Source organism: Equus quagga, chromosome 16, assembly GCF_021613505.1.
Source record: "Equus quagga isolate Etosha38 chromosome 16, UCLA_HA_Equagga_1.0, whole genome shotgun sequence".
NCBI classification, from domain to species: domain Eukaryota; kingdom Metazoa; phylum Chordata; class Mammalia; order Perissodactyla; family Equidae; genus Equus; species Equus quagga.
The window spans coordinates 46,767,546-46,827,670 of NC_060282.1; the positions used below are offsets into that span (position 1 = coordinate 46,767,546).

The 60,125-nt window shown below is 38.2% G+C and overlaps 1 protein-coding gene across 2 annotated transcripts; it reads right to left on the reverse strand.

The window, feature by feature from the left end:
* Positions 1-4,802: 4,802 nt before the first annotated feature.
* DECR1 (2,4-dienoyl-CoA reductase 1) lies at positions 4,803-49,536 on the reverse strand. 2 transcript variants are annotated; one of them, XM_046642237.1, is made up of 11 exons: positions 49,382-49,467; positions 41,657-41,726; positions 37,592-37,791; positions 36,085-36,142; positions 35,872-35,958; positions 34,509-34,656; positions 13,332-13,431; positions 9,003-9,075; positions 5,583-5,729; positions 5,074-5,136; positions 4,803-4,971 (listed from the first exon to the last, which is right to left on the reverse strand). In XM_046642237.1, the coding sequence occupies exons 3-11, from the start codon at positions 37,711-37,713 to the stop codon at positions 4,912-4,914; spliced, it is 858 nt and encodes a 285-aa protein (XP_046498193.1). In that variant the 5' UTR covers positions 37,714-37,791; positions 41,657-41,726; positions 49,382-49,467; the 3' UTR covers positions 4,803-4,911. The 2 variants fall into 2 exon arrangements, with proteins under 2 accessions (XP_046498193.1, XP_046498192.1); XM_046642236.1 differs by lacking the exon at positions 41,657-41,726 and having other exon boundaries at positions 49,382-49,536.
* Positions 49,537-60,125: the final 10,589 nt, after the last annotated feature.

A 60,125-nucleotide genomic window follows, 5' to 3' on the forward strand; every position in this document is an offset into this window, starting at 1 on the left:
CCAAAGACAGAGGCAGGCCACTCCAGAGTGGTAGGTGGCAGTTTTAATATGCAAGGGAACTTAACATACCTGGACTGTCTTGGGCGGCCACAAGATGAGATCTCTGGTTCTGTCTGCCAGAGTCTTAAAAGTTTAGATACAGGCCTTAACTGGGTTCAGCCACATATTTAGTCCAGATAGTCTCAATAGAACCTTACTCTCTCAAGGCTGTATCCTTGAAAGGGCTCTGGCTGTGGGAATGGCAGGCAGAACGTGCGTTCCAAGGACCAGGGATAGGGTGAGGCTGGGACCAGCTTGCAAGTCAACTGGCAGTCACAGCCTCTCAATGACTTCCTCCAACAATTTGTAACCCATATAACTGACAAAGGTACATAAGCAAAATATATAAACATTACTCCTAAAAATAAATTTAAAAACATATAACCCAATAGAAAATTGTGTAAGAAAGTTGAACCAGCATTTCACAAATAAAGGATATCTAAATATCCAAAAACAATAAAAGTAACCAACTTTATTAGAAATCAGGAGAAACTGGTACATAAAAAAAAAACTCCAGAAACACAAGAATACATATTGTGTGTTTCTACTCATATAAACTTCAAAAGCTTGCTTAGCTATGGTGTTAGAAGTCAAGATAGTTAGTTTTAGGGATAGAAAGGAAGTCATGATGGGGGACACAAGCAAAGCTGCTGGATTCCTGGTGATGTTTCTTATCTGGGTAGTAGTTACACAAATATATTCATTCTGTGATAATTCATGACTTGTGTACTTTTAGAGAAATCATATGTCAATTAAAAAGTTAAAAACAGGGGCCAGCCCAGTGGCGCAGCGGCTAAGTGCGCACGTTTCACTTCTCAGCAGCCCAGGGGTTGCCGGTTTGGATCCCAGGCGCAGACGTGGCACCGCTTGGCATACCATGCTGTGGTAGGCATCCCACACATAAAGCAGAGGAAGATGGGCATGGATATTAGCTCAGGGCCAGTATTCCTCAGCAAAACGAGGAGGACTGGCAGTAGTTAGCTCAGGGCTAATCTTCCTAAAAAAAAAGTTAAAAACATTAATTGTGCAGAAGCAGGGATTTGGGGAAGCCTCTTGGAAGAAGTCAGCTGTATAAAGATCAGGAAAAGTACGCTCCTAGGACAAAGCAGCAGCTAGTACAAAAGCTCTAGGTTGAATAATGCTAAGGAACAGAAAGAAAGCTGCTGTGGCAGAGCCTGGTATGGGACCAGGGAGTGTGTAGGAGGTAAAGCAGGCAAGATTTCCTCTGCCAGGGTATGTAGTTGAGATTTTATACAAAGCACCAAATATTCAGTCTCCAAACACAAGGATTACTTTACCTTGCAGTTGAGAAATGTAAGCTCTTTAAAGAAAATTAAGGTTAAAGGGATTAAGGTTAAAAATGAATTTAAGAAAGTCTAATAAATATCTTATGTTCAATGAACAACATAATAAAATTGATCAAGAACAACAACAAAAAATTAATGGGCATTTTGCCCTTGAAGGCTTTTGCAATCAAATTGTATCTCATAAACACCCTGTTATTGTCTCTTGATTTACATTATGATGCCAAGAAGCTGGTCCAGTTGGGTAGGAGACATGAGCTTGACTAATTGTGTGACCTTGGGCTTAAGTTCCCTCAATTATAAAATGAAGAGGTTGAGAAAGGTATCTTCTAAGACTTTTCCAGCTGTAAAATTCTATTATTCAAAGTCACTTAAATTCTTGCTGCTTTAGTTTTTCCTCAAGAACCATAAAGAAACAATAGCTGTTACTCCATACCTGAAACATTTCCTAGAGGTGTTTTCATCTATTAATTGCAAGATGAGTGATACTGTTACCAATAATCCTCACTTTGATTTAATATTAACACCTCCATTAGTGCATTAGAAGCAGGACTCTTAAAGAAGGTACCAAGTAGAGTGACAAAGTAATAATTCTTAAGGTGAAACATTGATATGGTTACAGCCCAAAGGTGGTATGTCATAAAATGTAGTGATTAGCCATCACCATTTGTTTCTCTTTCAGACTTCCTAAGAAATTTCTTTCTTAGGAAGAAACTTTAAAGATTTTATTTTTTTTCTTTTCCTCTCCCCAAAGCCCCCCAGTATATAGTTGTATATTCTTTGTTGTGGGTCCTTCTAGTTGTGGCATGTGGGACGCTACCTCAGCCTGGTTTGATGAGCTGGGCCATGTCCGCACCCAGGATTCGAACCAACGAAACACTGGGCCGCATGCAGGGGAGAGCGCAAACTTAACCACTCGGCCACAGGGCCAGCCCCAGGAAGAAACTTTAATTAATATTCCCATGATTTCTCTTTTCTGGTCCTCTCTGTCACGCTTGCGAGCTTTGCTTCCTCATTTATCATTTGTAACAACATATAATAATGAAGCAAACTCTAAGAGATGATTAATAGGAGAAAAATTTGTATACAAACTCAGACAAATCAAAATTTTTACAATACCCCATTAAGATATCAACAGGTAAAAAGACAAACAAGACATTCATAAGTGTAGAAAAGTACTCAATATCACTAATAATTAAATAAACATGTTTGAAGGAGCTATCATTTATTTACTTAATTGGTAGTTTGAAAGTGAGAATAACCCATATTTGTAGGTATTTGTTGAAAGTGGCACTATCATACACAGCTCAGGGGGTTTTAAACCCATACAAATCTTAAGAATAACATTTTGGAAACGTATATCAAGGGTCTTTAAAAGCTTTATAACCTTTGATTAATAATATTATTTCTAGGGATCCATCATGAGAAAAATTCCATATTCTGAAAATGTTTTATGCACAAAGATGTTGGTCACAGTTTTATATATAACACTGAAAAATAAAAATAACCTAATTCCAAGAACAAAGAATTAAAGTATGATACACATAAATAATGAAATACAAAAAATCATACTTATGAAAAAAACGAGATCTGATTTATAATACAGTCTCATCTGTTAAATAAAAGGAGGGAGGTTCCGAAAACATTGGGGAAAAAACAATATAAAGTTATAAAAAAGTAAACACTGAATATTAATTTAACTGAAAACTGGGATATGGTTGTATTGGTAGAATTAGTGGGGGAGAAGAGCGTATATTCCCAAAGAAAAAGAACAGTTAAAAGAGCTGAAGATGGCTACCATGAGGAGGGAGCTTTGGAGGGGGACTACAATTGTACTCTCTCCTATGTAAATTATATAAACAAATTCCTCTCATAAAAAACAAAAATTAAATTAAAAAGCAAAAAGCTGAAAATAAATATATCAAAACCCAAAATACTAACAGAAGTTTTCTTTAGGAAGTTAGTTTTTTATTTTTTCTATTCTTTTGTATTCTCACGTTTTCTATAACCATGTTTTAAAAATGAAAAGACAGGAAAGCCCCATCTTTCACTTGTATGTTTTACATTTTACATGAGATTTTTAATTCTTTCATCTCACTTAATCCTCATAACAACCCTGTGAAGCAGATACTATAATCCTGAATTTTATCATGAAGAAAATAAGAAGTGCTAAAACTTATACAAGGTCATTTATAACTACAGGCACTTTTTTTTTCTTATATCACAAGAGGTACTGATAATTTAAAAAAGAAGAAATATGCAGAGAGAGGAGAGGAAAACAAGGTTTAGCGTTAAAGGTAAAATGGAGACTGGGTAGCTGCACTGAGAGAGTGTAAAGAAAAAGTGTAATATCCTAAAATGCCCAGGGAAAGCCACTAGAATTAGCAGTGTCAAGGCCACTTATTCTAATCCTATAACATTACCCATTTATGTACACAATTTAAATGTAATTTATCTACACAATTAACTGCCAAAGTAATAAGGATTTTCATATGTGGCTTATAACACAAAAATTCAAATAGGAAAGTGGATTCCTTTGCAAATTTATTCAGAGGAAGTTAAGATGGAAGTTGGTCCCTTCTCTTGGTAATCTGAGCAATGAGGACAGTCAGTCTAGTGAGCATGTTATGAGTGTCTCCTATGAAAGCAAAAAAGAACATTTTTTAAAATATAAGCTCAAAATCATAATTAGTAGGCTTGAAACTGTAATTTTCTTATTATTTGCCTCTCAGGATGATAAATTAGTCAAATCAAATATGAAATAAAACAAAATTATACACAAAAATATTTTAGAAGCTTTGTTTATCTTCTCTACCCAGAGAAATCTGTTCTTCTTTTAGAGTTAAGATGGAATGCTATCTCCTAGGTGTCACTTTCTCTAAACTCTGGAGACAGAATGGATTACTTCTTCCTCTACAGTATAACACTGCTGGAATAATATTTATCACAATGTATCATAAATAACTATTTATAGGTCTGTCTACCCTGCTAGATAATGAGTTTCAAGAGGGCAAAGGCTGTAGATTATTGGTGTTTTATCCTCAATACCAAATAAAATGCTTGGCTACAAAGTAAGTCCTGGTAAAATTTGTTAGAATTTATATTGAGCTATCTAAAGAAGATAATTCACAAATAATGAAAAGGAAAAATACTAGGAAGGCAGAGTCTATTAAATGTACTGTAGATCCTTTACTTTCTTTTAGGCCCCATCACCATGGGCATCGTTTAATATGTAAGTCAAATGCTACTTCCACCATTAAGTTTCACCTGATTTTTCCAGGTTACAAATATCTGTTCCTTTCTCTGCACTTCCAAGCACTTTTTACCTCTATCAAAACCTTCACTCACTTCCCTCTTATTTTTTAAAATTTTTTGAAGGGACAATATCCCATCTTATTTATCCTTGAATATACAATGCCTACCCTCTACTGGTCTGGCACATAATACAAACCCAATGACTGTTGGTTAACAATTTATTAGACTTGAAAATACATGAAAGATTATAGACAGTTTGTATCATTTCTATTCCTTGACTTTTTCTGTAACCAAAACAAGGGCCAGAGTGGTCTTATGAGCCTTTTGTCTTCCTGATGAGTCCTTCGATTGTGTCCCACTGCTCCTTGGTGACCTGACACAAAAAGAAAAAGTCAATTTAATATGGTTCTTGTATATTTTTAAAGTTTAGTATCCCAGCTGCTCATATTATATTATATACATAAAATCGCGTTACCTTACTCAGACTGTTGAATTCTCCTGAAATAAGTACTTCCTCTCCACCATCAAATCTAATGACCTGAAAAAAAATATTAAAAACTCTGAAACTAACTCCTTTTAAAAACTTTCAGAACTATTAACCATTTTCCCATCCTAACTGGATGGAATACCTCCTTGGCACTTTCAATCAAAGCCCAAATTTTAAAGACAAAACTGATGATTAAACCTAAATTGATTCACCCTCTTCAGAATCCTCTTTCCATCATCTTCACAATTTCAAATTGTACCCAATCTTAAAGGTCATCTTAAAGGCATGTCTAAATAGAGTAATTTGCACTTAATAAAATTAATTTATCAATGAATACATTTAATAAGCTAAACAGTATATATTAATATTTTTATATTATTTACAGCTAAATAAATATTTTAAATCATACTTACATTCAATATTGTCAGGACTGGCTCCACAATATGCCTCCCCCCCAAATCCACCTCCCAAAAGTCAAGGGAAACAACAATGCTTACTGCTCCATTAATCCAAGAAGCATAATCACTACAAAGGAAAGCAGCAAGATTTGCAAGTTCTTCCACAGTTCCTAGCCGACCACAGGGAATTCTGTTGATCATGTCTTTCTCAAATGCTCCAGTTGGGTCAAGACGGCTAAAGGCACCCTTAGAAATTAAGAAAATAGTTAAGTTGCATTTTTTTTAATGCAACCTCTTTCCTATTTAAGAAACAAATTTGCATAAAATAGAATGTTACTATGGCAGCCTGTTCATACCTTAGACCTTGTAAGCAACAGAGAATTTTGCCAAATTCTTCCACATTCACTTTGGCTCAAAACAGGTCATTTTACCTAATACTGAGCTTTAAAAAAACACTAGAAAATGCAACTTTTTTATCTTAGTTCCTTCATTTGTAAAATGAGGATACTGTCTTGGCTACCTCACAAAATTGTTGGAATGTATGAGAAATCAGAAGATCTATAGTCACACACTGTACAATGACTTTTTGGTCAATGACAGACTGCATAGTCTACGGCTGTCCCACAAGATTAGTACTATATAGCCTAGGTGTCTAGTAGGCTATACCATCTAGGTTTGCGTAAGTACTGCAGAGGAAGAGGAAATTTTCCTCTAACCTTCTGGGTTCTTCTGGCTGGTCTAAGAATTAAATTGACATGAGATAGATTAACAGGAGAAAAACAAACAAAAGTTTAATAACATGTACACATGGGAGAAACCCAGGAAAACCAAGTTACTTGCCAAAATAGCTGAAGTCCTCACCTTAAAAACCATCTTCAGGACAGCCACATGCAAAAGATTGAAAATTGACCATTCTTTTTCACCACACACCAAAATAAACTCAAAATGGATCAAAGACCTAAAGATTAGGCCTGAGACAATAAGTCTTTTGGAAGAGAATATAGGCAGTACACTCTTTGACATCAGTTTCAAAAGAATCTTTTCAGACACTATAACTCCTTAGTTGAGGGAAACAATAGAAAGAATAAACAAATGGGACTTCATCAGACTAAAGAGCTTCTTCAAGGCAAGGGAAAACAGGATTGAAACAAAAAAACAGCTCACTAATTGGGAAAAAATATTTACAAGCCACTTATCCGACAAAGGGTTAATCTCCATAATATACAAAGAACTCACACTGCTTAACAACAAAAAAACAAACAACCCGATCAAAAAATGGGCAGAGGACATGAACAGACATTTCTCAAAAGAAGATATGAATATGGCCAATAGACACATGAAAAGATGTTCATCATCGCTAATCATCAGGGAAATGCAAATCAAAACTACACTAAGATATCACCTTACCCCCGTTAGATTGGCAAAAACATCCAAAACCAAGAACGACAAATGTTGGAGAGGTTGTGGAGAAAGAGGAACCCTCATACACTGTTGGTGGGAATGCAAACTGGTACAGCCACTATGGAAAACAGTATGGAGATTTCTCAAAAAGTTAAAAATAGAAATACCCTATGACCCAGCCATCCCATTACTGGGTATCTATCCTAAGAACCTGAAATCAGAAATCTCAAGAGTCCGTTGCACCCCTATGTTCATCGCAGCATTATTTACAATAGCCAAGACGTGGAACCAACCTACATGCCCAGAAACTGATGATTGGATAAAGAAGATGTGGTATATATACACAATGGAATACTACTCAGCCATAAAAAAAGACAAAATTGGCCCATTCACAACAACGTGGATGGACCTCGAGGGTATTATGTTAAGCGAAATAAGCCAGTCAGAGAAAGACGAACTCTATATGACTCCACTCAGAGGTGGAAATTAGTATATTGATAAGGAGATCTGATCGGTGGTTACCAGGGAAAAGGGGGGTTGGGGGAGGGCACAAAGGGGGAAGTGGTGTACCCACAACATGACTAACAAAAATGTACAACTGAAATCTCACAAGGTTGTAATCTATCATAACATTAATAAAAAAAAAAAAACAACCATCTTCAGCTGAAGACAAAAGATGTTGGGGGTCGGTAGAGTCAGAGACTTCAAAGGGAAGGAGGGCAATTCACAGGTAGGTGAAAAGGAGCAAACATTTGGAAAACAAGTGTTTGGCCACACAGAAACAGAAGAACACAGAGGGGAGCCCGACAAACAGGCTTCTCTAGATTCCTCCCTATCTACCACCTAATTCATGTTATGCTAAGGTGATAGCTCACTTCTTCAGACAGATATTTTTTATTTGAATTTTTTAGGCAGGTAAAGGGGAAGTAACAAGAAAAACTTTCTAAGTCTGTTTTTTCGTAAAAATAATCAGCCTAAGGGCTGGCCCAGTGGCATAGTGGTTGGGTTTGCGGGTTCTGCTTTATTAGCCCAGGGTTTTTGGGTTTGGATCCCAGGTGCGGACATACATACGGTTCATCCAGCCATGCTGTGGTAGTGTCCCACATACAAAATAGAGGAAGATTGGCACAGATATTAGCTCAGGGCCAATCTTCCTCACCCCCCCCCAAAAAAAAAATCAGCCTAAAATAATCCTCAGGTTAAAGAGAAACATTTTAGAGTGGCAAATTTTGTTCCCCTTCAGTACACTCTATGATGTTCGCAAAATACAACAATGAAATTGCCTAAGGACACATTTCTCAGAATGTATCCCCATCATTAAGTGACTCCTGACTAAATATTAAAGTAGTCTGAAATATGTACAAGCTTATTTGTGATGGAGGTGGAGGTGCTATTGTCATTTGATTTAGTAAACAAAGAAAAATGACTCAAGTAGGAAATATATAAGAGGAAATTCCTCTTCTCCTTTTTCCTCAAAATAATAGGAAAGGAAGAAAACAAGCATGTAGGAATATTAATTCAAGTAGATCCCAGAGAGAGAAAAAACATAACTAAATCTACCAAATAATTTCTGTCTTCTGTTAATGATGCGAAAGAGCAGACCAAGATAAAGTACGTACAAGCACTGATTAATAAAAACGATTGGATTTTTCTGTACTAGTGTCTGGAAGTCTAGGTGCCAGTTTTCTTCAATGACACATGTATGAGACAGAGCAAGCACTCACTCCGTGTGAGCCCTCCCTGGGCAGGGATAAAGTAGCAGAGACAAAGGGTAGCAACCGGTTCCGATTCTGGTTCCATCAGTGCTTGCTAGGGAGTTTCTGTACTTTGACTTTCTTTAGATCTCTTTAAAACTATATGCCTGTTATTTGTGTATAACTCATATACCTACTGCTAGACTATAAGCTCCTTGATGGCAAGCACTTTGTCACAAATGTTTTGTACCTTTCTCAGTATTTCTGCATACAGTAGGCACTCAGTAAATATAGGTTAAACAGATAAATAAAATGCTCCAAACTCAGGCATCCCTGGAAAGTCCTAAACAACAATCAGAATATATCTATCACTGTTTCATTCTTTAATCATTCACAATGTGATAATAAGCAAACTAAAACTTACTTTGGTTTTTATAGGACCCGGTTGAATCACATTGAATCGCATTCCATATTTACCCCATTCAGCTGCAAGAGATCTAAAAATTAAAATAAACATAGATGCTAAAATATTACACTATATGTTAAAAATAATAATAACCAAAAGTACCGGCATGCTTACTCCATGCCAGAGACTACAACCCCAACACGCAGGCAGTATTATTATTCCCCCATGTTACAGACAAGGAAACTGAGTCACAGAGAGGTTAAATTATTTGCTGTGGGTCATATGGCTAGTGAGTCAACCTTAAGTGGTCTACCTCCAGACTTTGTGCCCTTAATTACTCTGCTACACTATCCTCCATCTACATTTTAGGGTCCTTAATCACTATGCTATACTACCCACTATTCACATTTTAGAAGCAAGTCCAATATCAATACATATTTTCAGAGTAGGTTTCATTACTTAGCACAAAAAAGTGAGAGACTCATGCCCCTCCTCCACATTTTCTGGAGTTTGTGCATTTATGAAGCTCAATATAACTTTATTTACAGAGCACGTGATTACAATTTTGCAATATCACAAGTGGTCTAATTGAGTAAGAGATGATTACATAGAGAGTTCAAACATTAACCACATCCATGTTTAACTAGGTTTTAATAGAATTGTTGAACTGAGCTTGAGAGGAATAGGAACCTGACAAAATCTTACTAAATGCCCTGAAGGAAAATGTGACACTAAGGGCAGACATGGAAACTTGAAGCCTACTTGACAGATAGGTCTAACTTTTATTATCTAAACTTACTTTAAGAATTTATATTTGTATGTATACTTGTGTGTATATACCTAATCTAGTTTCAGAAAACAACTTATGGTAACTCAAAAGAATACATAAGATGCAAATAAAGAAGAGGGGGCAGAGGAAAGGGAGAGGGAAAGGGCCAGGAGGGAAACAGAAGGAGTAGAGAGAGAGAGATGGAGGGAAGGAGGGAAAGAGGAAGGAAGGAAGGAAAAGAAACAAGGATAAGGAAATATAAAGGAGCCAGGAATGAAGCCAATACCTAAATGTATTGTGACATTCCATATAATTGTAATAGACAGTTTACAAATTTGTATCTACTCTTTCCATGACACCATGCAAAAAAGGTAAGCCTAATCATTTACACAATTCGCAGCGCCCACAAGGAAAAAGCAAGCTAATTTCTCTGAAGAAGCACAATTGCTTCTGACAAAAAAAATTTTTTCCAAGACGACTTATAAAAGGAAAATTATCTAATATAATAATGTCCTTAAGATACTGTATCCTTTCAATAGATACAAAGGGATAAGTTTAATGTGATATCCATTAATTTGGCCTGACAGCATCAATTCAAAGGCCAATACAGTAAAACCAATTCTACAGGATAGGGGGCATGTGCTCTAAGCAGTCTGTTAATCTGACTTAATCCACAGGTGCATTTTAGAGAAATGGGTGGCCTACATCTCTTTCAGGCAAATCATACTAAAAATTGCTTCTCTATGTGATGCTTTTGGCAGAGTTCATGACAATACCTACCCTGGGCATGTACTTGTAGTGCACCTACTCCAAATTGCTAGGGAAGCAGTAACTTCATATCTTACAAGAATTACAAAGCTGAACAGAGTATATAGCATCCTCTGAAAAACCGAGCAATCTATTAAGGAAATCTACCTAGAGGAAAAGTCATCCCAACTCTGCTCAGAGGTGACCAGATAAATGTGTTCCAGTGCTAGCTCTCGTTAAACCAGCTTACATTCTGAAGAACTATTGCAACATGATAAGGAATCCACCTCACTGGCTTGCCCTGCATGTTAAGATGCTAAACACAATATACTAGATATATGTTAGCCATTATTGTTCTTCTACCAACAGATGTTTATTGTGTACTTCCTAGGCGCCAACACTCCATAAATGCAGTTTACCCTCAAATAAAAAAAGGTAGTCCCTGCTCTCAAGTGCAGTCCCTCTCTCTCAAGAGGTCAGTTTAGTTGTATAATGAACTAGCTACTATACTGGGAGTTACATAATGTGTGTCACAGCTGCTTAAAGGGAGAAGTACCTAAGTCTACTGAGAGTGAGAGGGAAGGCTTCCTTGAGCAGGTGATAGTTGAGTTGACATTTGAAGAAGGATTGGGGCTTTGTTATGGGAGGCAAGGGGAAAGAAAAGAGGACGGAAAATAATAGAAGGTAGGACAGAGAAAGAAGACAGCCCAGGCATATGGGCCAGTATGAGTAAAGGACACTGGCGCAAACAACATGCAGCATTTGGAGACCTACAAGGCCTCATCTGGTACAATGGTGTACTATAAAGTATGAGACAAGAGTCGATGGGGACTCAGGCTGGAGAGGAAGGTACACATTTATTGACCATCTACTATGTGCAATACACTACATAAGAATACAAAAAAAAATTAAAAAGCAGCACAAAACCACAGTCCTTAAAGGACATGAAATTGAAAGCTTTAACAAGATTCAAAGGTCCCAACAAAACAAATATTGATATTGGACAACTGGTGCCAAAACAGTCAAGTTCCAACCTCTTATTTCCAATACCATCTGACCTTCAAAAAGGTAACTATCTCTATTCAGACTAAGATTCAACTTCTGAGTAAAGTAACATGTCTTTTTATCTCAAACAAATGTGTATTACTGATTTAAATGTTAAAAAGTACTTTGAGACTACTGGAAAAAAAGAATAATTGTGCAGTTTAGAAAGCAGTGAGCACCAGCTATGGACCAGATGCTGCTAAGCAATGAATATAGAAAGATACATAAGCTTTGGTCCCTTTCCTCACAGAACTCACATTCTATGAGGAAGTCAGATAGCTTTAATGATATGTTAAAAAGCAGTCTATCATGCCCTTCTCTGTGCCCCTACTATATATTGGTACATGACCTTCATTTTAGACTACATAACACTGGATGGCATTTATTTATTAGTGTATTAGTCTTCTCACTAAACTGGAGTAAACAAAGTTTTAAGGGAACACAAAGTAGAGGATAATTAATTCTGTTCCAGACAAATGGGAGAAAATATCCCAGAGTAGGCGATATGATGAGAGCCTTGAAAGTAGGAAAATTATCACAGCAATTTCCAATAGGAGCATAATCCAGGCATAGAAATATGAAAATGCATGGTACCTTTAAGGAAATATGGACCAGTCTAGTGGAAATTAAAGCACAGGGGTAATGATATAAGAATACAAGCTCAGGTGAGGATGAGGACTCTCCTACTTCTACCACTATTCTATCCCTGATACCTAGCACAATAAAAGGCACACAATGAATATTTACCAAATAAATCAATGAATAAACAAAGGCCAGGGATAAGTCTATTTAGAATGTGATACTGAGTTTCAGTTTTTATTCCAAAGAGTTAACAAAAAAATGATCTAAGGTTTTTTATCTAGGGAGTATTATAAACAGATACATACTTTTAGAAAGATAACTCTGGTAGGAAAATTGATTAAAAAATAAAGAAGGAAGTAAGCCACGATGAGAACCTACATTACAACAAAGACAGTGGAAAAGGCCAATGGGGAACAGGTTAAAAAAAGCAATCATATGCTGCTGAGAAAAGGCCACAGGACCTGGCAAGTGGTCACTGGTCTATGTTAGTCCTATTAATCTTGCAGAGTAGGTACAATAAAAGGATGAAGGTGTGTTTAAGAGAGGTCGGGGGGGGGGGGTGGGGCTGGCCCCGTGGCCGAGTGGTTAAGTTCGCGCGCTCCGCTGCAGGCGGCCCAGTGTTTCGTTGGTTCGAATCCTGGGCGCGGACATGGCACTGCTCATCAAACCACGCTGAGGCAGCGTCCCACATACCACAACTAGAAGAACCCACAACGAAGAATATACAACTATGTATCGGGGGCTTTGGGGAGAAAAAGGAAAAAATAAAATCTTTAAAAAAAAAAAAAAAGAGAGGTCAGGGGTGGCACTAGTAGATACATGGGAGGGAAAAAAAAAGCTGTAGTCCTGTGCTATCTAATGTGGTAGCCACTAGCCATATGCAGGTACTTAATTTTAATTTTAAAATACTTAAAATTAAATAAAATTTAGTTTCTCATTCACAGTAGCCACAATTCAAGGGTTCATTGGCCACATGTGGCTATTGGATAACGCAGATTTATAGAACATTTCCACCATTGCAGAAAGTTCTATTGGACAGTGCTGCTATAGACTTATCCAGGAGATAGAATGTCTGTCTTCAGGTTAATCCAAATTAATCTGTTTTACTTTTCTCTGGATAGAGACCAGAATGCAGGAATTTAGTTCCATGAGTTACCAAAGTACATTATTTATCTTTAGCGACAAGATTAACATAGTATACTCACTTGTTCATAGCTTCCACTCCTGCTTTGGCAGAAGCACTTGGTACTACAAAACCTGACCCAGTCTCAGCATAAATGGTTGTAATAGCAAGAAATGCTGCTCCTAAAAATTTAAAGGATATAGTAATTAACAACACGGTTAAATCAATTCACATCAGGAAAACATGATTTACAAGAATGGAATCTGATTCAAGAGAGTTTAGCAAAACGTGAACATTTTTTAAAACTTCAGTAGCCCTAAATTAAACAGAGAGTAATCTAATAAAATTGCTACATCTTGCTAGTAATCTTACTGACATTTAGGATGGCCCAGCCTGTGCTTACTTGGGATTCTATACCAGGTGAGTCAACATCAAAGCCCAAATCTCAGAGGCATGGCCCTATAACACCCTGCATAATCAGCTGGACAGGCTCTCTAATAACTAAGTGCCCACTTAACTAAAAGTAAGTCAGAATCAAAACTAAATTAGCAGGGACTTCTGCTTCCAGCCATGATGGACATGCCATACTCCTGTAAACATCAAGAAAACAGTGTAAAATATATGATACAACTATTTTCAAATACTATACAATAGACAGGGAAGGACAATGATCCCTGAGAAAGAAAACAAATGAAATGAGCCCTAAGATTACCCTAGATTTTTGCCCAAAGGTACTATAGGTATACTATATACTGTACTATATACTATGTACTATATACATACACATACTACATACTGTAGTATACATTATATACTATACACATATACTATATAGACTGTGGCATAAGGAGGAGGAATACAAGCAAAATATGGCATTTTCACTGAGCTGAGTAGAAAGAGATCAGAGTTTGGGGAGGCTGAGGAATTTGTGAGGAAAGTTCTCCCAAGGAGGAAAGTATACAGAAATAGAGCTCCACAGACCTGCATAGTCTCTCCTTGAGTCTTTGCCCAAATATCTAGCTGTACCTGTTTAGGGTGGAATTCCATGAGGCCAGGCAAAGAACCACTGCCAGGGAGCTGTAGGCTGAACAATCCCCAGAGCTCACATAGGGCTGGGAGATAAGTGAACTTTAAGCAGCTTCGTTGAACATCCAGGGCTTTCAAGTGTAGAGTTCAGAAAGGCCATGCCTTAGTAGGAGGGTTAAATTAACCCCAAAGTAAAGGATAGACTCATCAGAATAAAGTTTAAAAATGAACATTGAAATGATTGAGTTGATCCACAAGTAACTTAACTGTTTGCCAAAACAAAACTCAACATAGTTCAAAGGAAAATTAAAATACACACAAGCCTGTGCACACACACACGCACACTCAACAACATGACATTCACAGCATGCAGTCAAAAATTACTACACATAAAAAGACACAGAAAGGGACCGGCTCGGTGGCCAAGTGGCTAAGTTCATGTGCTCCGCTGCAGTGGCCCAGGGTTTGGATCCTGGGCACGGACATGGCACTGCTCGTCAGGCCACGCTGAGGTGGTGTCCCACATCCCACAACTAGAAGGACCTGCAACTAAGATATACAACTATGTACCAGGGGGTTTGGGAAGTAAAGCAGGAAAAAAAAAAAAAAAGATTGGCAACAGTTGTTAGCTCAGGTGCCAATCCTTAAAAAAAAAAAAAAAACAAGGAAGATTGGCAACAGTTGTTAGCCTAGGTGCCAATCTTTAAAAAAAAAAAGACACAGAAAGATAACCAGGAGGAAGATCAGTTAATAGAAAGTCTCAGAAATGACAAAGAAGATAGAATTAGCAGATAAAGACCTTTAAAATGACAGCATAAATATGCCTAAAAATTTCAAGGAAAATGAGTATAATGAGAAAAATGAAAAACACAAAAGTAGAACCAAACAGAATTTCTAAAGCTAAAAAATACAATACCCAAAATGAAAAATTAAATGAATGGGATTAGTTGCCAAAGAAACGATGCATGCTCTTAAACACATAGCAGTATCAACCATTCAAAATGAAGGACAGAAGCAGAAGGAAGTTGAGAAAAAAAGAAAAAGAACAAAGCCTCAGTGAGCTGTGGAACAATATCTAGCATGCTAACATATGTATAATTGGTGTCCCAGAAGAAAGGGGTAGAAAAATTACTTGGAGAAATAAAGGCTGAAAATTTTCCACATTTGGCAAAAACTATAATCTATAGATCCAGGGAGCTAAACAAATCCCAAGCAGGATAAATACAAAGAAAACCATACCAAGACATATAATAATCAATCACTCAACACCAGTGATAAAGAGAAAATCTTAATAGTGACCAGAGGGAAAATAATATAAATAAGGGAACTAAGATAAAAATATTCATTGAGATCATCAGAAATAATGTTAGCTAGAGAATAATGGAATGGTATCTAAAGGTGCTGAAAGAAAAAAAATCTGTCAACCCTGAGTTCTGTACACAGTGGAAATATCCTTCAAAAATGGAGGTGGTATTTTCTGACAAACAAAAGCTGAAAGAATCCACTGCCAGCAGTCCTGCACTACAAGAAATACTGAAGAAAAGTTCTTCAGGCAAAATGAAAACGATACTAAATAGAAACTCAGATCTTAGATGGAATGATGGATGTCAAAATGGTAAGTGTGTCAATAAACATATAACATTTTTTCTTGTTTTCTTTAGAAAATAATTGACTATATAAACCTATCCAAAAAAGTGACACCAAATGTGTGTAATCAGCTGTAGTAGTTTCTCAATAAATTGAATGAATGAATGAAAGTTTAAAATAACAATTTTTAGCTCCTGAGAAATCAGTGATTTTTCTACTACTTATTTAGCCGTAACACTGAATAAGATAATACTGTAAATTTAATATTTGCGAAAGGATCAAAATACATATTTTATAAAATAGTACATACTTTAAGAAATTTAAAGGACTACAAGTTTGAAGGACTACAATGAAAATAGTCTGAAGAAGAGTCAGATAAACTTTTTTTCTCCTCACGTATTTAGTTTCTCTTTCCTTCTCCATTTTCCAGAGCAGAAACAAAACTCAGATGGACAAGGGGGTAGAAGAGAGGGCAGAAGTACCATTTTGAGGATACAAGAAATAAGACTGGTTATGTTACTCATTATGGTAACTCCTTTTATATATCAAACTCAGCCTTTCAGATCGCTGAAAATTATGTTGCTTCCAAAATCACTCTGCGAAAGAGGAGGGATGTAGAACATTAGTGTACCCCATTAAAGCACACTGTCAACAGATGCTAACTGCATCATTTCTAGAGCAAAATTATAAAAACAACTTTAAAAAGTGCCAATTACTAATACAAAGCAAAAGCTCCAGTAGAAAGTGCTCTATCTTCTGATTCAGATTTAACAGAAATGTTTATCGAGGGAGAGGAGTTAGGCCATTATTATATAATTCAGATACTGAAAATGAAAGATATTGTCTTCTCTGTCTCCCTTTAGGTTTTACTTCCTCAGCCTAGAAGATGTGGGTAGCCCACTGTTTAGAATGAGATATGCTGCTTTTAATTCTCCCCAGGTATAAAAAGGAGGTAAAAATTTGAAATTATACTGTTCCAATAGGGTGACTGCTGCATGGTGAAACAATACAGCTGGACTTCAAAAAACGAACAGTGGTGCTGAAAGTTCAAAGTAAAGAATTCTCAGATTCCCAGGGTTAGCCACAGACATATTTTTCTTTTTGTAGAAAGGCCAATTATTTAAATTAGAATAATTATTTAACCTATAGAAGAGGTTTGGAAACAGCAAATTTCTAACATCCCTGTGCAGACAACAGAAACGAATCTGTTACTTAGTAAGGTCAAGTAAAGGAGAAAGGCAGCAATGGATGAAATAAGTATTATGCTAGCTCAGGCTTCATTATTTCAAAATGGGAAAAAATAGTAACAAAGAAATACTAAAAATCACTCTATTACAAATGATAAAATATGTGTAAGAATATGTTCCAATTTCAAAAGGAGACTCAAAAGCTCTAAAACGTGGTTTCAACCCAAATTATGAAAATTAAAATAATAAACAATTTCAGCTTCAATGACCAACAAAGGTGGAATAGTGTAAAGACACCTGGGCTTAAATATTGATTCTACTATTTACGAGCTATGTAGCTGTGTGACCTTGACCACTTCCCTCCTCTAGCCCCCAGATTTACCATCTGCAAAACAGGAAAATAGGGAGTGTCCAGAAAATGTCATTAAAGTCTAGGATTACTTATTAATTAACTGTTGCTGTTGATTCCACCTACTACTCTTTTGCCCTCATACAAAAAGCCCCATTTTGAAACTGATAATATCCAGCTTTTTAACCACCATCTGTAACTTCAATTGATGTTATCTTTGGCTTCCCAGCTACTCTGCCACTTTCATTGAAATCTGATTCCTGGCCTTAAACGTACAAAAATATCTGTATACACATCTCAAACCCAACTTCTGCCATCATCCTGGTAGATTTCACCATCCAGGTAGACAAGATCATAAATCTTACAGCTGCATGATCTCATCTCCAATAGACTTCACTGCTCCCCAATTTAGCCACAACCTGAGCTTTGTCATTATTCCAAAACACTGAATACAGTGCCTCACTCTTGTTTCTGTCCTTCTAGTTCTCTCCCACGCTCATGCTGCATGTGCTCTTTGAGATCTCACTACAAAATTCTGAGTGCTTTACCTCCCATATTCTTTAGGATTATAATTTCCACCCCCCCCCCAGACTAACTTGTTTATTTACAGCCTAGACTACTACATGAATTAATCACTCAACTCCTAGCCACCACATTCTCTCAAGACGTCCACCCTGCAAACTCTCAATACAAAAATGGCTTTTTCACTCTTACACACAGGGAATTTTAATACTGTTACAAACTGTGGGTGAATGCCATTGGAAAGATGCACCTGTAATTTCACCAGGGCAAACGACAGCTCGATTGTGTGTTTAGGAGGTACAAGGAGTTCACTGTTGTCTTATGTGTAATGTAATGCCTGGAGCTATTATTTGCAGTTTTTTCTTTTTTTCTTTTTTTTGAGGACGATTAGCCCTGAGCTAACTGCTGCCAATCCTCCTTTTTTAGCTGAGGAAGACTGGCCCTGAGCTAACATTTGTGCCCATTTTCCTCTACTTTATATGTGGGATGCCTACCACAGCATGGCTTGACAAGGGGTGCCATGTCTGTACCTGGGATCCAAACTGGCAAACCCTGGGCCACCAAATCGGAATGTGCAAACTTAACTGCTGCGCCACCAGGGTGGCCCCCTATTTGCAGTTTTAAGTCTTCTACTATTACTGCCAGAAATTAATCTTACTGACAATCATAGAAAAAAACTGCACTTCTCTATCTTCTTGATGAGGGCACAGAGGACCCTGTCTCTCAGCCACTTTTTGATAACAGCCCAGATTAAATTTAAATCTAAAAATCATCAATGCTCTAACAAGTTAGTCAAAGGAGGATTATGTAACTTAAAAAAATAGAATAACTCTTCTTAAAAGAATATTATGGGGGCTGGCCCCGTGGCATAGTGGTTAAGTTTGGCATGTTCCATTTCAGCAGCCCAGGTTCAATTCCCGGGCACGGACTTATACCACTTGTCAGCAGCCATGCTGTGGTGGTGACCCACATATAAAATAGAGGAAGACTGGTACACGTGTTAGCTCAGGGCAAATCTTCCTCAGCAGGAAAAAAAAAAGAATATTATGGAGGAACCTAACATTTTCTTTAATAGCTAACACTTACTGAGCACTAGTCTGGGCCTGGCATTGTTCTTAACACTTTAAAGGCACTAGCTCATTTAATCATCACAGCAATCCTAGGAGGGAGATTCTATTACTATCCTCACTTTACAGAAGATGGCATTGTTCTTAACACTTTAAAGGCACTAGCTCATTTAATCATCACAGCAATCCTAGGAGGGAGATTCTATTACTATCCTCACTTTACAGAAGAGACTGAGGCACAGACAGGTAACTTACCCAAGTTCACATGACTATTGGCAGTATAACCAGGATTGGAACCAGGCAGGTTGGTTTTAGAGCCCACTCTTAACCAATTTCAGTCATGTAAAATTGCCTCTCCAAAAAATTTCCAACTATGTAATTTAAAAGAAAAAGAGATTCCTTTCCAAAATTTCCAAATCATGTTACCTTTACATTATCTTCACAAAACACCAAAGTAAGGTGCATGGTTGCTACAAGAAATTTTAACAAATGAAGTTGAAATGTTCCATTAAACTAGCAAGACAACTCTAGCAAGAATTGATTTTAAAAGGAAACCAATGCTGCCCTAATAAATTCCAACTGATGACTAGAAATGTGTTTTTAAACATTGTTCAAATGCACTCACTGTTCTAAGGAAGGACTGGACACAATACACAGAATCGTACCCATATGGTTCTTATATACTTTAAAATCTAGACAGCATATAACTTGTACTCACACTACTGACAAATAAGAAAGCCTCATTCTATTCCTGCTCTACCCTTCCTGAAACAAGGTACATTGTCTTCCATAACAACTGATTTTGTCAAAAGACTGATCGCCATCTTTTTCTCCCTAATAGTAAAGCTGACAGGCACAACTGAAGTGTTAAATTTGCCCTCAATTCACCTTGATTTTGTAGGTCTCAAAAACGTTTCATTTTATAAACAAAGTATCACTTTTGTGCTTAGTGAAAAGTTAGGAACTGGCGGGGAGAGGAGCAGAGAAAGGGTGGAAAGGGCTTGCAGGTGGGGCAGAAGTAATGCATCCTGATGGGTAAAAGCATTTCTGATCTTGATGGACGGGGGAAAAGGAGACTTACAAACACCGCACAATAACAAATAGCCTGTTTTTAAATGCTACCGTGTGCATGATAGCCTCTGAACAGGGCATCCTTCATTGAGGTGTGGAACTAAAGTTGGGCATGATGATTCTGTGTGGCTTAGGGAAAAATGACTCTAGTCAGAGTATATGTAAAAGAACAGTCAAAGAAGGGGTGGTTATGGAAAGAAAGTGAGATTGGACAGGCTGAGGACACTGGATGATGGAGGATGAAGGGAAAGTAACTCGCCAAGTACAATATGAAAGGATTAGAAATAAGAACGTTTTAAAATTTATTTTTGTGTTTGCAGTTCATACATTATGTAGTCTAGGACAGCAAGAGCATTAAAAACCTTGAGTTTTGGGATAATTTATTATAACAGCTGCATGAACAATATAAAGTATTTTACCAAAGCTTTCAAATGTTTTTCCTATCTGTTGACCAAAAGGATCTTGTCTTTTTTAAAATCTTTCTTTAGTTGGTAAACTATTTATATTAACTCTTTTCTTCCTCTAGCAAGGAGGCTCCTGGTAAGATTACTTTCGGCATACTTCCAATGACACCCATCTATCCACAATCCCCTCTACAGGCATTTCTTAATTATTTTCTTTTTTTCCTTCATTTTACATGATTAATCTGCCTAGACAGTGACCGTGAAATGGAGGACGAAGGAGTTAGTTTCCCTGGATTAGGATGAAACTGTGCCTGTACACACAAGGTTAATGTGGGAAACAAAGTAACCAAAGTTTCCCAGCTTGCCTTGCAGAACAGCAGGAGGACAGCTTCTAAGGCGGTAGCTTGCTGACAGCCTTCTGCCTAAACATCTCGCAGGAACATTGAGAAACTACAATGACCGACTATAAGCTTTACACATCACAGACTAAAGATCTACCGCACGCAACATATAGGAATCCCACCCCCGCAAATTTGCACATGCGGCCCATGAAGAAATATGAAACACAGTCAGCCCAGTGCAGAGGACTCTTAGAACTTCAGCCCCCAAGGCCACATGCTCCCCTCTCATTTTATTCTCACAGTGTGCTTTGGAAAAACCCTTAGAACTGCATGTAGGCAAGCTAATCTGTAACTGGTAGAAAGAATAACTTGTTAGAAGAAAATTTATGTCCTCTGCCCAAACTGTTCCTTCTGTCCCAGTTAAGGAAGTAACTGAGATTTTCTCTCAGATTCCTCAGGAATGTTGCATTCAGCAGATGTGCTATGGAGAAGCGCCAAATGTTCTGTGGTCATCCATCACCTGACACTCCTGAGCCCCCTCCTCACCCCTGTTTGCCTTATATAAGTCATTTCCAAATCAGTTCCCTTTAAGATGGGGTTTTTTTTTTTAGGACATTAGTCCACCATCTTCCAATTCACTAGCTTATTAAAGTTCTTTCTCTACCACCGCCAGCTTGGCCTTTTATCTCGTGGCGAACAGATGGAGCCCTGGCTCAGTATCAACCTTTCACTTTTTCCGTTTTTCCAACACAGGCCCCATATGGTTCAAACTTCCTTGGGCTGCTTCTGACTATCCCCTGCTCTTAGATTCCCTGAAGCACTGAAAATTATTTCCACCAAATTCTTTAAAGTATCCAGGGTATCATATGTTCATTCATATGCATTGGAACATGTACCTTTGTAAAGCAATTTATATTTTTCATGAAGCTTTTGTATCTAACACCTTGTTTTCTTACTAAATATTGGAGTAGTAATTAACTATCCAATCTGTTTTACAGCTGAGAAAGCTGAGTAGTGGTAAAAATACCATGACTCACCAATTACCCAAGTATCACACTAGGTGACCATGACTTAAACTAAACTATGGTTCCTTCTTTTTTCCCACTAGACCACTTAAAACGATGAAAAAAATTACGTAAAACATCAAGTTAAACAGTGATAGTTAACACTTATTAGGTATTTAATAAACTATAGTTTCTCATCTGTAAAAGTGAGAGTTAAAAACATCTACCCCATCTATTAAAAAAGACTAACTCCGTGCCTCAGTTTCCACCCACAACTATAAACGGGAATAAAATAGCACTTACCTTACAGAGTCATTGTAAGTTATTAAATGAGTTAATAAATTTTTAGCTCTTAGAACAAAACCTGATACAGAATAAGCACTCAACAAATGTTAGGTGTTAAAAAAAATGTGGAAAGGGGAGGGGATCCAAGATGGCGCCGTGAGTAGTCCTCTTTGTCTCTCCCCCTTCGAGTCTACAATTATTTGGAGACTTATCGCTTAACAAAGGATATCCAGACAGCATCTCAGGACGTCTGAGATACCCACGCGACTATACATCGGAAGGCGGATGGACTTTCCTCCCGGAGGATGTGGAAATAGGTGAAAACTCTCCGACCCCAACCGAACAGCCTAGTACCCACAAGTGGCTTTCTTCCAATGGACGCCCCCAGAAGATCAACACACATCTAGGGCAGGAGCGGGCACACAACAGAGGAGCGACGGTGGAAACAGGTGACCAGAACCCTACCTAAACCCCCCGCAATTACTCCTAAACGCAGAGGGAAACTTTGGAGTTGCACACCTGGGCCCGCGGGGAAAGTCTCTCCCCGCCATTGGCGGGGAGATCCTGCCTGGTGTTCACGGCTCCCGGAGGGTCCCAGAGAGAGTTGCTGAGGGTACGGAGGTCTCCCGGCTGCCACTGCCGGCACAGTGGGGCTAGGGATTGCCAGAGATCTCCGAGTGGACTGGGGCTGGGTGAAGCTCCAGAGGCCCGCTCTGCACCCCGGAGGGGAAGCTCCAGAGTTCTGCCCGGGCAGCAGACAGAACTCTCTGTCTGCCATTAGCGGAGGGGCCACGCCCAGCATCCACAATACCAGGAGGGTCCCGGAGAGGAGACTATTAGGCAGGGTAGCAGCTGACCAGCTACCACTGAAATCAGGATCTCCGGCTATCCCCCCAAGACAGGGCAAAGGGCTCCCTAAGTTCCTGGGGAACAGGACTGGGGCTGGGGGGAGTCCCAGCGACCCAGCTCCATAGCCTAGGGGGAAACCCTACAGGCTCACAGCAGCCTCAGGGAAAGCCTCTGCACAGCACCAGTAGAAAGCACCCAGCCGGCAGCCACAAGGCTGGAAGACCCCAGGACAAAAGCAGCATAGCTAGGTGAACTAACCACAGACTGTAGAAGATGCCAATAGCTCTCCTGCGACCCATAGTGGACAAGTGAGATTTTGTGGGTGCCAACAGCAACGGAGCGACAAATATAAGTGACCCCACCCCTGGCCGCTGGAAAAGCCCATAACACCGTTGCAGACCCCAAGGAGGGAGCACATCTAGGTGGGCTGCAACAGTAGACACCAGCAGCCTGAAGCCCCCCTGTGACGGCCCCCATGGCAGAGGAGGGAATCCAAAGGACCACTGTGACTACGAGGAGGGGCCCAGGCCCAGTTAGCAACTGCGGACAGGGTTCCTGGTTGGTGCAGTATAAACAGCTGCTCCCCCAGCGCAGCAGCTGAAACAAGTGAAAGGAGCAACTAAACTCTATCTCCATGCGGAGGCACAAATCAACAACATCAAGCAATATGAAAAAATACATTAAATCTCCAGAACAGAAAGAAAATAACAAAGACACAGAAAACAATCCCAAAGAAAATGAGATATATAACCTAAATGATGATGACTTCAAAACAGCCATCATTAAAATACTCAATGAGTTAAGAGACAATTCTGACTGACAACTCAAAGAGTTCAGGAGCTATGTCACAAAAGAGTTTGATACGATAAAGAAGAACCAAACAGAAATATTGGAAATGAAGAACACAATAGAGGAGATTAAGAAAAATCTAGATGCTCTGAACAGTAGGGCCGATAATATGGAGGAAAGAATTAGCAATTTGGAAGATGGCAATATAGAATTGCTGCAGGCAGAGGAGGAGAGAGAAGCAAGACTAAAAAGAAATGAAGAAACTCTCCGAGAATTATCAGACACAATTAGGAGATGCAACGTAAGGATTATAGGTATACCAGAGGGAGAAGAGAAGGAGAAAGGGGCAGAAAGCCTATTCAAAGAAATAATGGCTGAGAGCTTCCCAAATCTGGTGAGAGAGATGGATCTTCAGGTGACAGAAGCCAACAGATCTCCAAACTTTATCAATGCAAGAAGACCAACTCCACCGCATATAGTAGTGAAGCTAGCAAAAGTCAACGACAAGGAGAAAATACTAAGGACAGCCAGGCAAAAGAAACTAACCTACAAAGGAACCCCCATCAGGCTATCAGCAGATTTCTCAGCAGAAACTTTATAGGCTAGAAGAGAGTGGAATGATATATTAAAAAATCTGAAGGACAAAAATCTACAGCCGAGAATTCTCTACCCAGCGAAAATATCCTTCAAATACGATGGCAAAATAAAAACTTTCCCAGATAAACAATAATTAAGGGAGCTCATTGCCACAAAACCTCCTCTTCAGGAAATCCTCAGGAAAACCCTCATTCCTGAAAAATCCAAAAAAGGAAAGGGGCTACAAAACCAAGAGCAGAGGAGATAAGTAGAAGGACAACAACAGAGAGTAGCAGCTCTTCATCAGAACAGATTAAACCACGGGATGAGAAACAAAGGAAATTGAAGAAAACCGGAAAACAAGACACAAAATGGTAGTGGTAGGCCCCCACATCTCAATAATCACTCTAAATGTAAATGGATTGAACTCCCCAATCAAAAGACACAGAGTGGCAGGGTGGATCAAAGAACAAGATCCAACAATATGCTGCCTCCAGGAAACACACCTCAGCCCCAAAGACAAACACAGACTCAGAGTGAAGGGATGGAGAACAATACTCCAAGCTAATAATGAACAAAAGAAAGCAGGTGTCGCTATACTAATATCAGACAAGGTAGATTTCAAGGCAAAACAGATAAAGAAAGACAAAGAGGGACAGTATATAATGATAAAAGGGACTCTCCACCAAGAAGACATAACACTTATAAATATATACGCACCCAACACAGGAGCACCAAAATTTGTAAAGCAACTCTTAATAGAACTAAAAGAAGACATCAACAACAATACAATAATAGTAGGGGACCTCAACACACCATTAACACCAATGGACAGAACATCCAGACAGAAAATCAACAAGGAAATAATAGAATTAAATGAAAAATTAGACCAGATGGACTTAATAGATATATATAGAACACTTCATCCAAAAACAGCAGGTTACACATTCTTCTCAAGTGCACATGGAACATTCTCAAGGATTGACCATATTTTGGGAACCAAAGCAAACATCAATAAATACAAGAGAGCTGAAATAATATCAAGCATCTTTTCTGATCATAATGCTATTAAACTAGAAATCAACTACAATAAAAAAGCAGAGAAAGGTGCAAAAATGTGGAGACTAAACAACACGCTTCTCAACAAACAATGGATCATTGAAGAAATCAAATTTTATCTGGAGACAAATGAAAACAAGAACACGACATACCAAATCATTTGGGATGCAGCAAAAGCAGTCCTAAGAGGGAAATTCATCGCAATACAGGCTCACCTCACTAAACAAGAAAAAGCTCACATAAGCAACCTCAAACGACACCTAACAGAACTAGAAAAAGAAGAACAAACAAAGCCCAGAGTCAGTAGAAGGAGGGAAATAATAAAAATAAGAGCAGAAATAAACGATATTGAAACAAAAAAGACAATAGAAAGGATCAATGAAACAAAGAGTTGGTTCTTAGAAAGAATTAACAAAATTGACAAACCCCTAGCCAGACTCACCAAGAAAAGAAGAGAGAAATCGCAAATTAATAAAATTAGGAATGAGAGAGGAGAAATCACAACAGATACCAATGAAATACAAGAGATCATAAGAGAATACTATGAAAAACTATATGCCAACAAATTGAACAACCTGGAAGAAATGGACAAATTCCTAGACTCCTACAATCTCCCCAAACTGAATCAGGAAGAAATGGAGAATCTGAATAGGCCAATCACAAGTAAGGAAATAGAAACGGTAATCAAAAACCTCCCCAAAAATAAGAGTCCAGGACCAGACGGCTTCTCTGGAGAATTCTACCAAACATTCAAAGAAGACTTAATACCTATTCTCCTCAAACTGTTCCAGAAAATTGAGAAAGATGGAGTACTCCCTAACACATTCTATGAAGCAAACATCACTCTGATCCCCAAACCTGACAAGGACAACACAAAGAAGGAGAACTACAGGCCGATATCACTGATGAACATAGATGCAAAAATCCTCAACAAAATTTTGGCAAACCGAATACAGCAATACATCAAAAAGATTATACACCATGATCAAGTGGGATTTATACCAGGGACACAGGGATGGTTCAACATCCGCAAGTCAATCAACATGATACACTACATCAACAAAATGAAAAACAAAAACCACATGATCATCTCAATAGATGCAGAGAAAGCATTCAACAAGATCCAACACCCATTTATGATAAAAACCCTCAATAAAATGGGTATAGAAGGAAAGTACCTCAACATAATAAAGGCCACATATGACAGACCCACAGCCAACATCATACTCAATGGACAAAAACTGAAAGCCATCCCTCTGAGGACAGGAACAAGACAAGGGTGCCCACTTTCACCACTCCTATTCAACATAGTACTGGAGGTGCTGGCCAGAGCAATTTGGCAGGAAAAAGAAATAAAAGGAATCCAAATAGGTAACGAAGAAGTAAAACTCTCGCTGTTTGCAGATGACATGATCTTATATATAGAAAACCCCAAAGAATCCATAGAAAAACTATTAGAAATAATCAACAACTACAGCAAAGTAGCAGGGTATAAAATTAACGTGCATAAATCAGTAGCATTTCTATACACTAACAATGAACTAACAGAAAAAGAACTCAAGAACTCAATCCCATTCTCAATCGCAACGAAAAGAATAAAATACCTTGGGATAAACTTAACCAAGGAAGTGAAGGATCTATACAATGAAAACTACAAGACTTTCTTGAAAGAAATTGATGACGACATAAAGAGATGGAAAGACATTCCATGCACATGGATTGGAAGAATAAACATAGTTAAAATGTCCATACTACCTAAAGCAATATACAGATTCAATGCTATCCCAACCAGAATCCCAAGAACATTCTTCACAGAAATTGAACAAACAATCCTAAAATTCATATGGGGCAACAAAAGACCGCGAATTGCTAAAGCAATCCTGAGCAAGAAAAACAAAGCCGGCGGAATCACAATCCCCGATCTCAAAACATACTACAAAGCTACAGTGATCAAAACAGCATGGTACTGGTACAAAAACAGGTCCACAGATCAATGGAACAGAATTGAAAGTCCAGAGATAAAACCACACATCTATGGACAGCTAATCTTCGACAAAGGAGCAGAGGGTCTACAATGGAGAAAAGAAAGTCTCTTCAACAAATGGTGCTGGGAAAACTGGACAGCCACATGCAAAAGATTGAAAATTGACCATTCTTTTTCACCACACACCAAAATAAACTCAAAATGGATCAAAGACCTAAAGATTAGGCCTGAGACAATAAGTCTTTTGGAAGAGAATATAGGCAGTACACTCTTTGACATCAGTTTCAAAAGAATCTTTTCGGATGCTGTAACTCCTCAGTTGAGGGAAACAATAGAAAGAATAAACAAATGGGACTTCATCAGACTAAAGAGCTTCTTCAAGGCAAGGGAAAACAGGATTGAAACAAAAAAACAGCTCACTAATTGGGAAAAAATATTTACAAGCCACTTATCCGACAAAGGGTTAATCTCCATAATATACAAAGAACTCACACTGCTTAACAAGAAAAAAACAAACAACCCGATCAAAAAATGGGCAGAGGACATGAACAGACGTTTCTCAAAAGAAGATATGAATATGGCCAATAGACACATGAAAAGATGTTCATCATCGCTAATCATCAGGGAAATGCAAATCAAAACTACACTAAGATATCACCTTACACCCGTTAGATTGGCAAAAACATCCAAAACCAAGAGCGACAAATGTTGGAGAGGTTGTGGAGAAAAAGGAACCCTCATACACTGTTGGTGGGAATGCAAACTGGTACAGCCACTATGGAAAACAGTATGGAGATTTCTCAAAAAGTTAAAAATAGAAATACCCTATGACCCAGCCATCCCATTACTGGGTATCTATCCTAAGAACCTGAAATCAGAAATCTCAAGAGTCCGTTGCACCCCTATGTTCATCGCAGCATTATTTACAATAGCCAAGACGTGGAACCAACCTACATGCCCAGAAACTGATGATTGGATAAAGAAGATGTGGTATATATACACAATGGAATACTACTCAGCCATATAAAAAGACAAAATTGGCCCATTCACAACAACGTAGATGGACCTCGAGGGTATTATGTTAAGCGAAATAAGCCAGTCAGAGAAAGACGAACTCTATATGACTCCACTCAGAGGTGGAAATTAGTATATTGATAAGGAGATCTGATCGGTGGTTACCAGGGAAAAGGGGGGGTGGGGGGAGGGCACAAAGGGGGAAGTGGTGTACCCACAACATGACTAACAAAAATGTACAACTGAAATCTCACAAGGTTGTAATCTATCATAACATTAATAAAAAAAAAAAGAGAGAGAGAAAAAAAACACTAAAAAAAAAAATGTGGAAAGAAAGGAAGGAGGGGAAAAGAGTGAGGGAGTGTGGGAGAGAGAAAGGAAGAAAACTTGGTTAAAATTAGGGCATTTCCTATAAATAATGTTTCACTTTTTGCTTGCTCAGTATTCTAGCACCTTTTGGGTCATATCTTTATTTAATAATTAAAGAACTTATTAGCAAAGCTAGTCCAAAATCAAGTATAATATCTGGATAGGCTGTTGAATATTTTGTTAATTGATACATGTAAAAGAAAGAAAATAAGACTTAAGAAAAATCATTTTCTTCAGATGGAATCCAAACAAATATATTTTTAAAAGATAATAATGGATATGTGAGCAATATTTTTACTTAAATGTTAAGCAATGTAAGATTTGAAAAACAGGCAACTATGAAATGTATCATAATGTATGGAACACTTCTCTAATGTATCTCTGCCAGCATCACAAGAGGTATTTTTTTGGATTTAGGTTAAACCTAATATCAATTTCTAAAGGCAGGACTGTAGCCAACCCATCACCTATTGGCAAAGAACAGAGCTGAGGACTGCCACAGCAGTTGGAAAGGAGGAAGTAATACTGGCATATAAATTTCCCTCAAGTATTTGGCTGATCACTGGACTAAGCGAGCATTGGAATGGTCTAAGAAACTCAATGTAAAGTAACAGCTGGAAGCTGAAAAAGTGAATCTTAAAAAAACTTTAGCAAAACAAATCCATCAATATACAAATAGGATAATATATGATATCCAAGCAGAGTTTAACCCAGGAATGCAATGTTGGCTTAAAAATTTAAAAATTAATCAATGGAATTCACCATATTAACAGGCTAAACAAAAAAAAAAATGGCCATCTCAATAAATATAGGAAGACTTGACTTGACAAATTTAACACCTATTTATGATTTTTAAAAAAGAAAAAAACGGCCAGGAAACTAGATCTAGAAGTGAACTTCCTCAACTGATAAAGGGCATTTATGAAAACCTCCAAGTAACCTCATAACTAATGGTGACTCAGTGCTTTCCTGCTGATATCAGAAGGAAATGTATTTGATTTGTGTCCTGGTATCAGGAACAAACAGTGCTTTCACCCCGGCTATTCAATGCTGTATTGTACAGTTAAATAAGGCAAGAAAAGGAAATAAAGAGTGTAAAGGAAGATATAAAAATTGTCTTTTTTTCACAAATATTATCAACAATATAGAAAATCTTAAGGAATCTACCAAAAAAGCTGTAAGAACTAATAAGTGAGTTTAGCAAGATTGCAGAAAAAAGGTCAATATACAAAACTGAATCCATTCTATGTCTAAATAACAGAATCATACAATTAGAAAATAAAATTTAGGAAAAATAGCACCAAAAATATAAAATGCTTTGGCAGAAATTTAACAAAATTTGTATAAGACCTACACTGAAAACAGCAAAACATTCCTGACAGAAATTAAAGAAGATTTAAACAAATGGAAAGATGCACCAGGCTGATGGATTGAAAGACTTGATATTGTCAAAATGTCAACTCTCCCCAAAATAATCTATAAATTTAACACAATCCTGGTCAAAATTCCAGTAGACTTTTTTGTAAAAATTGTTGAATTAATTTTAAAATTTATATGAAAATGCTAAAGACATAGAATAGTAAAAGCAATTTTGAAAAAGAAGAATAAAGTTGGAGGACTCACACTATCTGATGTCAAGTTAATGTAAGCTAAAGTAATTAATATATATAACATATATAACATGTGTATATATTATAAACCCAGGTAATCAAAATAATGACAGACATATAAATCAAATGAACAGAATAGAGAGCTCAGAAATTGACTCACATATATATCATCAATTGATTTTCGACAAAAGTACCAAAGTACTTCAATGAGGAAAGAATGGATAGATGTATGCAAAAACTTAACCTCAAATGTTATCTCATACCATGTGTAAATATTAACTCAAAATGGATCATGGGCCTAAATGTAAGGGTGAAAACTATAAAAATTCCAGAAGAAAACAATGGAGAAATTACTTGTGACCTGGGGTTAGACAACAATCTCTTAGATAGGACTCAAAAAGCAAGAGTGATAGAATAAAAATTTCATAAGTTGAACAACATCAAAGTTAAAAATCTTTCCTCTTAGAAAGACATTGTTAAGAACATGAAAAGACAAGTTATAGACTGGGAAAAAATATTTGCAAAACATGTATCTAATAAAGGATTTGTATCCAGAATATATAACAATAACTTGTTCAATTCAATACCAAGAAGACAAACAACCTAATAAAAAATGGACAAAAGATGAGAACAGGCACTTTATCAAAGAAAATATACAAATGATGAATACACACATGAAAAGATGCTCAACTTCATTAGTCATTAGGGAAATGTAAGTTAACACTACAAATGAGGAACCACTACACAACCCTAGACGGCTAAAATGAAATATAACCAAGCCAGTGTTGGCAAGAATGTAGCTCAACTGCAACTTATAAATTACTTTTGGGAACACAACATAGTAGAGCCAATTTGGAAAAGAGATTCATCAAAGTTTAGTTTCTTATGCTCATCAAAAGACACTGTTAAGGAAATGAAAAGATAAGCCGTAGACTAGGAGCACATATTCCAAATACATACTAATATCTGATAAGGTACTCAGTCCAGATTACACAAATCAATAATAAAAAGATAAGCAAGCCAATAAAAATGTGTTAAAAACTTAGATAAGTGAGGACTAAGTGAAAGATGACATGAGGGAACTTTTAGGGGGTGGTGGAAACGTTCTATGTCTTGGCTGGGGTAATGGTTACCTAAGTGTTTAAGTTCGTCAAAACATCAATTTGTTCACATAAAATCCATGGATTTCACTGTATGTAAATCTTACCTCAATTTTAGGAAACTCAAATTAATACATTAGAGTTATATTATGCATTGATTTACTCTTTTCTTTAATTGACCTGCATTTCAGCTTATAATAATCTTGATTTCATTCTGTTTCCATAACTAGTATATGAAAGAACTTTGTAAATTATAAAGTACTATAGTGGTATAAAGTAGTATTAATGCTACTTCAATAATACTTCTTATGTGTCCTAAAATCACCTCATGTGAGTTTCAAGAGCTATCTCTTGTTTCTAGTGATCTAATGTTTAATGGAAAAATTCAATATTTATCCTATCCATGTCCTTTGTGACTATACTGCTAAAGAGAAAAACAAATCCCTATTAGTCTCTGTTTCAGTCTTTCTTCATTGCAAGTTCTTTCAGTTCTTTAATAAAATTAGGTATCCTTTTCCACACTATTTACTAATTTTTACATTTATACATGACATCCTAGTAATGAATGGATCTCAGCATGATATTTTCAATATCCTTCCAATAAGTATCAACCATGTATTTACTGACCTTTATGGCTATAAGAGCACATTGTGCTAATGTCTTTAGGAGTTTCCTAAATCTTTTCTTTGTTCATAATTGTTAATTTTGCATCAATGCTGGTTAGGAACATACTTTAATAATGTCCCTCTAATTCTAGCTTCTCTGCCCCTGTTGAGGCCACAGTTCTCTTGTTCCTCAGTCATCTACTAGCCCCTCTCTGAATGTACATCATCACCAATTCCTGCCATCAGCAAGCCAGCAGCTGTCTTCCAGTTGCTGGTGCCCTTATTTCTCTAGTCTGACTTCCCATATATCTTACCTTGACTGACTTCCTAGATGCCAGACCACCTAACATACTTCTGATCACAGATTACCACAGACTGCCTGCCCTCTGAACCTATTTACCCACTCTGACACACTTCGGAGATCATTCGCACCTGGGTTCCTTAACTGTCACTGTCACTCCAATACCAGAATAAACCCTGTGCACTGTACTCTCCACAGCTCAGTGGTACAAGTCCTTAAAACTCTGTCAAGTCACAGCATCAGTAACTGACATGAATCTTGGAAGAATAAAAACTGGCTTCCATCTTTTAAAAAGTCTTAGCTAATACATTTTTAATGAAGCTGAGAGAATTTTAATCCAATGGGATGAATAAAAATAGATCAAAGTCTACGTTAAAATGAAAGACTATAATGAGAAAAGAAGGGAGAGTCAGAAATCAAGAGTAACAGAGATGGGCAAGGGAAGAATTACAAGAGACAAGGAGGCAGAGAAACACATAGTGATGAGAGAGACCAAGATGATGAGAGAAACAGAGAAACAAAAGTGAAGAGTTGACAGAGAGGGAAAGAAATAGAGAAATGAGAAGGAGATGTGAAGAGAGAAAATCAGATGGAGACAGAGGGAGGGAGAAGAGACAGAGGTGAAGGATCCTTGGACAGGGAAGGGAAGAAAGAGGAGCCAGTCCACTCTTCTCTGTCTTCCTTCCCAATCATCCATCCCTTCTGAAAAAAGACAAAATCAAAACCAAAAAAATTACACAAGTTCCAAACCTAACTCATATCTACTCTGCTGTATTGGGAACTGTGACCTGGGTTTCAATTTCAATGAGTACGTAGAGAAAGGATGGAAGTTAGTAGCACTCACACACACAAAAAGGGCTAGTACCTTTCTACCATCCTTCTGTCTGTTCCTAACTTATTCCTCAAACTGGTTTGAAAATTATCCATGCTGCACAGAAGAAACTGAATCTAATGAGGCAAAGTCTTCTGAACCAGAATAAGGAAGCTGGCCAGCCCTGTGCCTTCTTTCTTCCTCTCAAGCCCCAAAGAACATCCTTCAAAGACCACAAGGACTCTTCCTTCTTGTCCTTGCTCAGCATACTCTCCACACTCTCTGAGAAAAGATGCCATCCTTCAGGTCTCAACCCCAACTTTTTCAGGGACAGAGTCTTGTCCACCTCTGTCATTTGGACATGCAGCATAGGGCCTGCTACACAAAAGTCATCAGTAAGTGTTAAATGAACAAATGTGTGCTAGTTCTACACACATATATATACACACACACATATACAGTAGACATATATTTACTATTCACATCTCATGAACTTTTATAAAGAAGTTTGTTCATAGAACTGTACTAAACAAAAATATTCTCCTAGTAACTTCCCTCTAAATCTATTTTTCCTCCAAGATTTTCAACCTCATTGATGTCATCATCACCTAAACAATTCACCCCAGCTACAAACTCTCATCTAATCAGTAAATCCTGTTGATCTTATCTTCTAAACATCTCCCAGTTTATCCCCCATGTCATCCATCCACATGCCAAAAGAAAAATCAAACCCTCCTGAATGGTCTCCCTAAGCTTTTCCATCCCCTACATTTTTGCCAGTAACCTTTCCAATCAAGTCACATTTTTCACAAGACACCTTCAAGAGAAATCCATAAGGAAATAACTTTCCAATACTGAGGGATTAAAACCAAATTTCCTATCATGGTACTGGGAACTTTCCCAGTTACACCCAACCCACCTCCTCATAATCATTTCCTACCACTTTCTCTCCTATCTCTAACCGCATCAAATTTCTCATCAGTCCTTAAACCCTTCTGCTTTTCCCCTCCACCAGGCCTCTTCCTATGGATATTCACATTTACTTTCCCTCTCCCTTGTCCAGATGTAGATCTTTGATAATTCAGCTCAAACTGCAACTTGTTCCTCAACCTGATAATCATCCCTAGGGAGAGTTAGTCATTCCAGTCTCTGGATTTCCAATGCACATGAAATATATATGCATTATAGCTCACATCATAGCGTATGGCAGTTATTTAAGCATCTTTCTTCTCCATTAGTTATGAGTTGTACAAGTGCAGATATATTAACTTTTGTAAGTATCCCATGGCTTAACACAGAGCCTGTGCACAGCAGAGACTCAATAAATATGTGAAGAAAAGTAAACATACCTTTCTGTGCTTTAATTAGTTGTTTTCCAATTTCCAGTGTCACAAAGGCTGTACCATTTAGAACTATGTCAGTTATGGTCTTCCAAGCATTAGGAGAGAGTCTTTCGGTGGGAGAAATAAAATTCCCTGCTGCATTGTTTATCACAATCTAATAAATGAATATGATAAGTTATAAAAATTTTTAGATGAGGAAGAACATTTTCCCTCAATGGCTTTTATTTCTGAAACTTATGAATCCAAATAATACAATAAAGCTAAAGTTCACAATTTGCTATGAAACAATACCATGAAAGTTTGTTTCGTTTTACTTTTTTTGAGCCTGTGAAAATCTCCTATGCTATTTACCAAATTTCAGAATCCTAATCCCTGTCTCAAAATTAGGGTAAAGTCTATTATTAAGACTAAATATGGGCTGGTCCCATAGCCTATTGGTTAAGTTCAGCACATTCTGCTTCAGTGGCCCAGGTTCAGTTCCTGGGCGCGGACCTACAACACTCATTGGCGGCCATGCTGTGGCAGCGACCCACACACAAAATAGAGGAAGACTGGCACAGGCGTTAGCTCAACAACAATCTTCCTTAGGCAAAAAGAGGAAGATTGGCAACAGACATTAGTTCAAGACAATTCTTCCTCAGCAAAGAAAAAAAAAAGAATATAAACACAAATTAAGCTTATCTACCAAGTGACTACACTTTATTTCAAGGAATCTCAATTAAAATGCCTTTAATTTCTGGTGTCATTTTGGCTTAACTTACCCAGTGAAACTCTTGGTTGAAGACCTGTTTCATCACTATCAATAAAGATTCCATTTAGTTAGCAGATTCAATATTATTGGTCTGTTTGAAAATATCTTTAACATAACAAATATTCTCTTTGAGACTACTGGAGGAAATGGCTTCTTTCCAATATGTGAGCCAAACAACAGCAAAATACCTATGTATATCTCAAGTCTTAAAAGGAGAAATCTGGAGTTTCTTGTAGGTTTCCTTGTTTGTATTAGTCTCCTCTACTGATAGAGATAATCAAAAATTATTAGGAAAAGCAAAGAATATGAATCATTTAAACTAGATATTGTGCTCTTGGATAAATGCTCTTCTTATTTCATAATCTTATTAAATAAAGTGAAATCAAATTTGTTCAAAAGACTGTAAATGGCTTTGTAAGTATTCCTGAAAGGAAATGGTATAGCAGTCTGTTCTAATCTGTTCCCTGCTTTAAGCCGAGCTAGCTTTTAGCTAGGGATAGAAAATAGGTGCATCTCAACACACTTGCTCACATCAATATTTTATTTCCTTAGTGCATCTTGCTGGGTGTTATCAATGTCAAATGCCTCTTACTTTGGCCTCATCACCATTACACTTACATCAGGATGTCCCGCGATTTTGATCAGTTCCGACACAGTGTTTTGCACCATCTCAGGATCCCTCACATCACACTGAATTGCATGAACCTACAAAATAACAGAGAGAAAAAAGAATCCTACATTTTTTCAGACTCCCTAAGCCAAAAACAGGAGTAAATTATTTATGCACATTATAATTCCTAAATCTGATTTAAATAACCGTTTTTCATGTACCTTATTTCCAGTTTGAGAAGAAATTTGATCTGCAGTAACTTTCAAAACATCCATCTTTCTAGAAATAAATACATGATACTTTGCATGAGTTCTGAAATAACTTCATATTATACTTTTTCTTTTTAATTCCATAAATTAAAAAACAGAGAATCTATAGCTTAAAGAGATGTATTTTTTTTTTTTTTAAAGATTTTTATTTTTTTTTTTCCTTTTTCTCCCCAAAGCCCCCCGGTACATAGTTGTGTATTCTTCGTTGTGGGTTCCTCCAGTTGTGGCATGTGGGACGCTGCCTCAGCGTGGTCTGATGAGCAGTGCCATGTCCGCGCCCAGGATTCGAACTAACGAAACACTGGGCCGCCTGCTGCGGAGTGCGCGAACTTAACCACTCGGCCACGGGGCCAGCCCCTAAAGAGATGTATTTTTGAGAAAATAAGAAAGCTATACCTACAAATAAGTCAGTTTGAATGAATTCATTTTCTACAAGTTAAATTCAATCAATTTTTATATAGCATCTAATTTATTGAATTATTTACTTTTAAACCAATTACTTTATATCTACTCACAGATTTAACATTACTTGCTTAATTACAATGATTTCTGTTTCCTTGCCCAAGCCTGATTTAGAAAGAAAAAACATTCAGGGTATAATGTAAGCTTATGTTATACATAAAATCTATGTTATATATAAAATCTATTTTAGTAGACTTTAGACCAAATTGATGGGTTTAGACAACTTATATGCATTCAGAATCTTATACTCTTAAAAGAAACACAAAAAATAAACCATGTAAATTATGTAGTGTTACAAAGAAAATAATATGTTATCACTCAAAAACATTACAACATAAAAACAAAAATGTTCTGGCCAATTTGCATTGAAGGAAACATCGAAAGAAATTCCTTTGGCCCTCTGTAAATTACACAGTAACTTGTCATTCAGATTACTACTTGGCCTATCTAAAAATTTTACACTATTCAAAACTGGAGGAAGAGGTAGATTTTTTGACGAGTCTCTAAAACTCTAGACTTGCATAGTTATAGAGCACCAGAATGTACCTAAATAAAAAGAAATTTCTTCCACATGGTCTTACTCTTCCTACATTCATCACAATAGATATTTTGAAATATCTCCCCATCTTATAGAAAATGGAAGGATTATATCCATTATCCTGGTGCAAGGTTATCTATTGAAGAAGTAATTATAATCACTACCACTGAACACAAAGCAGCCTCAATGTAGCTTCATGTTCATATACAGAAAAAAATTCTATTACTGAATTTGAAAAATGTATAAAAAATGTATAAATCATCAGTTCCATAATCAATCATTTCTATCATCACAAACTGTAACTGACTTCCAAGGAGATTTATTTAAATATTCTAAAGGATATTCATAGGAGATTAAGATGCAAATCAAACAACTCTGGCAAACACTGTTTCCAATATGGCAGCACAGAATTGTTTCATGCATGGAATCTCACCAAGCAACTTGCTGAGACTGACTTACCGGCTGGCTATCACACATCGAGCCCCAAGGCTGGACAGAAGAGTTGTCATTCCTTTACCAAGGCCAGTACCTCCCCCAGTAATGAATGCCACTTTTCCTTGAAAGCTATTTGGTGGTAGCATTGCTTTTTGAAGAGGCGGAAAGAATTTGGACTGAAAAGCTTCAATGTTTTGATATATTTTTGTTCCATAACTGAAAAACTAAAAGAAAAAAATGCATTGAAACCTGTATACATGTTTTCCCACAGAAGAGATGAAGTTTTAAAAACTTCAATGTTAATCAAATTCTTGGATTAATACAAATTTGCATAAACATATTGGTATTGTATTTAATCAATTATTATTCTTTTTCTATTGGAACGTTAAATAACATAGTGGAATGGTTAAAAGGATGGGCTTTGGAGCTACACTACATGGACAGAATTTTCTCCCTAATTGCATAACTCTCAGTGAGTTATTTAACCTCTTTTTTGCCTCAGTTTCTTCTATAATTGGAGATAATAATAGAACCTTCCTCATAGGATGTTATATTATATTAACATTCGTTAATATAAGTAAAATACCCAGAAAATTGTGTAGCACATAGTAAGCACTCTATAAAAACTAGCATCATTATGTGCAGCTGTTTTGCTTAGATTTAACTTTTTAAAAAGTTACATAAAGTATTTTTGTTTTTTAACAAGAATTTGGATAAAAATAACATTCCATCTTTGAATCACTGAAGAAAATTATAAAATGTTCTTTACAGGGTTTATTAAATCAAATGCCTCTTTCCCATGTTGTCTTGTGGATAATAAATTTAGAAGAGAAAAAATATTTCTGTTATATGTAAAATGGGGGCAAAACAAAACATTTTGAACTAAAAAATATTTGTATTGTCCTATCTTATACTTTACAACTTATACTCTCACACTACTTGTGAAAATCACTACCATTCTCTCACATTTAATTATGAAAACAAACCTTTAAGTGTTGAACATAATAACAAATAAAGAGCTAATGTTCATTAAGTGCTTACCATGTGTCAGGATTAGACATCAAACTAACTAGTCTTCACTACCCCATGAAATAGGTATTACTTTTACCCCAGCGTACAGGAGGGGCCCAGAGAAGTTAAATAGACATATGCCCAAGTGGCAGAACCAAGATTATTAACCACCTTGTATATTGCCTCTCTCCACTCACTGAGCTCCTAATGAGCTTAATGATCACACCAGTGAGGTATCTGATATTCCCCATCAGGTCATGGTTACAAGATTAAAACTCCAGAATCTATCATTTCCTGCTGGAGTATTCCTGTAAGCTAAACGGGTCACCATCAGTTGATGTGGGATATCTAGAAATTTATCCTAAGAAAATAATTAAAAATGTGGTCAATGACTTAGAATAAGGATGTTCATCAAGTGGAAATTGCACAAGAAAGTGCTTATGATATGATAGTAAGTGAAAAAAGAAATATACAGTATGTTCTTAAGTATAAATAAAAATATTGCTTAGAAAAAAGACTAGAAGGAAATAACAACAGTAAGTAGTGGATTCAGTATTTACCATGTGCCAAGGTCTACTAAAGACTTTTAACGCATTATCTCACAAGAATCTTGTAAGGTAAACTCTATTAATAGTTACTCCCATTTTATAGATGAGGGAACTGAAGCACAGAAAGGTCAAGTAACTAACTTTTAAAGGCAAATAACAATAAGTAGTAAAGACAACGAAAATCCAAGATGCGTGACTTCAAAGTCCATCCATTACCAAGTTGATTCCAACTCCTAGCAACCCTGTGTACAGTAGAACAGAACCTTGCCCAGTCTTTTTGCACCATTCTCTCACCTTCTGGTGCCCTATGAGATAATGCTCCCCTACTATTCATAGGGTTTTCATGGCCAATTGTTCATAAATGCGTGGCCAGGTCCTTCTTCCTAGTCTGTCTAGTCTGGAAGCTCGGCTAAAACCTGTCCACCATAGGTGACCCAGTTAGTATTTGAAATACCAGTGGCATAGCTGTCAGCATCATGCAGCCACCACACTATGATAACTGACAGATGAGTGGTTTGGTTCCCTGAACCAAGAAACAAACCCAGGCCATGGGAGTGAGAGCACTGAATCTTAACCACTAGACCACCAGGGCTGGCTATCCATTACCTTCACAGTTAATTACTTCTAGGTGATGGGATTATGTTTGATTATTTATTCTTTTTGTTTATTTGATGGTTTTTTAGTATTCTTCTACTCAGTAAGTATAATTTGATTTTATAATCAGGAAAAGTTATTGCAAGACAAAATTTGAAAACATGTATAAAATAAATGGTGAAGATAAATTTGCAAATCTAGTTATGTTCTGTGCCAGTTGTTATATTTCCTTTTAGCTTTGTATCCTTTTGCCAAGGCTTGATAATCCAAGCAACCTACAATAATCTTTCTCTACATAAATGGCAGTTCTACTTAAAGCTGCCACTGCCTCCAGAACTATTATATTAAGATGATGAATTAGGAAATTTGCACAAGTAGCCTGGTGAGTTTGTCACTACTCAGTAATAATGAAAAAATGTGTTCTAATTTTTGAAAGGCTCTATGATGAATTTTTACTTACTGTTGATTTGTATAGGGAATTTGATGTAGTGCTTTATGAAAGATAAATGAAGCAAGATATTTGCATAAAAACTTTATCTTAAAATATTTTCTCAACTAACTGGTGGAGGGAAGATTACAAAGGTAGAACTAATCATATTTGGTAATGATTCCTAATATGTCTATAACGTATCAGGTATCTACATAGCACAGGCTCACCTGTTGTATCTTATTTGATCTGATCAATACTGATCTTATGACCCCCCAAACCAAAAGTGAAGAAATTGATGTGCTATTTCAATTCATATTACCTGATAATTCACAGCATATATGCTCTTGAATATTAAATTCAAACCATCTGTTTGCCTAAAAGCAAGTTGTTCATTTCAACATTAAGATCTATAGAGAAAAACAGACCTCACAGGATCATACTGTATTCAGACTCCTATTTCTACAAAGAAGGATCCTGAATAACCTGAAATAGCATTTTGGCTGTTTCTTTGTGAGTCATAAAAAATAGATACAAAATAGGTTTTTAAAGATTTTCAAATCCTGCTCTGCGGTTTTTCTAGAAATATGTTGGGTTTTTTGAAAATGGAAATAACATCTTTCATATCAAGATTGATTTTTCCAGAAATCTTTAAAGTTTCCAAAATTTTTAAAACTCTCTAAAGTCCTATAATTTTGGAAATACAGATTTAATTTTTAGCATTAGAAGTTCTGAAATCTCCCAGAAAAAAAGATCACCTATCACCTGCCTCCCCTTCCATACTCATCACTCTCTCACATCAATAAACAATATCTTCCTCCTTCATGTATTCCTAAATTTTGGCATCTAAACTAATGTAAAATGTTTGTACTTCTAATCCTCAAAATGGCAATTCTGACTGTCTCTTCCCTACAGGAGGAGGACTGTATATCAATGAGATTTACAACTAAATTACTTAAGTGTTTCAGCTAGTCTAAAATGTCTAGAATAAACATCTAAGATAGAAGCACATTGGTGATCTTAGGCCAAATATGTTTTGTTAGCCTTGCCCAGTGTTTTAAAAATTTTGACCCAATATTTAGACAAAAATCAGGAGCTCTACTCACACTTAGGTCCACCTTCCTGCAAGGCTCAGCTCATGCCCAATTGAGAAGGACTGAGCTCGCCCAGCCCCCACTTACAGAGGCAAAGTGAGCCCTGTTCACTGGGTGGCCTCTTACATTTACACAGGCTTCAGGGACCTGAGGCATTTGAGTGTGTAACTCCTAGTTTAAATAAAATCCAAGAAATCAATACAAAAAAGAGGGAAAAAAATGGTGTTTTTTTAATACCATGGAGAATTTTCTGAAGTTTCCTGTAAAACAAATTTCTATAAAAATAATTGCTTAGTATACTAGGGACATTATTAAGAAAATCCAGTTTCAAATCTGCAGAAGTCATATACTAACATACCCTCACACAGAAGTTGTGGAACCAAACAAGTTAATGTGTACATAACTTTTAGCTTACCTATTTCACCATCATTGTCATCATTACTATTGATTTGGCCTCCATATTAAAATCCCATTCCTGAAAAACACTGATGTCCTCCAGAGTGAAAAACACAAAAATTAAACGCTAGCATGGCATTCAAGCTGTTGGACAATATGGCCTCAACCTCCCTTCCCAGCCCCACCTCCTAACTGTTCTACCATGTAGGTATACGCTCTGCGCTCACCAACCCCACGGCACTCTTGAAACTTGCCAAGCACTTTCACCTTCCAGCCTTTGCTCCTGCTTTCTCTTCAGCCTGAATTACTCACTTTCTCAACCTAGCAGAGTAAGCTTCAAAACCAAGTAAAAGTGTCAAAATCTTTTGACAATTTTTAACAGGTGCCTCTGTCAAAAGAAATGGGCCAAATGAATCCCTCCCTCCATTAGGATGCAGTCTTCCACACCAGACTGTGAGCATCCAGGAAGGCAGAATAGTCCCTGTTCATCACTGTAGTAAGGTTTCTCGTACTAATTAGGCATTCAGTAAATACTTGTTGTATTGGATGTAACACTGATTGGCCAGGTTTCAATGCCATTCAAAAGTGCATGGGTGCAGACATGTAGTTTTATGCAGATACATGATACAAATCCAGCTCTTTGCCAATTGTTTTAACAAGTTAAAATAGTCATTTCCAATGACTAACTTATGGCATCTTAAAAATCAGTTTACACTCAAGAAAATCCAAATCTATTGATATATGAGTAATAACAAGTCATTTGCAAATAGAAAAACTAGACGAAGGGTTTAAAGAGGTAGTCCACATAAAGAAAATACATCCAACCACATTGATTATTACTTAGTAAGCATATAAACAAAGGGAGATACCATTTTTCTCTCACTAGATTGGGAAAGTTCAAAATTTTATAATACGTAATACGAGAAATGGCTTATTAAAGTCACTCACAATCTGATGACATGAATTGGGGCAACATCTTTGGAGGCCAATTTGGCAACATTTATCAAAATGATAACTATGAACATCCTGTGACCCAGCAACTCCACATTTAGGAATTTATCCAATAGATATACTCACTCATTTGAGGGGTGAGGAGAAGCTATATTTGAAGATATGTATTAAGATGAAAAGGAATTTATGAAAATTCTATATACAATCACATGAAAAATAAAATACTAATAAATTTAATAAAAGAGGGCAAGACTTGTAAACTGAAAACTACAAAACATCATTAAGAAATTAAAGAAGACCTAAATAAATGGAAAGACATCCTGTGTTCATGGATTGGAAAACTTAATTTTGTTAAGATGTCAATATTCTCCAAATTGATCTACAGATTTGATGCAATACTGATCAAAATTCTAACTGGCTTTTCGCACAACTTATGACAAGCTTATCATAAAATTCATTCTTAGGGACTCAGAAATGCAATGGACTTAGAATATGCAAACATATTTACTAAAGCAATGTTTGTGATAGAAAAGACTAGAACACAAACTATCTGCATTGCCATAGGTAACATACCCAAATGATGATATCATCATACATATGGTGATACATGCACAAAAATTGTTGGAAGGATCCACAAGAAATGATTCATAACAGTAACCTCTTGGGAGAGGGAATTATTGAATTGCTACTGCATACACTTTTGTACTGATGAATATTCGACATGTTCATAAGTTAATTTTTCATTAAAAAGTTAAGAAAATCAAATCAGACATGTGAGCATACAATATACAAAGGGTATAAAGTTACAGAAAGAAGAAAAGTAGCACAGAATCAGTGTCATAAGGATGTATGCCTTATTTGAAGTGTAAGTTTTCTATATTCCACACTTAAGTGTGAGCTCTATTTACAAAGACAATGAAATATTACCATATCTATTTTTTTGGAGTTTTAAGTATCTGTTGATTTAAGTCAGAATGAATATTTTTTTAGATCAAATTTATCCCGAATCCAATTCACATGATAAGTGCTTTGCAAACTGGGCCTTAACTGTCATCTAAAAATCTCAGCTTGGTAAAGATCAGACAATCTTATTTTTCAAAGGATGACAGTGATAGCTAGACGGACATGGTACTTGATGCTGCAGTGCAGAAAAGGACAGCCCTGCAGAATGAAGAACTGTCCCATCCACTAATGCCAATAGCGACCCTATAAACTTTAAAAGAACTGAGTGCCCAAACTCTACCCACTCCCACGGCTTGCCGCAGGCCGTGTTAAGCTCATTCTCTGTGCCTGTGTGGATTGCTCGAGCACCTCCACCTGCTCCTTCGCTTAAATAGGGTACGGCAGAGAGGCCACTGATATTCTAAGTTCCTGCAGAACACAGATCTTGTTGCCACAGCAACTTGAAGGTAAGGCTGAGCAAATATAAAAGAAAGTTAGCTGGACTCCAAGCTCCAGTGGCTAGGTTGAATTATGCAATTGCTGCATAGACAAGAAATTACACTTTTGTAATTTAAAATTGTAATAAAAAAAGATATTACAAGCAAGACAGAAATTACACTTTTGAGTAATGATACATCTTATAGCAATGAACATCAGTCCTTGAAAAAGTAGTTGTTCTGTGCTATAGGGTGTACTTCTCATTTTTATTAAGTTCTGATTTGCAATTAGATGTGGACCAAACAGATGCTTCCCCATTACTACACAATAAAAGGACATGAAATCAAAAAGATAAATTAGCAGACAATCTGAAATTTTCTGAGATTTTCACTCCTGCTTGCCTCTCATTCAAGTCATCTCTTATTGATCCCTATCATGTTAGACAAAACTAACAGTATTTTTAAACCAAGAAATAGAACCTCTGCTCTTGAAAAGGGTTTGTTTTGATTTGGGAATTTGCTTATATGAAAAAGTATTAGAGGTAAACTAGGGATTAGGATTAGGATAGAGTTAACTCAATTATTTTTAGCAAGTTTTTCCTGAGCATCTACTATGTCTCGGCCACTGTTCCAAGCAATGGCAATATAGCAGCCAGCAAAACAGATACAATATTCTACCCTAAGAGAGATTCTCTTTTGGGGGGAGGGAGATAACTAAACTAAGTGAAATATATAGTATATTAAAAGCTAATATGTCCTGTGGGGAAAAATAAGGCCTAGGACAATGAGGTGACATTTCAGCCAAGTCCTAAAGGAGGTGAGGGAATGAGTCACATACTTCTCTCAGGCAGAAAGAAGAGCGAGAGCAAAGGCCCTGAGAAGGAAGTGTGCCTAGCACAATGAGGAAGAGTCAAAAGGCCAGTGCTTTGCTGGAGAGGGAGAAGGGAGGGAAAGAGGGGCAGCAGGTGAGGTCAATGAGGTTAAGGGGCCTGGATCATGCAGGCTGAGTCCACCACTATGTGGGCTTAGGCTTTTACTCTGAGTCCAGTGGGAAACATCTCCAAAGTTTTGAGCAGAAGATTAACATGATCTGCCTTAAGTTTTTAGAGGATCATTCTGGCTGCTATGGAATGTAGGAGGCAAGGGTGGAAGCAGGGAGACTAGGTATGACGCTTTTGTAGCAAGCCAGGCAGGAGAAGATGATGTCATAGACAGGGATACCAGTATTAGACGTGGCAGGAAGTTAGCAAATAAGATTATCTGCAGGTGGGAAGGTCCCAGAAAATGGACCTAAAATTGCCTGGTCCAGTGATTTCTTCTTGCCTCAAAGCCCAACCTCAGCACACCTTAACCTATTTCACTAAAAGCTGAAAAAAGTCTTTCACTTTACTGAAAAGATCAAGGCCATCTGGCTGAGAGAGCCTTTTCCACCTCTCCTACCTTCACCTCAGTATCTGTTACTTTTTGCATTGCTTTTGTGTTTTAGAAGGAGTAAGATTTAACTGTGAACTAGAAGAAGGAAATGGACAGCAGTCAGACAGAAGGCATTAGCCTAGGTGAGAAATAATGAGGACAACAGAAATCAAGATAAGACAACATTTTCCACATGCATTTAACATGTAGGTTGGCCTGAATTCAGAAGCCAACCCACTGGAAGAGGTGAGAAGAGGAAAGCTGAAGATAACTGAGTTTTCTAGTTTAAATAGCTGTGTGTGGAGTGATGCTGTAACTGAAATGACTGGGTTGACATGAAAAGATCCACGTTGGAAAAATGAAGATAAGGAGTGCTGTATTAAAAATGCCATACCTGGATTATCCATGGAATATTCAGGTGGGGATATCTAAACTGCAGTTGGAAATATGATTTTGAAGCAGAGAGAAGAAACTGGGGCTAAAGGCAAATGGCAACATCTTTTCAAGGACTGTGAGAGCCTACAGTTCTATCACTGCTTTTGTGATTGAATGCGGTGGGGGTAGTTTCCCCAGACTGGAAGGGATCAAAGAACAGTTGTCTCTTTACCCTTAACTTACTTATATTTACCCAGCCATCTCTGATCTCAAAGTGAGTAATCACCTTAAAGAGAGAAAAACATAGGACAGCTGAGATTGCTGATCATTTTCTACCTGGGATTTTCTTTAAAAACTAAGGGTTGCCTGGGGGCCAGCTCCATGGCATAGTGGTCAAGTTTGGCATGCTCCACGTCGGTGGTCCAGGTTCGCTGTTTTAGATCCTGGACACAGACCTACATCACTCGTCAGCCATGCTGTGGTGACAACCCACATATTAAAAAAAAGTGGAGGAAGATTGGCATAGATGTTAGCTCAGAGCTAATCTTCCTCAGTAAATAAATAAATAAATATAAACTAAGGGTTGCCAAACATCAATGGAATGTCTTCTAACACCAGCTGTATGAAACCCTTGGCTAACTTTAGAATTCCCCTCCTCTTTTGATGTGTTTTATAATGACCTGTGTGGAATAATCTGAGATCTAGATTTTTTTAATATTGCAAAGTTAGCTTTACAGTTTTGGGAGGGAGTTTATTTTGAAATTCTTCATATGCCTATCTGAGCTCTGAGGCCACCATTCATCCATGTGATTCCTTCTAGTGACTCACATCCTCTTTCTCTTCACCTAATATATCCCCTCTATCCCCAAGCCCCATGCATTTTACCTACCTGGTATCGTTCCCCTCTATCCACTGCCTGACTTCAAAGGCCCATATCTCCTGTCATTCACAAATACTGAGGGCCTATGTTATGTCGTCTCTTATCCGGTCTCCAGCCTCCAGTCTCTCCTCACCCAAACCCATCCGTGATGCTGCCCCCCAGAGTACTGCAAACCTGCTCATAGTACTTCTCTCCTTAAGATCCTTCAATGGCTCCTGACAGCTGTATAAAGTCCAGATTCCTTTGCTTCACATAGCACACCAAATCCTCATGACCTGGCTCCTGTCCATCTCTCCAGCCTCACCTTCCTCTGCTTTCTCTTCTTGAAATTTACACTCAGGAAAACAAAATACTCAGAGTTCCCCAAACACAAACTGTCTCCTACCTTTCTATCTTTACACAAATTGATCCCCCCCATCATCCAACATTCATCATTCAAAGCCAGCTCTGAGAGTTCTATGCCTTCCCTAACACTCCCATACAGAACTCACAGTCTCACCTCCATCTCTGTAACTTAATTAAATTATCTATTTACCAGTTTAGAAATTCCAGGTGCCATTTAACATGCTCAACACACATCACTTGAGTCCTCTTCCCCCTGCCCCCCTCATAAATGCCCTCTCTCAGAGAGTGGCATTTCCCTTAGCTCAGAGGCCAAAGATAGAAACTTGGGCTTCATCTCATACCACAAATCCAAACTACTAAGTTCGGTGGATTGTAGTCCTAAACAGCTCCAACACCGCCCTTAGTTCAGATGCTCAGCACTTTTGTTTGGACTTCTGGTCTCTCCATCTTGTCTCATCTGATGATAACACTATCCTGTTCACAATTTGATGGTGCCATATCACCTTCTCAGCATGAACCAATCTTCAATGGGCCCCCCACCACCAACCAATCACCAAGGCCTCTCAATTTACCTCCTAAATACCACTTGACTTCCCTCTGCGTACACACCATTCCCTAGTTGAAGCTGCCATGGCCTATCATTTGGAGAGAGGATTACTGGGGTTTGACCACTTGCCTCCACTCTCGCCCCTACTCCCATGGGGTCAGGACAAAGCTCTCATTCCCAGAAGAAATGAGAGAACTTGAGAGCAGTGTTCATATTTTTTAAAATTTGCATCCCCAGGGCCAGGCACACAACAACGCACAGAACCAGTTCTGAATAAACGTTTGTTGTGTTGAACTAAGGTCTACTGGCTAACAGTAGTGCAGTGTAATACAGCACCTCATAAATAGGAATTATGACAAATGAAACATTTCCCTTGGTTCTTGGTAACAAGAATATTCAAATTAGGGGTTTTAATTGTAACAACTTGTATTTACCCACAAAAACATGATGTTCCCTGGAACAACCTCCCACTTCACAGATGTGAAGACTTTTCTACTCCAAGGAATTCAAACCCAAGCCTGCATATGCCAGGAAGGCAACAAAGCATACTAACTGGGGCATCTCTTGCCTCCAAACTCCAATCCTCAAAACTGCCATTTTTCTTAAGCAGAGGAATTTCAAAATTGTCAGATTACAATTAATTTTTAAATGAGTTCATTTTCTCCCTCTCAAACTGTATTGTCTAATGGTGTCAGAAGCGCTGGGATACAATCTGTGTGACCTTATTACTACAATCGTAATGATTTGTGTTAAAAAAGAAAATTTCTGAAGACTTTCTACCTCACAGAGCTGTTGTAGGATTCAAATGAGAAAGTTCTTGAGAAGGGATCAGAAAACATAGGCTTCTTTTACAGTGACCTGTAACCTAAATCCTTACAGGAAAAGAAAGTAGTATCAACAAAACACTAGCCTTGAACAAACCTCACTTTCTAAAACCAAGTTCTCTTACTTGGCTCACCATGCCCTTTCCTTCTGTTCACATTGGGACTTTGTCCGTATTTTTCAAAAAAGAATACCATGGCTGCCCATTCTTATCAAACTGAAAAAAGTTTTTTCACAGTTGGCAGATTGATTTTTCCACCTGGCTAAGGAAATTGTGTTTTTTGGTTTAGTTCAATTTATTAAGACTTTTTAATTTATTTGGAGGAAGGGGCTGTCTTGGATATCATTGCTTCTTTTTACTTTTCTTTTCTTTCTTCCCCTCTCCAGTTGTCTTCACTTGCATACTTTATTTCCATTATGGGTCCAGTGAAGAGATGTTGACAGAACAAAACAACAGTATGGGGGGAGACAGAAGAGGATCAGCCTGAGATTGATCTCTACTGGCATTACTTCTAGGAAGGGGAGTTTAAACAGCTGGGTTTTCTTTCTTTCTTTTATGTGAATATGTTCGTGTTAATATTTGAATTTTCATTAATAAAAGGACTGCAGATAAGGCCAATGCTCCCTTAGGCCCCACTCTCACCCACTCCTCAAAGGGCAGTATTCTCTTTTTCTACCTATTTACACACAACTTTGAAACTTCCAGGAATGTAAAACTTTACACACACGCACACACACACACTATTCCCCTTCTTAAACCCAGTGCCCAGGCTCCTGCTTCCTCCGCGTGGCCCTGCGCTCCGGTACCCGGCTCCTCTCTCCTTGCAGCCAGGGTCTCTCTGTCCTTTCTCCTTGCGCCCCAGTACCCCCTGTCCTCTCTCCTATCTCCACGGGATCCCTGTCCTCCCTCCCCGAGCCCCGGGAACCCTGGTCTTTGCTCTGCGCGCCCCCCGCCACCGCCCCAAAGGCGGGCACGGGCAGAGCGTTCGCGGTGGGCAAGCCAGGCCCTCGGCCGCTCCAGCGCCGCCTTACCCGCCGAGGATCGAAGACGCGAGTAAAGAACACCCGGCCTGGCAGCGCCATGTCTGGCATCCCGAACTTGGCCCGGAAACACGCAGAGCGCAGGGGGCGGGCCAGAAGTCACAAAGCTCCCGGGGCTGGGCGGAAACATCGCACGCCTTGTGACCCCAGGTCTGAGCCCAAGGGCGCTGCCGGGCTCTGCCTCTCCGACGCTTTTTCTGGCTCTCTTTGCCTTTGTCGTCCGGCAGTGTTTTGTAGAGCGGAGAAAGGCGGTTTCGACGTCCTTATGTGGGTGAACGAACCCCTGCGCCAGAAAATCGTTTGCAGATTGCAGAAACACGCGACATATACACACTGCCCACGGAGTGCTAATGCCTTTTACAGTAATTTGTGTCTTTTCCTTAAGTGCACGTTTAAGTTCGTGTTTGGTGTGGCGGTGAATCACACATCATCAGAATAATAATATCTTGGATTGAAAACAAAGCCTCACTTTTCCTAATGCAAAGCGGCGGAAATCTAACAAAAGCCGCACCTTTGGGAGGGCTTTGACTTTTTGCAGAACACACCGCCCCGTGTTGTCGAGAAAAGCGTCCTGCTTTTGCTTTTTCTCTCTTAAGGGGTTAATAATACATAAACTAAAAGCAAATGCTGACCTTTAGTTTATCACTCTCCATCTTAGTTTAATGTACCTGTTGACCCGCTGCATAAGCTCAGATCACATTTCTTTCTTCACTTCTAAAATGCGAATATTCATACCTAATCCAGGATTATTGTGAAGATTAAAAGAGGATGTGTGTGAAACCCCAAACTCAGGCTGACAGTGAGTGACAGAGTTTACTAAGCGCCTGCCATTTTTTAAGTGCTGAGAGAAAGAAAAAAGCAGCCCCTGACATTCAGAACATTGCCTGGCAGTCACAGGTGTAGGGGAGGAAGACATTTCCTCTACCAGCTCTGGGTTCTTCTGGCCAGAGAACGAATTAAATTCACATGAGACAGAATAACAGGAGAAAATTAAACAAAGCTTTATAACATGTACACACAGGAGAGGCTCAGGCAAACTGAGCAACTCACCAAAATGGCTGAAGCCACCACCTTAAATATCATCTTCAGCTAAAGACAAAGGAGGATGTTGGGGGAGGTTACCAGACAAGTACAGTAAACAGGAGTAAGATTATTATGCAGACTTAAGTCCTTGCCTTCCTCATTGATTAAGAGTTTCCAGACATAAGGTCATGCCCCCTTCTTCCTGGTGCAGAGAGGCAGACACCTTTACAAATGGAGATTTCCTTTACAATTGTAAATGTCTGTTAACAAAGGGTAAGTAAATTCTACTTTTCAGAGTTTCTTTCCTGTCTGCAGTTTTTTAAAAGTAACCAGCACAAAATATTCCTCATGCCAAAGAGACATATCTTGGTGTGGCCAATTGCAGTCCCCCACAGGGACAGGACCCATGGGCAGTAAGAGCTGCAGCATGGGGACAGGACCCACGGGCAGTAAAAGCTGCAATGTGTTGAGGGTTAGAGCTAAATTTATAAGGCATGGGTACGTGACTTATTTTTATTAGACAAAGGAAAGATGATGTAAAAAGTCATTGAACGGTATCAGTGCAGGAGGGGTCTGGTTATTGTGTGGTTGTATAACTTCAGATATGTATTGGGTCATATAGATCAGCATATAGGCCAGGACACCTTGGGCTTCTCTACCTGGGGCAGCCTTGATCCACATCACTATAGACTGAATATTTATGTTCCCCCCAGATTCACATGTTGAAATCCTGACCCCTAAGGTGATGGTATTAGGAGGTAGGGCCTTGGGAGGTCATTAGGTCATGAGAGTAGAGCCCTTATGATGGAGATTAGAGCCCTTGTGGAAAAGACCCCAGAGAGCTAGCTCATCCCTTTGACTACGTCAGCAGTCTGCAACCCAGAGGACAGCTCTCACCAGAACTCAATCATGCTGACACCCTGATCTCGGACTTCCAGCTTCCACAAGTATGAGCAATAATTCTAACATACTGGGGTTAGGACTTCAACAAATGAATTTGGAGGGGGCACAATTAAGCCCGTAATACTTACTCTCTCAAACTATTTTCAGACCAACTTTGGAGGCCTGCTCTGTCTTCTCAAAAAGCGATAAATAGTTCGTATTCTCTTGGTGTATGTGTTTGTGTGTAGGTGGCATCATTGGTCTTGACATCGAAACCAAAATTTCGGTGGAAATCCATCTTGTTTCCACAGCAAAGTAACAATATTAGTGTCTTAAAACAATACACATTTATTATGTCATAGTTTCTATGGGTCAAGTATCTGGGTATGGCTTACCCAGGTCCTCTGCTCAGGCTGTCACAAGACTGCAATCAAGTTGTCCACTGGGGTGTGTTTTCACTTTGAGGCTCAACTGGAGAAGAATCTGCTTCCAAGCTGTCAGCAGAATTCATTTCTTTGTGCTTATATGACTGAGAGCTGCAGCCTCTGCTAGCTATTGGCTGGAGGCCACTCGGAGCTTCTAGAGGTTGCCTGCAATTCCTTTCCATGTGGACTTCTTCAATGTGACTGCTTATTTCATCAAGCCAGCAAGGAGAATCTCTCACCTCAGGGAGCACTCAGTCTCTCTTTTAAGGACATCACCTGATTAAGTGACGCCCACCCAGAATAATCTTAATCTCCTTTTAATTATGGTGGTCCAGTGGTTAAGATTTAGCATTGTCACCACCATGGCCTGGGTTAGTTTTCTGCTCAGGAAGCCACACCACCCATCTGTTAGTCGTCATACTCTGGTGGCTGCATGCTGCTGTGATACCAAAAGCTATGCCACCCGTCTTTCAAATACCAGAAGGGTCACCCATAGCAGATAGGTTTCAGCAGAGTTCCCAGACTAAGACAGACTAGGAAGAAGAAGCTGGCCACCCACTTCCAAAATGTTGGCCATGAAAACCCTATGAATAGCAGCAAGCACTGCAAAAAAGACTAGGCAGGGTTCTGCTCTGCTATACACAGAGTTGTTAGGAATCAGAGTCAAATCAACAGCCCTAACAACGTTTTCATTAACTAAAAATTGACTGCTTTGGCACCTTAATTACATCTGCAAAATCCCTTCACCTTTGCCATATTCTATTGGCTAGAATTAAGTCGCAGGTCCCATTCATACACAAGGGGAGGGGATTACACAAGGTGTGAATACTACGTGGTGAGGATCATAGGGATCATCTTAGAATTCCGCCTACCACAACCTCTGTGCTATACATGGGGAGGAAAGGAGGTTGCAAACGTTTTAGGTAGACCCATGCTCTACCACCAGTCAGAGGGGAATAGCTATATAATACATTTAGGCAGGCTACACGCTGGGCACTCAGATTCACTGTTGGTGCTCAAGCTTGGTAAATCTTAGCAGAAAGTAGGATTTCAAAGGAACAAGCCATCTGAAGAAAATATAACTACAGAGGACTAAAAACCAAAGAGGCCTCCCCAAATGGCTGTGTAAGACCTGGGGCCCTTCTCATGATCCTGAGGGGGAAAGAGAGAGGCAGGGCTCTAAAGATGACTAAGGTTGAATTTCCCCCATAATCATGGATGGATAGATGGGGGCTAGAAATGGGACTTAAATAAAATAAGGTGATATTACTTTTACTCTTGAATATGTGGTTGAAAATTCACAGCCACTATAACTGTCTTGAATGTGACATAGAAAGAAAAGCTCATAATAAATTAAAAAAAAAAAAAAAGTTCCCAAAAACATACCATGACTTCTGCCATCCCACCTCAGGTTCAACCTTTGCATCTGGCAGACTCCTGCACCCAACAATGGCTGCTCCTAACACCCTCCCTCTCCCACCTCCCATCCCACATACACACACATACATACACCACCACCTCAGTGTGCTGCCTCCAATCCCCACCATCAGGAGTGAGCTTCAATGTCATTTTCTCAGAGAAAGTTACCTTGACTTCTGAACTAGTTTAGGTCTCCCTACTAGAGATATATCCAAGTTTAACAGTATCTGAAGCTTATACACTCTGGGGAGCCCTCTTTAAGAAGAAAAAGAATACCAAATTAGGTGCAAAAATGAATATGTATTTAGAACGTAGGAAGAAATCATAACAAAGAGAATTGTCAAAAAATTCACAATACCATAAATTTCACACAATCCAGAAAAGTAAGGTAATATGTTTAGTTGAATGCTTACGATATCGCCATTTTTACTTTTCCCTGGTATTTTTCAGCTGCATTCTCTTTGATCACCTCCTCATATTTCAAAGATTTTGTGAGCTTATTATCCATAAAGAGTTCAGGTGCTACATCACACGGCCTCACACGTACACAGATTTGCTGTTTGTAGGACTGCTACAGATTTATATCCAGCAAAAACAAAATTTCTGATAAATTCTATTGTATGTGATTCCCATCACACATACACAAAAAAGTATGGTGCGTCATAATAGCAAATACTGCATTGTCAAATATTCCTGACAGAAGAGAACTTCCATTTGACTATGCATCCATGAAACCATATTCTCTGCTTACAATTTTACACAACTGATACTAACTTCTGTGTCTATATACTTCAAACGTTTTAAACTTTGCATCTCCTTCAATCCCCATATACTTCCAGGGCTGGGCACCATAGGACACATCTATATCTCAATACTACCTCTGGCCTTGTACATACATGTCCCAGGGTGGAGAGAAAGTATATTTCTGGAAGATAGTCCTATAGCAGGACAACTACTGTTGACTTAACTCTACAGTGAAGTGACAAAAACCCCAAAATATTTCTTGGTTAATCCAAGTCAAACCTATCCCCAAGTTAACTTCCTCTTAGCAATTCCCAAAAATGCTGGTGGTCACTCCAACACCATCCAGTATGAGAGGAGGTTTGACAAGTAGAAGTAAGAATGAAAATAGTTCTTTTAACCACAAATGTTAAGATATCTTACTTTTCCAAATTTTACTGAAAAATAAATGTCCCTGGGTCCTTGGAAGGGTTGTACAAGTGAGGGGTCCTGAAGTTAATTAGCTTTAGGAAAATCCACCTCTCCCCATGGTATAGATTTTCATAAAGCACTGTATTTCTCTTTTGTAGCTCTTATTACAATTACAGTTGCATCTCTCATTTATTTATATTAGAGGGGAGGTGGGAGGAGTGTCTTTTTTATTTACCATCCTTCTATCCCCCATGTCTAGCAAATGCCTGGTACATAGTGAACTCTCAACAAATACTTGTTGAATAAATGAATGAGCACTGAGACTGTTGCCATCTTCTAAAGGCACTACCATAACTATAAATTAAAGAACTTGTGGCATTAACAGGAGCTACTAAGAAATAGATTGGGGGCATGAAAGAAAGAGGCCATTCCAAATGCAATGAGTTATTTCAATGAGGCAAGAGCCATGAGGTCTGACTTCAATGCCTGAGGACATATTATTCATGAAAGCTGATATCTCTCAACTTTTTTCTGTATGTCAGACTGTGTTCAGCACCCTATGTACACATTTCGCTAGTCCTCACAAGCACTCATGCAGTTGATAATATTACTATCCCCATTTCTCAGCCATTGTATTATACTCTTTGCTAGTGGGGTGTAGACTTGGGAGCCAGCTGCCAACATTCAGGCCCAGCTACATGTCTCACTAGATGCATAATGTTTAGCAAGTTATGAACTTTTTCTGTCTGATTTCCTTACCTGTGAAGGGCAGATATTAAGAGTGCCAATCTCACAAGGTTCTACTGAGGTTTGAATGAGATAATAATTTTAAAGCATTTAGGACAGAGCCTGGTACATACAAAACAGCCAGTAAACACTCACTATTATGCTTATAGACAATGATCAGTTGTTAACTCAGAGTTAGGGGTAACCCCCTGACATCACTATGCGATGATTTTTTTCTTTTCTCATGAAAACACAAGCTATAACTATTCAACAATTTCAACAAGGTATTACCCAGAAGATAAACTACCCCAAGGAGGAAAAAAAAGGGGGGGGGAACCTACAAAATACCTAGCTAGCTCAAACATTGTTGTCTAGAAATTACACTTAGTGCTGTTTAATATTTTTGTCAGGGGTTTCAGAAAAACCTAACATGCAGTGTCCAAAATAAGTTTACAAAGTTGTGTTTTTATGAAATTGTGGCTCACAGCTTCTGTCCCAGGGGAAGAAGTTGAAGAGGATCATCAATCCCACTCAGTTTGGTAATGTAAGGGATATGAATTAGAAATGAGACAATTCTCCCTGTTGAAAATACAGAAGAGACTCCCTCCCTTCCTTTTTTGAGAGCATTTACTTTAGAAAACTTGTCTTTCTCTTTGAAGTGTATGTAAATTATTTTTTTAAGGCTAAATAAACCCCTTGTCAGTTTTATAACCCAGGAATGTCTTTCTCTAGGAACTGGAGGCCATCTCTTGGAAACTGTAATCCTGAAGGAAGATAGCGTCCCATCTCCTAGTTTCTGTGAGTGGGTGGAAGCCTAACTTTAGAGGGCCACCTGGCTCCAACTTGCAAAACTGCCTCCTGTCATAAAGATGTGAGAAATTTATTTTTCATTTGAATAAAGGCAATTAGCTCACACCTGATCACTCCAATTACCATGTGAATTCAGGATAAATTATGTGTGACAAATGGTGCTGTCAAATCCTCTTACTTGAGGACTAGTTATTTGTGGTTTTTTTTTTTTTTTTGGGGAAGATTAGCCCTGAGCTAACTACTGCCAGTCCTCCTCTTTTTGCTGAGGAAGCCCTGGCCCTGAGCTAACATCCGTGCCCATCTTCCTCTACTTTATATGTGGGACGCCTACCACAGCATGGCGTGCCAAGCAGTGCCATGTCTGCACCCGGGATCGGAACCATCAAACCCCGGGCAGCCCAGAAGCCAGAATGTGCGAACTTAACCACTGCGCCACCAGGCCGGCCCCCTAGTTGTTGTTTATCTTGAGAATATACATGGAATGGTTTGTATCTGCTTGGCCATATAAAAGGGTGAGATTTCTTTCTGTCTTTGCAATCTCCTTAGCAGATTACCTATAATTCTGGTTTATACTTATTTAATAATAAAACTGTTTCCTTTCTCTTCTGTCTTTGTGGAGAGGCTTTCTGGAGTGGCAAGAGATTTTGTTTTTAATTATGTTTCTCCAAGAGCAACAAACCCATCAGTGAGCAAGGACTTCAGTGCCCAGCACTAAAGCCATATAGTTATACCAGCCTTGGGCCCAGATTCCTGGGGAAAGAAAGTCCTCTTCTACAAACGGCCAGAGGGTGGCTTAGTACTGTCTTGGAGAGGGAATAAAGTTACTGAGAAATGCTTTGACTGGTTTCCCTCTCATTACTGAAGAATAGCAGGAAGGCCTACCTGCAAGGGGAAATCCTGCTCACTTTAGGTGGGAGGTCCTGGACATGTGACCTGTAACATCCTTAAAGGTACAAGTTTGAGTCTGAGAAAAGGCAGCTACAGTTGATAATGTTTCTCCCTCTGGTTTTTGATCCAGTATTCACTCCCTGGGATGCACAGCACAGAGATGGCTCAAGAGTAGTGCTCCATGGACTCGATCCAGGCTGCAGCTGAAGGGATCCAAAAAGAAATGGACTGAGAAGCAGAAGACCTGATTATTGTGTTCTTGTCACAACTGCTACCAATTGGTTTTCTGTTACTGAGGATATATACTTTTATCAGCTTTATATTCTTCATCCTTAAAATTGGGGTGTTGGTGTACATTACCTCTAAAATCACTTGTGGTTCTAAAACTCTGTGATTTTACAAATAAATTAGGTTTTGCAGAATTATTATAGGCCATCTGGTGTGGTACTAAGAAGGTCGTTGTTAAATGCTGTTAAAATAAAATAACTGATAGATACATCTTTCTTTAGCTTATTAGCCCTTATGTGTCTCTGGTGTTTGACTACTTCATCTAATTTACACGTTTTAGATGATTATAAAGCTTCAGATTTTCAAAGTGCTTTGCAATTATTAATTAGCTTCATGAATGTCTTCTGGAAAGGAGGCTAACCCATGATCCCATTACATAGGCTTATTTGTTCCTATTCTGTAAAGTCAAATCTTACACTTTGCAATTTGGGACTATGGGGAATCAGAATTTGCCACCCCAAAATGTGTCTCTCTGGCTTGATTATTTTCAAGAACAAAAGACTCGGAGAGAAACTTTGACCTTCCCCCAACTGCCTAACAGAGTTTAAGATAGAAGGCCTGTCCCAGAAAGAAGCTATCCCCATAGGTAACTAGGTGTGGTAGACAGGAAGGCACCTAGCAAGGCCCATTTTTTATCAAAGTTCTCTCTCATTGTCTGTAGATGGCCCAGCAAACATTTGTTTACCAAACATTTGCTTTTCCATCTCCATGTAAATTGCCTTCCTTCCCTTAGAAGTCCCAAACTACTACCTCCAACATCCTCTGTATTTAGCTGAATATTGTATTTAAGGTGGTGGCTTCAGCCATTTTGGCAAGTTACTCAGTTTTCCTGGGTTTCTACCATGTACACCTGTTATTAAATTTGTTTGATTTTCTCCTGTTATTCTATCTCATGTCAATTTAATTCTTAGGCCAGCCAGAAGAACATAGAGGGCAGAGGAATATTCTTCCCGTACAGGGTCTTACTTACATTCTTTTATCTTTCAATTTTAAAAAAATAAATTATGGTCAAACAGCCAATTTGAGTCCAGCAATTCACTGTTTTAATCCATTAGTGATTCTAATAATGCACAGATTAACCTTATATGTATTGTTATATTTCCATGTGAAGACACACCTTGAGTCAACACTGGTTCTCCACATGTTTCTCATTCCCCCATCCCCCACCTACCTCCACAGCTCCAACATAAGTATAGGGTAGAAAGAGATGCAAAAGAGGTTCGAGGTGTTAAGTTCAACAAACACTTATGTCATGTATCCATCACTATGATAAATATTAGTGATATAAAAGTGACTTGACAGTAGTGACACAAAAATAATTTAGACATAGTGCCTACCCTCAAGGAACTAGAAAGGAAGGAAAGGACAGGAAACTAATATTTGTTTAACACCTACTATGTATAGTATAGTATCTCATTTAATGCTACCAATAATAATGCAAGGTAGCTATTATTTAAGCCCACTTATATATAAAAAGGTCTGTCATTTGTCATACTGTGGTGGCTGTGTGTTGCTCTGATGCTGAAAGCTAAACCACCAGTATTTTAAATACCAGCAGGGTCACCCATGATGGACAGGTTTCAACAGAGCTTCCAGACTAGACAGACTTAGGAAGAAGGACATGGCCACCAACCTCCAAAAGAATTGACCATGAAAACCTTATGAATAGTAGCAGTGCATTGTCTGATATAGCACCAGAAGATGAGAGGATGGCACAAAAAGACCAAGCAGGGTTCTGCTCTGCTATACACAGGGTTGCTAGGAGTCAGAATCAACTCAACAGCACTAACAACAAATACATAAGAGGAGACTGAGTTACCTTTACTGTTACCTGTGTGTGCTCTTGAGACAATTAAATTCTAACTCTATTAAACCTATGTTTTAGCTTAACATTAGTTAGAAATTAATGGCAACATTAATGAAATTTGTGAGGAAGACAAGATAATCTTTTAAATGGTTTTAAGATAAGGTGAAGGAACCAAAGAGAGAAATTGAAGATATGTAAGAGAAAGAGATAACTGATAAAGCAAAACCTTGGGGTAAATGAGAGGGGATGGGATTAAGTGAAGCACAAATTGATTAAAGACAAACTGAAGGGTCAAATCATACCCTGACACCAGAGATAAGATGGTAAGAATGAGGTACAGGTTGATATTTTAAAAGAAAAGAAGTTTGTCTTATGATGGGAATAAAAGCAGAGTAGGAGAGAAATTGTAAGGTAAACCTTGCATCAATTTCTTCAGTAAGATGTGATACCATATTCTTAGAAAGAGACAAGGAAATGACCAGATTTGAGGAGACTGGCAAAGGCATGGAATAGCTCTCCAAGGTTATAGAGAATGGACATTTTTAAAAGCAAGAAATGGAACCAATGAATCATGTTCTGTAATTCAACTGATATCAGAGTTTATGAATTTGCATTGGCTCCAGATTTTGAAAGATAGGCAGATTTTATCCAGAAGCCTCAGTCTGGAAGGTTGTTATAAGAATGACTCATGGTTGGGAGTTTGTTAGACAAGTGACTATAGAGCTGAGAGCTCTCAGAGTAAAAGTAGTTGTGAGAGCTACTTAGCACCGAGAGCTGAGCTGAGAGTAAAAGTAGTTCAAGCGACAGATCCTGGTGTCCAGCTGGAAATGAAGGAGGATAGAAGGAGACTGATAACCTGGGTAAAGTGGAGGAATCAAGTCGCTGAGACCTGGATGAGGCTCAACAGCAGGTGTAGTGGGAATGAGCATATTAGAAAGCTAGAAGACCAGGCATTTCCGGTCAGAAAGTAGGATATTATTAAAGGTGGAAAAGCTTCTGGTGATGCAAAGACCTAAAGTGTGGCCATCAGAGGTCATGTGTGTGGAGCAGAGATGAAAGTCCTGAAGTTGAGAAAGTCAAAGAAATGTGAGCTTAGTGGCTAGAATGAGTTTTACAGTTATGTCTTACAATTACTTGAGAATGATGGCAGGAGTTGAAATGGAGCAAAAAACCTCTCACATAGGTAGCAATGTCCTCACTGAGTACAGGCAAGTCATATGGACACACCTGCAATAGGTAACAGTAAGAGGAGGTATAGCGGGTGGGTAGTCACACAAAAAGATCCTGACCTAGAAGAGATTTTGAAGGCAGGAAA

Coding starts and splice junctions, on each gene's coding strand:
- DECR1 (XM_046642236.1), bottom strand. CDS start 49,441: ATGCCAGACATGGCGCTGCCAGGCCGGGTGTTCTTTACTCGCGTCTTC. Junction 9,076..13,331: donor GGAGTGGAAGCTATGAACAA/GTGAGTATACTA, acceptor TTTAATTTTTAG/ATCTCTTGCAGCTGAATGGG. Junction 5,137..5,582: donor CTTCTTGGATTAATGGAGCA/GTAAGCATTGTT, acceptor ATTTTTTTTCAG/GTCATTAGATTTGATGGTGG.